This window comes from Nothoprocta perdicaria, unplaced genomic scaffold, assembly GCF_003342845.1.
Source record: "Nothoprocta perdicaria isolate Ctin4 unplaced genomic scaffold, notPer1 scaffold_146, whole genome shotgun sequence".
In the NCBI taxonomy this organism is placed as follows: Eukaryota; Metazoa; Chordata; class Aves; order Tinamiformes; family Tinamidae; genus Nothoprocta; species Nothoprocta perdicaria.
The window spans coordinates 1,779,016-1,851,104 of NW_020454605.1; the positions used below are offsets into that span (position 1 = coordinate 1,779,016).

General features: G+C 41.2%; 1 protein-coding gene across 1 annotated transcript; it reads left to right on the forward strand.

Moving 5' to 3' along the window:
• Positions 1-15,592: 15,592 nt before the first annotated feature.
• Positions 15,593-54,490, forward strand: GUCY2F (guanylate cyclase 2F, retinal). Its single transcript, XM_026034540.1, is given in 20 exon segments — positions 15,593-15,674; positions 16,353-16,858; positions 17,650-17,665; positions 19,390-19,691; positions 21,354-21,708; positions 23,509-23,593; positions 28,662-28,758; positions 29,523-29,654; positions 30,488-30,568; positions 31,938-32,114; positions 32,841-32,997; positions 34,381-34,530; positions 37,143-37,291; positions 38,848-39,011; positions 39,258-39,450; positions 39,596-39,770; positions 45,594-45,692; positions 47,356-47,450; positions 48,315-48,400; positions 54,406-54,490. Coding segments are annotated over 20 exon segments (3,186 nt in total).
• Positions 54,491-72,089: the final 17,599 nt, after the last annotated feature.

Here is a 72,089-nt window from a genome sequence, read left to right on the forward strand (position 1 = left end):
GACAGATCTTTCTGACTATCAGTATGTGCCTGTTATTTCTCATCATGTTAACACTGAAAAGTGTCTGGCACATTCTCTCTATACGCTCACTGCAGATACAATGGTAAGATCTCTCTCAGCTTTCTCTTCTCCAGGCTGAGCAGTCCTCTCTCAGCCTTTCCTCATATGAGTGATACTTCAGTTCCTTCATCRTGTGAGTAACCTTTTGCTGGATTTGCTCTAGTAGCTCCATGTCTCCACTATCTTGAGTAGGTGTGATCTGGTGTGAATCTTGCTACTCAGAATAGCTGCACTGGGCCTGACTTCTTTTTCCATGTGGCTGTGATTTTGGTACCACACCTGTCACAGGTACAGCACCTGAACCACAACAGCATCAGGGCTGATCTGCGTCATCGCTGAGCAGCAGTCACTGAGATGCAGTTTCCTTTTACCAAAGCCTAGAAGATGCTACAGCTCAGAARAGAGAAAAGCAACAGAATGCTCACCATTTGGCACCCAAAACATCATGCCACAGCATTATTTTAGGCAGGTTGAGGGTGATAAGTAGGAGTGAGTCACCAACACAGACTGCTGGAGTCAACTATTTAAGGCAGAGCAGACAACTATCTACGGCAACAGACCATTAAGGGAAGCAAGATATCAATGCCAGAATAACCTTCCAGCAGTGCTAGCGGCAGCACCAAAGAGGTGATATCTCAGTCTGATCTGCTTGGCTGCATTCATTGCAGTAGTATGAAAATCTGTGCCAAGCTTGTTGAACTCCAGACAACACAGTTGTGAAGACATTCAGTTTTTGCTATTACACATCCAGGCAGTCATCTACTTCAGGCTCTCTCTGCTCCAATCTTGCAGTATCACTAAGCTGAGTGAGCATAAACATGCATTTTTTTCTATGTTGTTAGAGTGAAAACTGAGATCTGGCTAGCTGTGAACTTTATCTTCCCTCATAGCTACACCTCAGCTCTGATTAGTCATTCTTTGACTTGGCGTCATGTGTTCATTTGCCCAGAACAATGTGTCTTATGCCCTGGAACAAGCCTTCCTTATGACGAGATGGATGCTGTGAATTGGAGACATTTGCTAGGTGGGGGTTTCAGCTCGGGGGCTGAGGGCCTGCAGAGTTCAAGCAACTGCGCACAACAGATGCTTTGACACAGTCCTGGATCCTGCGGCAAGAAGGAGAGGAAAAGAGTTAACTCACCACAAAACATAACCTCTTTTGTATTTCTTGCTGGGAGCTCCTTCAGCACAGATGTCCACTCTGGGGAATTGTTTGCTTTTCCTCTATTCATCTGTTTTTCTGCCAGACAGTGAAATAATAGGGTTTAGCATTCCCATTTTTGATTGGATGTTCATAACAAGCCAGTTCCAGCTAAACAAACTCTGGAGGCGGYGTGTGTATTTTACAAGACCTCAGAAATAAAGAATGCTAATAAAGACACAGAAAACCATTACAGGAGACCATGTCCTGTGGCCAGGGTGTGGTGCCTATGTCTCATGCTCTGTTCCTAGATGAACCCATGCCTGGAGCACTAGGGAATAAAATTTACGTAGAAACAGGAGACACAAATGTGTCTCCATTATCATTTCAACTTGACTTCATCCACCCATCTGCGATAATTCAATGGCTCCTGTTGCCATGGCAATGGAGGGCCTCACCATTTTCCATATATTTGTCTCCACAACATCCCTATGAGGTGGGGAAGTATTGTCTACACGTTGCAGCTGGGGAATTGAGGCTCGGTGGAATGCGTTTTAATCACCTTCTTTTAGTGCCTTTCTGGAGGGGTCACTTCAGCATTCTACTTCACAGAGTCAGGAGGGAGTCAGCCCACCATTAACCCACCCTGCCAAGTCCTGGTGTGTCCCTGTATAAGAGGACTATTGCAGATGTAGGGTGTTTTACATGCTAAAGCATGTGGTTTGAGCACTGTCTTGAGAAACAAGACTTGGTCAGTACTAGAAGGTGCTAGAARCTCTCTGGAGGACCAGGAAGTTCAATCTAGATTTCCTGGGTCCAAGACAACTCCTCTGACTCCTTCCCAGTCACCTGTATCCCTATGTACACTTGGACTTAGAGACACTATCTCAGGGACATTAACCTGGGCATTAATCGTTCTTTTGCACCCTACTGCTCACCCTCTGAGCCTTAATTCTACACTGAGCCTTGGAAGATGAAGATAATAATATGAGCGGGAAACAAGAATAATTCACTTGGGCTTGGTGTCCATCTTGGTGTAACCCAAAGCTCATCAATTCTCTTTTTTATTTGTTTTCCTGTAGTTGTTTGGGTAAAATCCAAAGATGATCCCTCTGAAACGTAACTGAGCTCCCTGGTGCAGGAATTTGYAGACAGAACCTCTCACTTATTCCCCTGAGCCTGAGAATTTAGTATTTGCCTTAGGATTTGAATGMCAGGGCTGGTCTCCCTGAGAACTCCTCTCTTCAGGGTTTGTCAGCACCTCCTCTTCCTTGTGGCTGGTGTCACTTCTGCACTTCTGCACTTCTGTGCTCCCTGACTCTCTTCTCCAGTGAGGGAAAGGGCTGCTCCCTTTGGAGCATTGAATTAATTTGGTGAAATCAGGTCCAATGTAATTTCATCACCTTTTTTTTTTCCACCTGTACACTCAGTGCTGCCAGCCAGAATTACACCAGAATTTGAGGTTTCTTTCCCTAAGGAATGAGCAGGTTCTCTGTGCCCTGCTCCTTTCCTCTGCATGAGGATGCCTTCTCAGACTCCCATCTCAGGAAGCTCCATGTCTGGAGATCCTTCTCCTGCCAGCACTGATGAGATAAACTGTTTCGGTGATGAGATATATTGCCTATTCTCACCCTCCTTCTCTCATTGGTGAAGATGAATAACTCAATAGCTCATCTCTCCTGGCTGCTTCCTCCCTTGGGAATACCATTAACAGCATTAACAATATGAACATCTGTCTGCTAGCAACTGGACTGAGATCACCAATTCGTTTCGCAGGAGTCCTCAGCTGCTGATACTGTTTCATTCCCRCTGGCTCCAGTTGTAGCTCAGCCATCAATTTCCAGGCAAACCAAATGTTTCAACGTTCCTGAGAGATTTGGGCCTTTCAGACATTCACTTGGATGCTCTTTGGCACTAAGGGTAAGAGCTTGAATGCGTGCAAACCAGAGGACCACTCTTTGACTTCATATAGATTTCTCCTACAAGTATCATGGGAAATTATGCACCCTGCGAACATGGACATACATCCTTGTGTCAGTGGGAGTGGGTTCAGACACACTCCAGTGTTCCCCAGCATGGCAGGGAGGAATTCCTTGCAGCTGATGTGTGGCACAGAAAGGAAAGAAGGTTTTGCAGCGTGTCAGGAAAGGAGAGACTGACTTCATGGCCAAGAAACATTTGGAGAAACCAGCTTCCCAAACCTTGCCCATTGATGTTCATTCAAAGAGGGCACTAGCTGTGACASCCATTGCTGGGGTGCCAGGCCCCTCAGCTCCCCCACATGAAAAGCGAAGGCATCACTTTGACATCACTTTGCCACCCTCATTGATATCCCACAGAGATAAAAGTTTGGGAGACACAGTGCAGCAGACAGCAGTGCTGAATCAGAGCAGCCTGTGGTGATCACACATCCTAAACACACGGAAAGAACACCACCYGGGGTCCAGGCATCACTTTAATCGCAGCCAAGGGCATTCCCACCCCCTGGAAGAACTAGCTGGGTGTTTTTAAGGCATCATGCTTCATTAAGAGCTTTTATAGCATCACTTTGCAGCTGCAGGGTGTGGTAAGCAGGAGGCTACAGCTTTGACTTGTTCATTATTTGGAGGACTCTTACGCAMATGGCTAGATGATATCCATCTATCTTCTGAGCAGGAAAAATTCTTAGAATGACATGAAATTGGGAGTGGTTATGRTAAGTCTGGTATTTGAGGTTCTCTGAACTCATACACTCAACACAAGGGGAACTTAATTAAAATGATGTGTTATGAGAGACTTGCCAGCATGCTCTCTCCTTTCCAGGGAAGCTTATTCCTTAATCAGAGAAATAAACTATCATAATGGTTAAATGGATCAACAGAGGGTCTTTTTGACAGCAGATAAGAATAAAAACTGAGGACAGTGAGATATGTTTTACCAGTACTAATTTCTGCTTGCTTTAAAGATCAAGATCATAATAATGACAGTTTAGTCCAGATGATAATCTGTCCGATTCTACATTGCCTTGGAAAAGATGTGAATGAGAGGATAGAAGTCCCTCTTTTGCAATGTCTTTCCATATTGCTTGCAAGTATATGTGTCCCACAGAAATACCTTTCTGGAAAGTAAAATATTGATGGAGCAGATACTCCACTTGTGCTTGATTGCCAAAGTTGACTTTGGGAGGGTCTAGGGGTATAAGAAAGGGATTAAAGGGCAGCCCCAGGGACCAAGCTACACCAGCTGAGTCTGCTTTCCAGCCTGGTCATCCAGAGAAGTGCACCGTGCAGTCTACCAGAGAGGGAGCGCTCTCTCGTGGGCTACACAGGACATGAGCAGAGCATGTGTCAGCTGCAACAGCTCAGAGGTGATTAATAAGGAAAATAAAGATTATGAATGAAAGGAATGACCTAAACAAGCACAGCAGTGAATGAAACTATATGTTAGGTTGCTCTGATCACAGAATYGCAGCATCACAGAATGGTTGAGGTTGGAAGGGACCTCCAGAGAGCATATAGTCCAACCCCCCTGCTCCAGCAGGGACACTCAGAGGATGGGGCACAGAGTGGCATCCAGACGAGTTTGGAAGAGCTCCAGAGAAGGAGACTCCATAACCTCCCTGGGCAGCCTGTTCCAGGGCTCTGTCACAGTCACAGCAAAGAAGTTCTTCCTCACAGGCAGATGGAACTGCCTGGGTTTCACTTATACGCATTGCCCCTTGTCCTGTCACTACCCACTGCCGAGAAGAGTTTGTCCCCATCCTCCCTATATTCTCCCCTCAGGTACTTGCACATATTGATTTGATCCCCTGTCAGCCTTCTCTTCTYCAGGGTAAACAGGCCCCGCTCGCTTAGTCTTTCCTCATATGAGAGATGTTCCATTCCCTTAATCGTCTTTGTCACTCTCCGTTGGACCCTCTCTAGAAGCTGCACATCCCTCTTGTACTGGGGAGCCCAGAATTGCACCCAATACTCCAGGTGMGGCCTCACCAGAGCTGAGTAGAGGAGSAGGATCTCCTCTCAACCTGCTGACTACATCCTCCTGATGTAGGTCAGGATCCCATTTGCCGTCTTGGCCAAAACTTCTTCTGAAATCATTCATGCCGAGACCATTCTGCATGATCTCCTGATTGAAAAATTAAAGAGAAAACAAAAACAAACAAAAACAAAACAAAACAAAAAAAAAGCCCTCCAATATCTGAGCTATTTTTTTCTGCTCATCATTCTGCCTGAGGCCAATGGTGGTGAAGAGAAGGTCCAGAGTGCCAGATGTCCTTGACTGGTGAAGTTGTCAACATTGAGAATAGCAGGAGGGCAAGTTGATTTTGGGTTKGTGTTATTAGATCTTGGTGGTGAGAAGGGGGAAAGATAAGGAAAGTGAGGAAGGAAGGATAGAGAATGAGAGGAAGAACCTGTAGAATGGTACTTGGAGGCCGGCCTGAGGCTGGCTGACACCTCTCAGCACGACAACATATAGCTTCTTGTCATTGCTGTATGGATGAAATGGTTTTGCCCTATGGTCTTACAGAAAAACTGTGACAAAGCAGGGAACCCTGAACCTAGAGGTAGTTTTCCCAGTTATAGGAGTACTGCCTGCTTCTTTGGACCTGTTTTGGCTTCCAGTAAAGAAGGTACAAGGTTTTTTCTGCTCCCTTTGCACTGACATGCTCATCTCTCATATATCTCATTGTTCAAAAGTTTTCAGAAATTGAAAGACTCACAACAAAAACTCAAGAAAGTAACTGGAGCCTTTTCYATCCCAGCTGTAACACAAGGATCTGGAGCTAATGTGGAAAATATAGAGTCCCACAGTTAATCTTTCTTTATTGGCTTCACTACAGAATCACAGAATGGTTATGATTGGAAGGGACCTCTAGAAATCATCTAGTCCAACCTCCCTGCTCCAGCAGGGACACCCAGAGCACGGGGCACATGGTGGCACCCAGGTGGGTTTGGAAGATCTCCAGAAAAGGAGACTCCASAACTTGTCTGGGCAGCCTGTTCCAGTTCTCTGTCACCTTCACTACATAAGGATTCTTCCTACCCCAGGGTGTACTCCACCTTGACCTTTATACCCGAAGGATCTTAATGTCCAAAGGTTGGACAGAATCTGAGGTTAATATTGCTGTAAATGTCATCATTTCTCCACCAGCTAGGCCTGGAGATACTCCTTGCCAGTCAGTCAGATGTGGAATTTTTTTGCATATTCCCATCTAAATAATCTAGGGTTGAGGAAGCGCAGCATAAATGGCTCGCTCCTGCGATTAAACATGGATTGCAGATATAATGGATCTATGATCTCAAGGAGAATATGTAAGTGACAGCTCTTAGCTGGACCTGATGAATTATCTATTTGGAATTTCAGTTATTCACAGCGATGTTGATCCAGATACAGGCCTTGAAGTGCTTTGTGTTCTTTCAAACACAGAGAAAGGTATCCCAAACCCCAATACTTTCTTGCATAAGATTCAACATGATCTGCTGCAGTGGCAGTTGCAAGAGGAAAAATGACAGTGAGAAAGAGGCATTTCTGTAYCTCTCTTTCACAGCATGAAGCAGGGAACACTGGTAGGAAAGGGAAAATAATACTACCCTCAGTAGTATTGCCCTTCCTAAATCCATCTGCAAAGCGGGTAGTAGGAGGGTGCACCCACACTGGCCAGGACTTATGATTGCTTTTATTTTCCTGGGAGAGGAAAATGATGCCCTCTTGTATGCTAAGGAGAAAGAGAACAGATGTACATAACACGTGGCTGTTGTTTCCACCAGATCTTCTCATACYGGACTGTATCTGTCATTTTGTGAAGACAGACTGTAGCTCCCAACTCCCAARAGCTGTGCCACATTCAGACCACCTTCTTGGGGCAGTTCCTGGATGATGACATAGGGAGAATATTATTTTAACTCTGATACTTTGACAGGTTTCTGTAGGATGCYTTTGAGAAACCCGGGGAAACAGTTTCTTGATAGATGCTCCCATTTTGTCCATCTCCGACTACTGCAAACCTCATAGAGATGTTTCAACAATTTGAAATTTGAAAGACCCATTTGAAAGACCAAGTCAGAAAGTCAGAAAGTCAGAACTGCTCTGGTCTAGGTAGTAATCTGGAGTCATATTTGGTATTCAACTACTTGATCTCTTGATGGGGAGCAAAGACTGGTGAAGCTGAAGCCGTGGGAAGTCAGGATCAGCCCATCAAAGCCAAGATCCCTGCAGACTTGCACGCTTTTCATACTTCCAAGTTACTAATATCTCATAATTTGAAAGACCTTTTTTGAGGGGGGAGGAGAGGGATGAAATGGATGAGTTTTGGCCTTGAGTGATAGAAATCAGCATTTTGACCCACTCCACATCAACACAGACTGGCAGATGAATGCAGTTCATATGTAAGGCAGGTAGTTCACAAAGTAACTGGTACTGTGGTGAGGTGTAACAAAACCTTCTGCCTAGAGAAAATAGCTCTCTCCAGTTCTGAGTACCATCATATACATGTCACCYTTGGACCTGAGGTCCTCTAGTGCAAAAATGTGATCCAGGCCCCACTGCCCTTGTCTCTGACCCTGCTATATACCTACATCTGCCCTGTCTCAGCATGGATCTGATCTGATGACCACTGTTCAGTGTCCTAACAGCTGCTATTTTGCTATTATTGCTGCCCTTCTCAAATTTTGTGTCCCACTAAGTGACACAGAGGGCCCTTGGCAAATCTAATTCCAGGAGAATGGCTGACACAATGAATGGCAGAGCTTCCTCCTGGGAGGACCTCAGGTTAGCTGAGATTTGGGCCAATAGAAACTTCAAAAAGGCAATAAATCAACACCAGGACCAGAATAAGCCTGTGCATCAATGCTGGCTTGGAATTGACTCMCTGAGTGGAAGTTCTGACATAAAAAAAAGCCTGAGACCATGGCGGAGACCAGTTTGAATATAAGCCAACCTAATGAGGCAAACAGCTACATTAGGAGGTGCATGCCTGGGAAAATGCAATATCATTCTTTTTGCATTGTAAAGGTTACTTCTKGAATATTGTAAAATAGTTGTTTTGAATCCCCTAGGCTAAAGAGGGATGCAAAAACCTGGGTGTAGTCTTGTGGAGGACTACCAAGAACATGTCCCATAAGGAGACACTGGGTGAGACGGGCTGATTTAGTCTGGTGAGGAGGTGACAACCATTCAGAAGCACCCCAAATTATCTGAGGGACAGCTGCAAAACTGACAGAGCGTAGTGCTTCTTGTGAGTGGCGCTTGATATAATAAGGACAATGACATAAACTGTGGTTAGGAGGTGCAGGTTGCACAATAGGAGAAAAATTTCTTCCCTGGGAAGGCAGTGCAGCTGTGGATGGGTCACTGGTGGGGAGCTGGAATCTCCACTGTTGAAAGATTTTAAGGCTCAAGTTAGTCAAAACCTCAACTGACCTGATCTAGTGCTGGCAGTAGCCCTGACTGGAATGAGAGCTGGAATTGGAAGACTTTCAGCTCCAATCACCTATCTTCATCCCTATCCAACATTTCTGTGATTCTATGAATCTCTGAAAAAAATTCTTCCAGCCCTAGGCAGATGGTTCTGGCTCCTCAGAAATTCACAGCTTTCCCAGACCTGACTGTTGTTCTTCCCTTTAGCTCCAATGGCTCCATGACATCCAAGATTTCCATTTTAGTTTGCAGAATTAATCTCCACAATAACTACCAGACTCTCCTGTCTGCTGCCCATCCACAACTACTGGAGACAACAAAGCAGCATGCAGTCAGTCTGAGAGGCTTATCATTATCAGCTTAGGAGATGTAGGTCTGCAGGGAATTTTAATCATTACTGAGACACTTTCACACCCAAAGAGACAAAGTTGTTGTCAATTCCCTTAGATGGTCACCAGAAGAGCTGAACACATTCTTTTTCTGCAAGGAACATGTTGTTGATTTCTCTTGCAGGTTTGAAATGAACTCTAGGTAAAGACCACCCCAAATGGTTGTACATGGTCACAGCTGGCTGCTGCTATATAAAGATGACTCATGGTCTCCTGGGTCAGCACTTAGCTGTGTGAGAAGTTTTGATCTCTTTTTCCTCCTTCTCTTTGAGGGCATGCTGCTCTTGGCCCACCCTAGCATCCCACACTGTGCAGCAGCAGGTAAGAGGGACTTAACAAGGTGTTAGCCTGGATGTGTGTGTTGCAGAAGAAGAGATTAATGTCTGGGGGCTTATCTTGGACTCCTTGAGATTCCCAGTTTGAAATGCAAGAGTATTTACTTTGTGTTTTATCCTTTGTTTTCCCTCTGTTGACATCTCTGTTAGATCTGATTCCTTAAGAGAATCACGTGGTTGATGTAAATCTAGCTAAGAGCTGTTGACTTTTATTTTTCTTTCAATAGCTAGATGAATTRTTGGTGTTGATGGTTACTCCATAGCTGTATGACAGGCAAGACTGATTGTGTCAATACTCACTAGGAAGGTAAGAAAAAGAGGCTTACTTTCTTATTTCTGAAGTTAAAGCATGTGATTAGCAGAGGAGCTACTCTAGTTGAGTTAACTGAGCAAAACAGCTGCTCCATGTGGTTTAAATGATCACTGGAAACAGTCAACTTGAGGATTATTGCTTTGAAAGATAATTAAAGGAGATTAACAAACTAGGCATGGACTGAATCTAGCTACGTTCCGCTTCAGTCTGCAGCAGTCTTGGAAAATGGAAGAACTGGAGGAAGAGATAACACAAGTACTATATGACCTGTGTTGTAGTTCAGCATCCAAGTTAATGCTTCACTAGCAAATGTTTGAAAGTTCAGCTGTTTAGATAAGGTTGTGAAACGTTTTTCAAGCTGCCAAACGTGTTGGCAGCTTGAAAAACACAAGAGATATGGGTCAGAAGCTCAAAGAGAACTATGGGTCAGAAGATGTTCTGGAACTATTTTCTTCAAGGATTTTATGAAGACTTGCTATAAAGAAAATGAAAACTTTATTTTATGCTCAAGCTTTGTTTTAGGGAGAAATGCCATTTTTCAGAACTGTCAGCAATAGAAAAAAAGCTCCACTGAGGTTGTTTAGTTGAGGGCAAGTCTGCAAGATACCACAGAGTAACTCATCAGGCAAAATAGCAGCCAACCATCACGAATCAATTAGTGCATTTGAAAGTCAAGTTACCATTGAAAGTCAAGTTACCATTTACTGTGAACACAGCTAGCTAAAACCCATCCTGCTTTTCTTTTTTTTTTTCCCAGAATACTCAGTGTTTTTCCCTTTCGGTTTTCAGACACACTGGGTTGATGAGTTTTTTTTTCCCTCTCTCTTTTTTTTTTTTTTCCCCTAAATATCCAAGGAACGGGAAGCTTCCTGAGCTCTACAAGTGCAGGGTGGATTTGCTGTTCTCCTCAGGTTAAGGACATCGATGAAATTTTCATTTTCATTGATCTTTTGTGGCTCGTATCCAAGCTCCTCTGTGAAGGCCAGAGTTACAGAGTACGAATCAAACACGCAGCTTTCAGCTGGAGCAGACCTGCCTGATATCTTTATTCCCAGATAAGACATCTGACAATTTCTAAGGCCTCCAGACATAAATTCAGACACAGATGAAATTTGTTGAACCTGAAATATTGCAAGAAAAACATTTTAGACTCAGTGTGCAAGTATTTATTTATTTTAGTTGAAGTTGCATGAGATATTATTCTGCCTCCTCTACAACCTAACTTTAACTTGTCTATTAAAATTTCAGTCTCACTAAGCCTTGTATAAAGAAAATCCTGAACTGGATTAGGTCAATTCATAGCAACATTCTAAAAAGATTGGAAATTTCCCCTGGAAGAGCAGCACTATATAATGACCTTCTGGACATGATGCTGTCAAATTAAACATGCAGTTTTAGACGCCTAAATAAATATTCAGTATTATGAGACTCTTCCCTGCCAGCTCAAATATTGACTACCCAAACTGCCTGCAATGTCATATATTCCACTGATGCCAGTGCATGAGACTTCAGGTCCTACAGGCTGCAAAATTAGCATCCAAGAATATCAAATAAATCAGGCCATTTTGGGAAAGAAGTAATTGTATTTGAATCTGTCTCTATGGCATTCTTCAGGACTGATAAAGAAGTGCTCTGATGCAAACTGGGTAAGATTTTTTTGAGAAAAAAAAGGGATTCTACATGGCACACTTCAACTTGAAAACRGGATAATATGACATAATAGGACACTTCCTTGCATTAAACCCAGCACAGTCAAAAACACAGAACATCAAACTCTTCCTATACTGTATGGCCAAGAAATTGACGTCAGATTGGGTTGGCATCAAGCTAACCCAAGGTGCTACATAGGAGAAAATGGAGAGGGAYTTGTAAAGATTAAAGGGTGAAGGTTAATTAATGCTATTCATTGAGGTCTGAGAGATAAATCTGTCATTCTGACTTTTGATAATTTTCTTTGATGGAGTCACAAGTTATTTGACAAGGAAGTCAAATATGATTAATAGATACTTTAAAATAAAGTAGTAGAGCAGGATGCCTCACTTCATAGGTGTCTTTTAGGGAAGTCTTTTGGGATCTTATTTGGTCCAGTGATGTTCAATAACTCTCTCAGATTATCTGAGAGAATCAGGAAAATCATTATTCATAAAACTTGCACATTGATCAAGATCTCTCATTAAGAGGACACTGTTGAAAGCATCTTTTAAACTACAGCCAAAGTGTTTGCATAAATTTGGAGGCAGGAAGTTTATGTCACACTTCCAAGGCAAGGGTTTGCACTAAGGAAAGCAGAGAGGGATTTGAAAAAGCAAAGAAAAAGCAACAACCAAAAAAAAAACTACAACAAAAAAAGCAAAGTTACAACTGTATAAGCTATATAATTGAAATGGAGAAATTAAAACAGGTGATAAAAGGTGATATCTCTTCATTCAGCGTTAGGGGATGAGATTCACTAACGTGTCTTTTATCAAACAAGTAAAACTGGAAATGGGTATCAAGGGACTTACAAGGGTGAAATACTGAAAGTATGCTTGATGGCAAGAGCCTCAAGGAGCTGTTTGTTTGCTTTTCCCAGAAGATGGCTAGGATGTGAGCTAATTATGGTGTGCAAATATCTCCAGGGTGGTGATATTTGTTTTGCTTCCTGGCTTTTTTGTTTCCCAGGCAAAGCTGGAACGTGAGCCTCTTGCAGGAAGCTGAAGCCAGACACACTACCCTRTATTAGTGGATATTTTTGATGTTGAGGGTAATTAATGGCTGGAATAATATACTTGGGGACTGATGGGTCCTCCAAGGCTTGGAACTTTTAATTAAGGTTCAGAGGATGCGAGCAAAGACTAAAGAAATGCTGCCGTGCTGTCTTCCCTGGATTATCTCTATAAGAGATAGCAAGACTTTTCTGGAGGAGCTAAGCTTCTCCCCASTCTCTGCTGGATATCGAGGGCTTCCAGAGAGATCAGCTTTATTCCTCTGTATCTGTGGGAATAATCCACTAAAAAATGCATTTTATTTCCAGTATGCATAAAGAGCGGGACCTGGGAGGTGCTGTGGTCAGGCTGATGCGGGAGGTTAGACAGAGAGATGAGAGCACCCCCTTCTGCTCTAAAAAATTAAAGCAAAGGGATCCAGCTGTGGTTTCAGCTTCCCATGGGCCAGGCTGGAGTGTTTTGAATCCCTGCATCTGCCCCTCATAAAGACAGGTGTAAAAAACTGATCTTGTAATGCAGTGTTGCAGAGCAGCTTCACTCCAGGGCATGGCTGTTGTAGCAGCAATGAGCTTAAGATTGGAGAAAAAAAAAACTGGATCAGTGGCATTTATTAACATTAAATTTTAATGTTAATTCCAGCCAGCTGGATTACTTTTTTTTTTTTTTTTTTTTTGGTCTCATCTCATATCTTGTTTTGCTCTTAGATAGACCAGGCAGTGCCAGGACTTTTCTGCAAAGATGTGAATATTATCCCTAGTCCTTCACAAAGAAAGTAGCATAAAGAAAGTAGCATAAGCATGGGAAGGATGTGGCAGAGCTACCTGGGATAATCGGCTTTTCAAAGCTGATAATAGGAAGGCAGATTTCTACCACTGCTATCTCTTCTATTATCTGAGGGTCCTTTCAATGGCAAACAAGAATTAGAATACAAAGGAAAGAAATGATGAAGATTTTAACCCACTTGGTTATGGAAAAAAAGTTTTAATTGTTAAAGCTCAGAAAAACTACATTAGTAAAAAGACTCCTTAGTTTTTAACCTTTCATTGTTGGGTGGCTGACTCATATTTTTTTTCAACACAGGAGATTTTAATGCTATGAATTTCTCCCAGAAATGAGTCACTGGTGTATTGCAGCTACCCTGGCAGACCTTGATTATATTGACAACCCTGAGTGAAACTGAGCCATGCAGTACCATTGAACTGAAAGAAAGGAGACGACACAGATTTAGATAGAGCTATATAGAAATATCTTTATACATATATGAATTAAACTTGCAAGTTCTATTTAAGAAAAAAAAGCAGTCTCTAAGCTTCAAAGACTTTATTTAATTTAATGCCTTTATCAAAATGCAGCGTCTACCTAAATGTTTGTATATAAGAAAAAAAAAATCCCCCAGTCCGTCATTGTAAATCAATGTAATTTATTTCCTCTAACATGCTAGTAGTATCCAAAGCAGTGTTTTGGATTTAAGCCTGAAGTTAATGCAGTCCTTAAGTGCCTTCTAAATGCTAAATAACTTGGCAATTTCTGATAACCTTTCTGAGCTGTATCAGTCTTCAAAGGACATATTGGGAACCTTCCTGAATTTGGGCCATGCAAAGAAATGAATGAACCTGCAGAGAGCTGCATCTGAAAGACTTTGTGGATTCCCATGATCATTAGTCATGAACAGAGAGCTGCTGCTGGAACCACCAAAGAGGCATGTACAATTTATACAGAGTTAATACATCTAAATGTTGAATTACACGTTTCCCTCTATTCCACAAATGCTGGTCATATGATACCAGCCAAATTATTTCAAGGAGCTTCTTAGATAGGACAGTCATGGCAAAATTCTAGGTCTTTCCAAAATGACAATTTTACTGCAAGGTCCACTGAAAAGGAGGTATCCAGGAAAGAGTTAGTGGAGARTCCAGTCATAGAGAGAGATTTGAATGACCCAAGAAAAAAAATAAAAGAGTGTTTAGACTCAAATGTATAAAGTTCTGTGTCTGTGGTAATGAGGACAAGAAAATACCACCTATTGTGGCTAAAAACCATCAGTAAGATGGTGCAGCCAGAACCAAAATATTCTGCTYATCCTAAACCTAAAGTGTCCTTTGGCTCTGCTGCTTACAAGGCAGAACAGGAGCTATCCCTGCTGTGGATGCACAGAGACATAAGGAGCTGTTCTGCAGGGGCAGGTCTCAGGAGCTAAATCCCACTAATCCAAAGGTGGAGCTTTAAGATGTCATCTCCATAATTACTAAGTTAGACGTGAATAATTCTCCGCATTGAGCGTTTGGAGGGAGGCAGCCKTGGAGCTCTGCAAAACCTTCATCAAAGGACATGGAGCTCAGGTAGAAGTAACTTTAGTAGCCATAGTGGTGATGGGTTTACAGTTGGACTTGATGATCTTAAAGGTTCTTTCCAACCRTAATGATTCTATGATTCTAACTCAGGCTTTGAAATCCTGGAGGAGAAGAATGGTGCTCACCAAAGGAGATATGACAAGATTCTGATGGGATGGAGGGTGTCAAAGCACTCACCTAGTTGGGACAGTCCATTAAAACCACAAGTTCAAGGAGAACCAGGCATTGCCTCTTCCTGGGACAAGAATCACATGCCAGAAGGACAACTGCCACCCAGGAGAAGCTGCTGGCTCCTTCTGGAGGACCCTCTCCAGAGGAGCTGTAGGTGCTTTGATAGCATGTGCTGCACTCCAGGGCTCTGCATTTTGGGTCTCAGTGGCTGGTGATGATGGATAAGAATACTTCTTCAGTAATGGACAGGTAAGATATAATGGACTCTGCTACTTTTAGAGTGCAAACCTGCTTGAATCAGCAAGTTTTATAAGACACAGGGTGACACTGAGCGGCAGAGACACTGTTGTGATCTTGTGTTTTCAGCTCCTGGCTGTGAAGGGTGAGGTTCTTTCCAACAAATTCACGGCCATTAGTCATTAACCAACAATGTCTTAAACCAAGAGTGAACCCCAAGCTTTTCCCACTAGATGAGAGTTAATATTCCTATATCTCTATTAGGATCAAAATCCTTATTTTCATTCATTTTGCAGTTAAATGTTTAACTACCTCTGTTCATTTTGCCAGGTATGAAAGACTCTGCTAGGCGAGATAAAATTGTCCTGAAAAAGCTTCTCAAAAGATTTCGGAATCATGTGTACACATATATGCATATATGCATGAATCTATATATGTATATATATGTGCATAAATATTTGTATATTTGCATATTTGGCTTCTGATTCATACTCGATGAGCATTTCAGTTAGCAAAAGTTGCCTTCTCAGTGTATTTCACCCTTTTGCCTTCATCTTTGTTGTTGTTCCATGTGGAGGTATGTGTGACTTGGGATTCATCTTTCTAAAGAACTAAAAATACCTTTTATCAATAGGTTGTGTTTGTGGCTGCAAACAAAGTGGAGTCGCTTTTCACTGTCCAACTTCAGAACATATTTAAGGGCACTTAAAAATGTTTATCTGTGTGTGAATTTCAGGAATAGTTTAAGATGAAATGAATAGTTATAACACTTGCCTATGTGGGGCAACAGTTGATATAGAGCCTATAGATGCATTTATGCAGGTTCTTAGCACCACGTACACTTACACTTTGGGAAGGCAATTGTTGTGTAATTCGGGCTCACTCTCCTGTGCCCACATGTACTGGACACATACGTGTGTTCAAATGTATGTGTATGATTACAGGATGGCAAATGTAATCTGCTTTTCTCCCAGCAACTGGTAGCTCACTGTTTGGCTTCCTGAAGAATTCAGCTTTGATCTACCTATCTGTAAAACAATGTCATTCCTCCTGCTGTGCCCTAAAACCTTGCTCTGCATGCTGTCAAGGCGCACTGAATTACATAAATGTAATACTGGAGATTCATTCAAGACTTTTCTTTGGGGTCTCTGGTGGCTGCTGTTGGGAATAATCATACTCTGCTCTCCAGCTCATTGCTCCGTTTTTCAAATTGGRCTTCTCGGACCCTGGAACTGTGACCCCTTCTTTTCCAAAGCCTTTCCCCATGAGGCTGCCAGGTTAGCAGTGGGACGGATAAGCAAAGATCCTTCACTAAATCTAGGCCAGAGGCTGGATTTTATAATCCTGCAAGAAGAATGTGAAACACCTAGAGCTCTGACTAGATTCTTGAAGCTTGGAAAGATTTCTTCAGCTTTCATAGGCCCTCTGAACCCTCGCTTCTGTGAGACGGCTACACTTTTAGGGGAAAACTGGAACAAACCCATCTTCTCATGGATGTGCATCAATTACAAGCTGGATTCTGCCATCCACCACCCTACATTTGCAAGGACCTTGACCTCTCCAACCCGAGTTTTGTTCACAATAATGAAATATTTTCACTGGGCCCATGTTGGCATTATTTCTTCCAATGAGGATATTTGGATAGACACAGCCAAAACGTTAGCRAGTGCGCTCAGGAACCAGGGGCTTCCTGTTGGTATTGTGACTTCCATGGGTAAAGGGGAAAAAGACATTGAAGACACTTGGCAAAAGATTGAAAAAGTTGGTGGCATCAAAGGTAAGTGCTTTGAATCTCATCCCCCTTATTTCACATAAGCAAATCCTGGGCATTTTATATGTGATAAAACTAGAATATAAAAGCATTCTGCAGTAATCAAAGATTAGATCCACATTGTTTGGAAAGATCGTTATTAGTAAATACAGGTTTTTGTGCAATTAGTAAATACAGTTTTTTGTGTATGAGTCTTTGAAGCTAAAGAAGGGACAGGTTTATAGGAAGACTTTGTATTACTGCACATTTTCATTATGGACTACCAGAAATCTCAGGATTTGGAAATACTGGCATGGAACCTTGGGTCCAATCAAGGTATCAGAAGGGAAATCCAGTGTTGTACACTGCACATTCAAGGTGTTGCACTCTGCACTTTCAAGGAGTGGAAGGGCCCGTGCTGCTGTACAGGATGGGCAGTAAGGAATAATCTCTGTGCTCATGAGGAAAGAGAGACAGAGATATGTTTTCCTAGCATAGATCACTGTCAGTAGGTCTATGATCCTGGATGTATCCTTTACACAACACTGTGCAGAGGAAGCATAGTGTGAATCTAGATGATGATGCRTTTTAGCTCAGAATTTGTCTGTCAGGCTAAATGAAAGCAAAGGTAGCAAGGGGCTTTCTAGCCTGGAAATTTATCTGTGACCAGACATATGCTTCAAATCCATCTTGGGTGGGTTCATCTCATCACTTTCACAGCTCTCCATGTGAGTTACAGATGCAAGGCTCCTTTCATAACCACTGAGGAGAATCATTCTTCAAGCACAACCTGCCTGGCCAGTGTTAACTCTCCCACCGTAGCATGAAACGAACATAAGTTCCTAACACATTGCCATATACTTTCTTTGCATATATATATATATTTAATTCAATTAAAGATGTCAGAAATAAGGCAAGGGCTGATATAGCCCATAAGAAGATTGCTTTACATCATGAAATTGAGGGACTCTCCATCTAGATGTCTCTGCCAGAGCAAGGGGGTTGGACTATATGATCTCYAGGGGTTTCTTCCAACCTCAACCATTCTGTGATTCTGTGGATGTGTTTGTATATCTGAGATGTCATGACAGTGATGGGTCTGAGGGTACCAAGTCTGCTGGGATAGTGCTAATGCAGGACAGACAGCACCAAATAGAAAGCAAAATCTCCAATATGGCTTACTGAGAATAGCCTTATCTCATGAAATATTGTTGGGTAGTGTCTTGGAAGTAGCTGGTACAAAGTCAAATCTCATGTACGAGGCCTTGGATGGCCATAGTATTACATACCAGAAAATCATGGAGGAATTGTGAGCAACCTGAGGTCACATTAAATTTGGATATGTGCCTACAAGCACCTGTTTATCCCAGACAGAAAAGCATCAAAAGAGCTTTTTCTTCTCTCTAGTCACCAAATGGATTCAGAGTCTGTAATTCTCCTGCAAATCTCCAAGGGTGAGAGGTCCCTTCATAGATAAAATGTGAATACATATTCACATAAATAGAGGYAAAAATTCCTCATCTACTGACCAGTGGCTAGCCACAAATAATCCATCCCTTTTCTTGAACACAAAACCAGGTCCTAACCCTTGCTCTGAACCCTTGCCTCCCTTCTGGAAGAAGAGAAAAGAAAGAGTCTGAGATAGCATTGTTATCTAGTATTGGTTGCTGGGACTTCTCTTAACTTCCAGAGGACTTATATGGAATCAAATGCCCCTCTAGACCCTAGTAAGGACTTGTTTCCTCTCCGCTGCTTTCCTGGTTTGAGGAAATTTCTTAAGTGAATGAGAAGCTATTAAGAAGACATTACCTATAGATTGTAATAAAGAAACATCGAGATGAAGACATTACCTATAGATTGTAACAAAGAAACATCGAGATAAATGAATGCATTTGGGGTGTGGGGAAGATCCCATCTAGAACTACAAGAATAGGCCAGGAGAGGAAAGAATGGAGCCGAAATAGGAAAATAATTCAGAAAGAAGTTGGTGATCCTGAAGCCAAATACAGGACCTGAAAATAGTATCATTTGGTTTATCCACTTCTGCTGAGGCACTTTCCTGTCTAAGAAGAGGTCACAACTACTCTATAGAATCTGCTCCCATCTAGTTTATTAGCAGGCAGGTCTGCCTTGCAGCTCTCGTTCATATCATTGCTCTGCTTTGCTGCACTCCATTGACTCTGTCTCCTGGGTGAGAGAACAATAGCGTTTCTATTAGTGTTTCTAGTGTTCCATTATACAGACACACCTGCATGTGTCCATGACGTGAGCATCATGGCATTTTTCAGGCAGAGACACATATTCTGAGAAGTACCACGAACCAGAACTAACCCAACGTGGTGCCCCAGCTAAAACTTCGATATGCAGAGATGGATCAGATAGGTGCACCTTGAGCACTGATAGTGACTGTGTGGAGACTGTTTGGGCATGGCATTACGCAGTAGGTCAGACAGATCTTTCACTGGGGTCTCTTTTTTTGTGTGTGTGTGTGTTGAAATCCCCAAATGCATTAGTGACATTATCTGTGGTCATTGTGTTTCAGTTGTACTCCTGTGCATGCATTCTGTGCTCATTGGAGGGGAAGAACAGGCTGCCTTACTCACAAAAGCTCAGGAAATGGGACTAACTGATGGAAGATACGTCCTCATTCCATATGACACTTTACTTTACAGTCTTACATACCAAAATAATTCATTCTACACTTTTGATAACAATACCAAGCTCCAAAAGGCATATGATGCTGTGCTCACTATCACACTGGAATCTGGAGAAAGGACCTTTTATGATGCCTTCAGGGAAGCTAAAGAAAGTGGTGAAATATATGGGGATTTGGAAGCCACTCAGGTAAACCCTCTTTCTCTCTGGCTTTTCTGGGAGGTGGTAGTTGGAGACATGGGTCATTGTTTTATAAATCTACAAGTAATAGTAATACAAGTATAGTTAATTACTAAATAGTAACAGAGAAAGCACAGGGGAGAAACAACTCAGACTGTGTTTTTACTTTTAAATAAATATGGTAAAGGTTGAATTTGGTCTGCATTCATCTGAAAATATCTTTTTCCTGAATATCTTATGTTCTAACTTAGATTCACTTATGCTGCAGAACCATTTTGGGGACTCAAGAGACGGAAATGGGACCTCTGGATTTTTCTTGCTAAGTGCTAACTGTGTTAGGACCGAGCTASAGAGGTCTGTTGTGCTGTGGATTAAATTAGGGTTTTTTTTAAAGCACCAGAATAAGAGATCCACATGCCTGAGAAACAGTGGGGAAGCTTCAGACAAACAAATACTGTATACTTCTAGATGGAGATGCCTAGGAGTGTTACCATCTCATTCTATAGTGAAAGCTATTATTTGAAATGTGCCATCACAATCATCTAAATGTCACCAGTACCCTATAAAAAGCACAGTCATTTTCTTCTTTGTCAACATTACAAGAACTGGAGAATCTGTCACACTCATGAGGGGTTGCAGGATTCAGCTGAGCTAAATCCATCTCACTATTATCACTGAAAAATATAAGTACTTTGAAGGTACAATTCATCAGATCTGCATTCAAAGTCTACTTTAGAAGAGGATGAATCATGCCTTAAAAACACCTTTTCTTTCCCCCTTTGCTATAAAGAGAGCTCATGTCAACTATGTTAAACATAGAATTCAACGTCTCAATCATCTGGTTGATGTATCCAACCATAAATTCAACAGAGCAGAAAGAGGCAAAGCAAGGAGAAAAAGCTCTGAGACCCAAAGGAAATTTCCTCTGTTTCCACTTCATGATTTTTATATTTTATGAATAAGCAATACCCTGAGAGAAAGGAAGTGTCATACCCACATGGGCAATGAAAATGTCATACCCACCCACATGGGCATGACATTTTTTCCTATCTGGCAAGTGAAGGAAAGTCTCTTGTTGTGATCTTCTCTTCATAGAAGATTATTTAGACTATGGTTTTGAGGCAGAGTGTGATAAAGAGCCAGCTCAACATCACACTCCAGTTTGGCTCTTGCTATAATAAAGTAAATTTATATCATTTTAAAAATATTTTGAGGATGCATTTTTGATAGCAACCATAGGAAAAGATGTTTATTCAAATTCACCCATATATTTAGGTCCATTCAGAGCGACCTTCAATATAAGATTCTCCAAACCCATTATTCGGTGAGCCTTAAAGCCGCTGTTCAGATACCTTCATCATGATACCTCCAATATTTAAGCTGATCAGCTTAAAGGTCCAACTCCTTGACTGAATGTATAAAGTGAGACCAAAATATCCAAGTGCTCCAGCAAAAGCTAGTACCAATGCATCAGCCTACAGGGTTACAGAGTACTGTAGTCTGTGACTTATAGCTTGGAGTACTGTAGTCTTGTTCTTGAAGCTTGGAGAACAAAACCAAAATTTCAGTTCTTGCGTTTACAGCCTAGCTAGTGGTAGAACCTTGGCCTCAGTTGACAAATTGGAAGTTGGCAGCAGTATCTTATGGCCTCAATTTCTCCTATATTTTCAGGTTTCTCCACTTTTTGGAACAATCTATGATGCCATTTACTTCATGGCAATGGCTATTGACAGTGCTCGAAGGAAAGGATCCTGGATGTCAGGAACTAACATAGCCATGCACACAAAAAACATCAGTTTCCCCGGATTTAGCCATTGGATAGAGACAGATGACTCAGGAAACCAGCTGAGCAACTATGTGATACTAGATTCAGAGGGCCAGGGGAATCAGATCTTCCCAACCCACTTGGTTGACATGTCCTCAGACTCTGTGAAGTCCCTAGGCCGGTCTATCCACTTTCCCAGAAGAGGCCCACCCAAGGCAGATTCCGACTGTTGGTTTAATCCAGATGTTCTCTGCACTGGAGGTAAGAAAGTCAAAAAAAAAAAAAAAAAGTTTAAATGAAGTACGACCCAGACCTACCATTTGTTTTATTTATTTTTTTCTATTGCAGACAATTGTCCCTTAAATTAGAGCTCCTGAAAGAGAAAAACCTAAATCCAAGAAATTAATATAAAGATGACCTATCCTCATGTTCTTCAGCATGGGAATCCTTTACAGTAATCCCGTTGTTGATCCACAAGATTGACATTATTTTTTACCTGATAACCTACTAAGACTGTTGATAGCATTATCAGAAAGAGCTTTTCCATATACCTGTATCCCTGTCTTTTTGAGAGAGAGGAGTAAAAAGAGGATTTATGTTGAGGACACCCTAAGAGATCTGCGCAACTACAGACATTCTCACCATCTGTGCTGCTTTGTGATGCAGTTAATTATGACCCTTTAAGGATCATCTGAAAAAAAAAAACAAAAATAATGGTTAATCAAAATAATTTCAGTTACAGAACTGCACACAAATCATAGAACTAGGAGGAAAGATAGCTGTACTCTTGGCTGAGTTTTTGAGACAAAGCACTGGTTTTACTGATGGCTTTTAGTCCAAGGAAATGAGGTGCGGTTTTAAAGACATCAGAGAGAACACTTAACCTCTGCTATTTACTTATAATATTACTCAATTACTCCTTCTGCTGTGGGATATTCCCAGAAGTTTCAAAAATTCTCACATTCACCTTAATATTCCCCCATGAACTTAAAACGATCCCCAAATCCCCCTCAATTATGCCATAAAACGTTGGGTATTTCCAATGATAATTTTCCCTTCTTGCTAGCTGTGAATTCTGGTTGAATTTCCCCAAGGCTTTGAATGGCTCCTGCAATGACCCGTCTATCAGTGACGAGTGCTCTGGTCTTAGTTATTGCCTTTATCTCCTGCTTCCTTACGTTCATGCATCTGAAAAGAATACAAATTTCTGAAAATTCCTACAACTTTCACTGAAAAATTCTAGGTCTTGTGCTTGTGCAGCAGTTTGTAATTTAGGAATAAGACTGACTGAGATTGATAAACCCTCTGTAATTCCAAATTTCCCCATACTTGTTTGTCTTTAAGGATCTCTGAAGACAAAAAGAATTAAATAAAATAAACAGAAGACAGAYGGGGCAGAGAAAGCAAACATTTCCCATCAGAACTGAGCCCATCCATCCCTGTCAGCTTCCCTTATCTCTCTAGCAAAGAAACTCATGAGCAAAGTGTCTGTTCCCAGCACCTTCTGCCAGTGAGTGCATGAGGAAGACATCAGCCTTCCCTTGCTACCCCTGGATCTGCTCTTTTCAGTATTAGAAAACTGTAACAGGGAATGAGAAATTCCAGATGGGCTGGGTGACTCACACTGGCAGGCAATAGGGTACTGCATCATTAAGCTTTTTCAGTGTTGCAGTTCMTTGAGAGAAGAGGGTCAAATGTTCAAAAGTTGTGAACTTTGCAGAAGCTGCGTCTGCAGCTTAATATTTCCTTGCAATCCAGTCCTTGTTTACTTGACAAAAAAACTATTTTTCCAGGGTCCAGGGTTCTGCTTCTGTTATATTAAAAAAGGGACATGTAAATAAATAATTAAAATATTTGCTTTCTCATGTAGATAAAGTCAGTAAGTAATGACTATACACAAATTAACATTACATAGGAAACAGCCTTCTACTGTCCTCATAGTTGCATATTTGATTTTGCAGTCCAGTGTTCTATTAAAGAGATTTTTCAATATTATTGCCTAAATCAAAGGGACCTTCTAGTTCACTGTCTGATTTTTTTTTTTTCTCCTTCTTTGCACAGGGATTGAACCTACAGTCATGATCCTGGGACTAATGCTGATCTTTGCTCTGGTGTTATGTGCTGTGGGCCTGGCTTACATTATCAGGTGAGAATTGCAGAATATAATTGAAATATTGCTATTTTTAGCTTCTGTAGGGGCCTTGCATTTTAACTGACACTTGGACCAGGTAACTTTAACGAGTTCAGTTGTGGGTTTTGCCTTTCAGCTACAGCTCTCTTCTCTTTATGGTGGCTTGAGTGCTCTGGACAGACCTAGGGCAATATCTCATTGAATCTAGCCATCTTTGGAGGAATTAATTTACCCGTAAACATGTTCAAGTTTGAAAGGACATTGCAGTTAACTACTGAAAGGATTAACTGGATGATGACTCTGAAGCATTAGGAAAGTCACTATCACTTTGGAAATGCTGAGTGTGCCAGGACAGAAGTCTGCTTTGAGAACACAGGGGTGGAGACTGAGTAGGCTGCCACATTATATGTCTATTTTGTTGCTCCAGATCTTTCTTTTCCTGGATTTCTGTCTCACCTGTTGATTAGTATGGTCGTGTTTCCTATAGAGCACCTACTTTGATGCTCTTTCATTTCCCCATGTATTGGAGAGAAGGAGGGAAAAAAAATCTCTGGAGAGGGTTCAGAGTGGTTAATTAGGATGCCTCATTATTATCAAGTTGATCCACTCTCTGTTTTGCACCAAAGTCCAGGTGCTGGTCATCCATGTTGCATATATAATGTTCTGGGCATGGGATCTGTTCTGGAGCAAAGGAAGCAGCCAAGCAGCCTCTTAGGGATGGGACAGTTTGCATATGTCACATGCATGTCCTAACTCTATACCCAGAGTAAACATGAGCCAGTATGCAAAGAGGTACGGTGTGCAATTTGGGAAGGATGGTATAGCTGTAGCCTAAATTAGGCTTCTGCTCTTAGTTGTCCCCAGAAGGTTCTGCAGAGGATTCTCTCACTTACTTTTGACCTCAGGAACATGAAAGGAGTCTTGATATTCCAGCCTCCCTAACAGGTACCTAAAACACATAACTACACATAGGGTGGTATGGTATCTGTCAAAGACAGAGCGGCTATGTGGACCATGCGCTTATCCAGAGAGGCAAATCCTCTTTCCCAACACCTAGGCACATAAGGCAGATTTTAGCAGTTGTAGTGTCAATATGTGAAGCTGGGCTCCATTCTGTGCCATTCAGAGTAAGCCTGATGAGAACAGTCATCGTCTACAGGTGATGCTTAGAGGATATCAGCAGACAAAGACTTCAGTATCCATTCATCTCTAGCCTAAACATCCAAAGCAGTGTACATGCCTTGCTTGGATTATACACTTAATTTTAAATGACCATAGTAAGGAGATATTAATCCTGTCTTAAATCAGATGAATGATGTTTCAGAAATGCCCACTTTTCTGTGCTCTCTGGAAAGGGGACCAAGGTGTCCACTTAGGCAAACTGGCCACTCACTTAGGCAAACTGGCCACTCAAAAATCTATGGGCCCAGATGGGATGCACCCGAGAGTGCTGAGGGAACTGGCCGAGGTTATTGCTCAGCCGCTCTCCATCATCTTTGAAAGGTCCTGGAGAGCAGGGGAGGTGCCCGAGGACTGGAAGAGAGCCAACGTCACTCCAGTCTTCAAAAARGGCAAGAGGGAGGAGCCGGGCAATTACAGGCCGGTCAGCCTCACCTCTGTCCCTGGAAAGGTGATGGAGCGGTTCATCCTAGAGAGAATCTCCGGGCATATGGAGGAGAAGAAGCTGCTGAGGAGCAGTCAGCATGGATTCACCAAGGGGAAGTCATGTCTGACGAACCTCATAGCCTTCTATGATGGGGTGACAGGCTGGCTGGACGAGGGGAGAGCCGTGGATGTTGTCTACCTTGACTTCAGCAAGGCTTTTGACACTGTCTCCCATAACATCCTCATACAGAAGCTCCAGGACAGTGGGCTAGATGAGTGCACGGTGCGGTGGATTGAGGGCTGGCTGGATGGCAGAGCTCAGAGGGTGGTGATAAATGGGGCCGAGTCCAGTTGGAGGCCTGTGGCCAGTGGTGTCCCCCAGGGGTCAGTGCTGGGCCCAGTGCTGTTCAACTTGTTTATCAATGACCTGGACGAGGGCACGGAATGCACCCTTAGCAAGTTTGCAGATGACACCAAGCTGGGTGGAGTGGCCGACACTCYGGAGGGCTGTGCTGCCATCCAGAGGGACCTGGACAGGCTGGAGAGYTGGGCAGAGAGGAACCTCATGAGGTTCAATAAGGACAAGTGCAGGGTCCTGCACCTGGGGAGGAATAACCCCAGGCATCAGTACAGATTAGGGGTCGACCTGCTGGAAARCACCTCCACGGAGAGGGACCTGGGAGTCCTGGTTGACACCAAGTTAACCATGAGTCAGCAGTGTGCCCTCGTGGCCAAGAAGGCCAATGGGATCCTGGCCTGCATCAGGAGGAGTGTTGCCAGCAGGTCAAGGGAGGTGATTCTGCCCCTCTACTCAGCTCTGGTGAGGCTGCACCTGGAGTACTGTGTKCAGTTCTGGGCACCCCAGTATAGGAGRGACGTGGAGCTTCTGGAGAGGGTCCAGAGAAGGGCAACCAGGATGATTAAGGGAATGGAACATCTCTCGTATGAAGAGAGGCTGAGTGAGCTGGGCCTGTTTTGTCTGGAGAAGAGACGGCTCAGAGGGGATATGATTAATATGTATAAGTTCAGGAAGGGAGAATGCAGGGAAGAAGGGGACAAGCTCTTTTCAGTGGTGGCCAGCGATAGGACGAGGGGTAATGGCCACAAGCTGAAGCATAAGAAGTTCCGTCTCCAGGTGAGGAGCAACTTCTTTACTGTTAGGGTGACAGAGCAGTGGAACAGGCTGTCCAGGGAGGTTGTGGAGTCTCCTACTCTGGAGGTCTTCAAAACCCACCTGGATGCCACCCTGTGCCACATGCTGTAGGTGTGCCTGCTTGAGCAGGAAGGTTGAACTAGATGATCTGTAGAGKTCCCTTCCAACCTTAAATATTCTGTGAATCTGTGTTTCCTAGTTTAGGAGATGTCTACACAGTGCACAACTGAAATTATAAGGCATATTGATCCAGCAGTAGTGTGTTCAATAGGGTGAAATTTAAATTCTCCAACTATCCTGGATTGTTCCATCCTATTCTGCCTGTGAAATCATCCCTAAATCTGTTTTCTCTCCAATCCTGAATCATCCTTCAAAACCCACATGATATAAGGCCACCCAGTGTGCAACACCCCAAGCATCTCCCCCGCTTATGACACACAGCTGCTTCTGATGCTTTAAAATTACATTCGTCTCCATCTACCAATACTTTATCCTTTGGAAAACAGCCTCTACAGKTGCATAAATTAAAGAAAAAAATACTCTATGTGTAGTCTGAACAAATCCCAGACTATGCTTGGGAAGGCCCAGTTGTAAATAAAAATATACAGCCATCTGCAGGAAAAAAAAAAAAGAAAAAAAAAAGTCTAGAGTGACTCAGACAATGATTTATCTTGGGGAGGGTCCTGTCTGGAACTAAATTTAAAATATAGTGTGGACTGAGTTCTGATGTCAGAGCTTTGGTCTTAGCTCTGCCAGGGATCTGCTGCATAACCATAAATGAGTCATTCCATTCCCTGTGATTCTCTTTTGGGAAGAGGAAGCTTTCCTCTGTGCCCAGAGGGGAAGATGGGATTGTCTGAGTAAGGTTTTTCAGGAAGACAGGCAAAAGTGGACAAAAAGGGACAAAAGTGATGAATTTTGGCACCGACCTGAGTTGGGTGGATTGGGACAAAGTAGTTAGGACAATGAAGGTGGCAAAGGGGCTAGAGCATAGATAGACCTTATGAAGAGAGAGCTGGTATTATTTAGCCTGGAGAAGAGGAGACTCAGGGGAGACCTTATTGTTCTCTATAACTACCTGAAAGGAGGTTGTAGTGAGCCAGGGGTCGATCTCTTCTCCAGAATAACTATAGATAGAACAAGAGGAAACGCACTCAAGTTGCTCCAGGGGAGGTTCAGGTTAGACATTAAGAAGAATTTCTACATGGAAAGAGTAGTCAAGCATTGGAACAGGCYGCCCAGGAAAATGGAGTGGTCACTATCCCTGGCAGTGTTCAAGAAATATGTAGATGAGGCACTTAGGGATATGGTTTAGCAGGCATAGTGTTGAAGGGCTTATGGTTGGACTTGATGCTTTTGAAGGTCTTTTCCAACCATAATGATTCTATGATTSTATGGTTAGAGAAAGATTGTAAAAAAAGTCATCAATGGTAATTCTTGTAGGTATGTGCTCAGAATTCCCTGTTTTCCAGAGCTGTCCATGCCCTTCTAAAATACTCAATGTACAGCAGTATCTGCAATATAAAAGCGAATCATTCTGATCTGTGGGCATTTTGCAAAATGAATTAATTCCACAATAGGGTTAGCAAAAGGAATCCAGATGCCGAGAGAATCAAATTTGTTTTTGGGGAGATTTTATTGGGAAAAGTCTTATCTGTCTGTTCAGACATTTTCTGGAGTGTAAACAGAGTTCACTGAACAAAGAAGTGACATCTGAATCTCTGGGTGTGTGGCGGAGAGATGATCCTTTTCCTCTTCTGTTTCTTCCTAATGAATATTTGATGTCCTGTGGGTAAGGTACACTTTGTGTTACAGCTTTACATCCATTGAAATAGTGGGTATGAAAGGACAATGTGTGACTTCTCTCTCTTCTCTGAGATATAAATGAGCCACTTAGTATACACTAGCTTAAAACGAGCCCCAAATGAAAAAAAGAAAAAAAAAAAATCAAAACAAAGGATTTAAACTCCAGGATTTTTCACAGTGATTTGAGCAAAGGGGTATAAGCCTGGCTGAAGTAACCCAATAGTATGTGGTGATTTGTGTCCTGGCGCATCCAGGACATGCTTGCAACCAGATTGACTCAGTAAGACTCCTTGAGATTAGGTTTTGTTGTCTGTGAATTGACCAGGATAACCCTTAGCTTGATACAGAAGATTTCAAACCAAGTAGGGCATCACGACTCTTCCACTGCTTTCACTCGTGTCCATCTCTATTGCCTCACCACATGTGACGCCTACTAATACTAAGCAGAAGATGTATATTGGATGTTCATATATTCTGTAAAAGATGAAAATGGTAACTCACACTCTATGAATCCTTCAGACATAGTATCCTGAACAGCCAGTTGTTCAAGGGGCCTAACAAGATATTACTGACCCTAGATGACCTCATCTTTATCAACCCAGAACTGAATAAAAAGGTAAGTCCTCCCACTCTTGCAATAATCTGGTGGAAGTAGGACATTCAAAAGTGGGGTTGCTGTACGATATTTTCATAAAATGAAGGTCATTCACTTCTCTGTGCCTCAGTTTCCCTCTCTATCAGATAGCTCCTCATATGATGGGTGGTTCTGGGTCTCTGGTCTTTCAGTGTCAGAGCTGTTATGCTGATGTAAATGCTRTTCCTGGTTGTGTTTATCCTAACAGCCATGGCCTTTCTTTGTTCCTGAGGTTGGATGGCATAACATACCTCGTGTCCACACGGACAAGTTATCTTATTCTGTAAAACAGGGTGTGAATCATTTACTGGGCATAGTTCCTGGCCTGTGCTAACTCCTACCAGAAGTGGAAATTGCTTGGGGAGCATTAACTGGCCCCAGGATCAGGCCCCAAATCATGCTAATGATTGGCCCTGCTGTGGAACAGTCCCAATGATCACTGATGAAGATACAGGTTTTCTCTCCATGCCAGAGGAGAGTCTTCCATGTGCCTTGCTCAGATCTGTATCTTCTGATGTCTCCCCTGAGCCACTGCATTTCTATCATATTAAATACGTCTGTAGTGTTTCAAGATGCTGCACAGGACCAGACTTAGGAGCATTGCAGAGTTTTGATGCATTGAGAGAGGTAAAATGGAGAAGCTGGGGAAGTGTGGGAAACCCTTCTAGAGCAAGTGAGAAGTACAACCTGGAACTGGTTTACACTGAGGTGCTGATTAAGTTCCATCTGTTTTCCTTGCCTTCCAGAGGCTGACTTTGGATAGCCTGACTGATGCAAACAGCGTAGTCGAGGGCAGAAGCCTGAAATCTGTAAACCACTCCTTTTCCTTGAAAAGTGCAGCCGCCACTCACGAAACCTCCAACGTGGCTTTGTATGAGGTAGGCAGGAACCCAGTACAGCCTCCCACTGTTCTGGTTGCTCAAACAGAAAATTCTTGGTCTGGAGCTCTGTAGGTTCCAGCACCTGAATGCTGTTGGTGGGTCCCGTGGGTGGAAGGAAGTAGGTTATTCCCAAGGATGGATTTATCAGTGTTTAAAGCGAGTCCTCATTATTTCAAGTTATATGAGGTGTTAGTATTCCAAGGTAGCATCTCCATGCACATGTGGTGTTCCCATGTCTGGACATTGCTAGAAATGCCATCACCTGAAGGAGCTGTGAAAAGCTCTTCTTACCAGACACAGCTTTTAGGTAATGACCTCTCTAAAGATGACCTTTCTTATAAGATGCGGTCAAAGTACTGCACAGGATTAGGGACATCAGGTTTGATGGCCTTGTGTGTCAAAAGAGTTTGTGGAGTTTAAGTAAAAGCAGTAGCTGAACCTCTTCCTTCTTCATCCCCTCTTTCCCACCCCATACACACCTTTTTTAACAAAAAGCATGGAGATTTTTCCAAAAAGTTACACATGAAATGAAATCATTAATGCCATAAAGAAATTTCAGAGACACAATCAATTTTACACTATTTATCAGTTATCAATAACCACCTTCCCATCATGTTGTTCTGATCCAGATTAGGGTCTTGCTTCACTCTATCATTGGTGGGTTTTCTGTTGATATTTTGATGCAATATGAAAAATATCTACTACTGTGAATATTGCAAATTTCCAACTGCTCTCAGAGTCAAGGATCTGGAACTCAAATCTAGGCTCATATGTTAGCTGTTCTTCTTCAAAGACTTGCTCTGTCATTGACCCACTTGTGTTGTGAACAGGGAGACTGGGTATGGCTGAAAAAATTTGAGACGGGAGCAATTCATACTCTGCGGCAAAGTTCCACCAGCATCTTGAGGAAGGTAGGAACAAAGGCTGACTGGGCACATGGGAGAAGATATATGGGGGCTTGTGCAATTATAGGGGATTTTTATTCTCCGTGTCTCCTGTTTGTACACTGAATCATTGCTATTAATAATTCATACCTGGTGAAATCTGTTGGAATGGACCATACACAGTTAAAAATAGCAGTCCTGCCAATGACCAATGTAAAACGTTCAGCAGCCTGCAAAATCCTGCTGTGGACCTGATACTTCAAAGCTWGTGCAACACCAAATGTGCAGTGAGCCCTCTAAGTGATTGTGCTCCAAATCACAGTGTCTTGGAGCAAATAATCCCTGGTTGTAGCAAAGAAGGATAATAGAGTAGTAACTATTTTTTATGATATTATCTGATCAACATGGATAAGTACCTCAGGGGAGAATGTAGGGAGAAAGGGGCAAAACTCTTCTCAGTGGTGGCCAGTGATAGGGCAAGGGGCAATGGGTACAAGTTGAAACCCAGGCAGTTCCATCTGCATATGAGGAAGAACYTCTTTGCTGTGAGGGTGACAGAGCCCTGGAACAGGCTGCCCAGGGAAGCTGTGGAGTYTCGTTCTGTGGAGATCTTCCAAATCTGCCTGGCTGCCGCCCTGTGCCCCATGCTCTGGGTGTCCCTGCTGGAGCAAGTGGGYTGGACTGATGGTCTCTAGAGGTCCCTTCCAACCTTGACTATTCTGTAATTCTGTGATTATTTGTTGATGGCTTTGCAGTGTGACAAAAACATGGCTGTGCCTTTCTCAGAATTTGCTTTGTTACCAGCTAAGATGCCTGTTGGAAGCTTATTATTATTACTAAATGACAAGTGAACACATTTATTTTCCAGATTCAAGACCATTAGTAATTGACAGCTATTGCTAACATTACAGTGGCATTTCTGTGCATATAAATACAAGAGTTTGCCAGGGCGTTTCTCCAAAGCCACCATTAAGAGATGGATCCAAACCAAGGTGGAATTACTTTGCTGACTGGACCTGTAACAAGACTCTCTAGGGGTCTTGGAGCAAGGCTTTACATGAGCTGAGTTTTCCCCAGCTAAGCCATTTTGCCCTAGTCAAGGATCCAATCCAACTTGTCTAAAAAAAGTGCAATTTTCTATTGAGCTTTCTTCTACTATCTTCGTTTCTTTGCCTTACCAGTTATACTAAGGAGAGCAAAGCTTAAAAAAAAAGCATCAAAAAAGCATTGGAGAGCTAAATAGAAATGTTAAAGAGATTGTTTATTTCCCCATCCTCATCTCAACATGAAAGACTGTTGAGGAATAGAGAAATTATAAGAACATCTGATGTATAAAGAAGCTGCCAAGCAGATGTCTGGCTGACTTGGTCTCCTATGATTCATTGTCTTGTTTCAGATGAAAGATCTGCGTCATGAAAACGTGAATCCATTCCTGGGCTTTTTCTCTGACTGTGGCCTCTTTGCCATAGTAACAGAGTACTGCTCCCGAGGAAGTCTGGAGGACTTACTGAGAAATGAAGATATGAAACTGGATTGGATGTTCAAGTCCTCTCTTCTGATGGATCTAATCAAAGTAAATCCATTGCTCACGATGAAGCCTGACCTGCATGTGATTTTTTGTATTAATACAGCTATTTCATCTAAGGTTGTGGAATTTTTATAGTTATGCTGGAAAAACCAATGTGAATGCAATTATACTGGTATACAGGGGTCTCTAAGGGAGATCTCCTATTCCTGCTCTGTTATGGTCTGAGAGAAGCTCTATTTAGATGGTAAGACTACATCCATYTGGCAGACTGAGAAGTGAAAATTATATATTGAGCTGGAAATGTCTGCCTGGAACAATTRAAGTGGTGAAAAAAGCCTATTTTCCAAAAACCCTTTCCTTTTATAAAATGAGAATTGCATTCATTACAATACCAAAYTGTAGTTAACCCCTGCCATGGGATGCCCACAAGTATGGTCACTTCACAAAAGTGTCCATACACTTTAATCATACCCAGTGTATTTTGATACCGTGATAGTGAACTACTAGTCTACCCCCTACCTACATGGGGGTAGGTGACTTGCAGAACGTCTTCCAGAACCATTCCTACAAGCCATGAGCCACCTTCTGCTCTTCCCTGAGTGAATGGGACCAGGACATCCAGCCATCAGTAGCTCCATGGCCTCCCTTTGCATTTGACATGGAGACAACACGATGTTTGCTGCCATTCAGGGGTGAAAATATGGTGTTTCTGAATAGTGCTGGTTAATGTACTTCCTAAAGAACAGCATCAATCTTTTCTATATTTAACAGGGGATTAGATATTTGCACCATCGAGATTTTGCCCATGGACGCCTCAAGTCTCGCAATTGTGTTGTGGATGGCCGGTTTGTGCTGAAGATCACTGATTATGGGTATAAYGAGCTCTTAGAAACACAGAAATGTCCATATGTTCAGCCACCCCCAGAAGGTAGGTCCCATAAGAAAAAAAATCTGTGGGAAGTAGTTTTTCATGGATTAAAGATGTTTGTCCTTATAYAATTGTGGGCCAGTGACCATACGAGGAACTATATGCTTACAGCATATATTTCCTCATATATATGTATTATAAGAAAGGATATGCAAAGTTTTTTTCAGACTTCCTACAAGTGAAGTCAACAGCAGAGTGTCACAATGATGTCACAATGATTGAAAGAGATTTTACTATAAGCGGAAACAGAGCTTAAGATTGTCAGAGTTGGGGAAGGATTTAATTGCACCTTAAATCAAAGCAAACCTGAATTTCTCTGATAAATGGAACTGCTTTCATATCCTTAGCTCCAACCCTATTTGTGAARGTTTAGGTTTATTTAAGGTTTAAGATTTATTTAAGATTTATTTAACTTAAGTTAAATACCAAGATTTGTGTTTTCTAAAACTAATTGGTCCAAAGCCTAAGAGATGCAAGTCTCTTCAAAAAACAGTCTCAACTTGCTGTTCTCTAAAAGCTGCCACATGACATTTTCACCATTTAGGGACAAGATGTCATAGGAAAACATTTGGAAACTGCTTAATTTCTTTCACCTGGTCATTGCCTTGGGGTTACTCTGGTGTCCCAGCTCATCCTTGAAACCTCATTTTTGATGTCAACAGGAGTTTGGCACTCTCCCATTTTTACCATGTCCCAACTACAGAATTCCTGGAAGGCCTGGCTTCTCCTTTGCAAAAGATATATTGTAGTAACCAGGAGGCTCTTTATTTCCGTTAGCCATAATGCACAGTTACCAGAGTAACAATATTGTGGTTCCAAGAAATTAATTTCTTGATGATTCAGGATATGATTTACAATTGTGTTTTTCATCACTCAAGCTACTAGTATTATGAAGAMTGATTATACTTCAGACTCCTACATATTGCCATTACGGAAACTGCTTTAATCTGAAAAGAACTAAATGAAAAATRTTTTGTTAATTATTGTTTTTTACAACAGCAACAACAATAAGAAAACCCTTTTAAGGTCAAAATYTTGTGTGACTGGTGTCCTCAAACAAATAGAAGTAAAAACTTTTGATYATGACGAGGTTTTATGTGAGCCCCAAAGTTCAGGGTTGGCATTACAATATACAAAGTTTTGGTTTAACATTTGATGTAACATTTAAAAAAGAAATTAGAGTGAAGTTTGGAAAACTCAAATTTCTTGTCATGGTAGAAGTTTAATATTTCTATTACAAGAAGCAAAAGACCTAATCTAGTAAACAGTGAAGCATGTTTTAGCATTTATTCAAATGTCTGAAATGAAGAACTAAGAGGATCTTTATAAGTAGCAGTAGTTTGAGCCCAAGTGGAAGTAGTGCTATGCTCGTAAATGTTTTAGAATTGCTCTGGACAGCTCCTGAGTTACTGAGGGATCCAGACATGCGCAGAAAAGGCACATTCAAAGGAGACATCTACAGCTTTGCAATTATCCTGCAAGAAGTGGTTATTCGAGGTCCACCATACTGCACGTCCGATCTCACAGCCGAAGGTAGGAAACTTTTAGCTCATTTGAAAAGCTTTACACATGATGTTCAAGTCAGGTCTACTCCTGGGGTGAAATAATAGTATGAAAGTGAGGTACCCAACACTTGACCTTTCTCTGTGAGAAAAAGCTGTTTTCATCAAAACTTCAGTAATGAACATACTGAACAGTAAAGTTCAGTTCTGATCTCAGTCTCTGTGATTCAATCATTGCTGTCAATGGGATTTCAATTCTGCATCCCTTATGCCTCATTAGGTGCTGTGAGTTCCAGCTCATTTGCATCTCTTCTGCTTCTTCAGAGCTTGCTGCAGTGCATGCAGACTTGCCCTGAAATTTTGACCATTTATCTCAGTGTGGGTTTTATCTCACTGATGGCAGAATTTCCCACAGCTTGGAAATTTATTTACTTCCTGTTCATCAACCCTTATTTGTATGATATGACATGGGTAAGTTTTGGGGCTAGATTCTGGACTGCTAGTAAAGTAAGATGGGTCTTTAGGGTACAAGCAAAGTGGTGTCTCTATTCATTATTTGCTAATTGTTATTTTTTCATTAATTACTTTGCCATTTACAGAAGTTAACCCTCCTCTGCACAGATCAAAGTGGTAAATCATAACTCTGGTGACTTATGCAGCAGGTGGCTTGTATCTGAAACAGCAAATAGATAAACTGCTCAGGAAAAGCTTGTGGTGCAACTCTTGTGAGGTCAAACCATACTGTGAATGAACAGGAAAACCACACACGCTGCAGTCAGGGCAAACACTTAATGAGTAAGGAGAGGGAGAGAAAAATAAAAGAGCCAGTTTCAACGAATTCTCATTCATGTTTCAAACTGGGCAGTTCCTGGCTGCTGTTGGCCATTCAATGTTTGCTGGTCCATCACCTGCAGCCATTGGACTCTGACCCTGCTGCTCTAACAACAGGATAACAATGATGATTATGATGTAGCCAGCTCTGTAATTTGGACCTGGACCAGCACGCATCCAGTGTTTTGGCAGATGTCCTCCCACCTGGTCCCTYCGGAGAACCTCCAGCAGATGTTAAGTGCAGTGTGCTCTGGTTTCCTGACCTGATTAAAGTGATGAAATTTCTACTCATTGCTTCCTAATCCTCAAAGTTTTCACTTGTGGTGTGAACTTTAAAACTSTCTAAGGAAGGCATTTGCCCTTGGCTGCTTTGGGAAATATTTGGTCCAAGTTCTTTGTGTAATCCATTTGGTGGAAACTGGTAGGATGGGCCAAGGAGAGCTTTAAAGTAAACTGTCTGCACTGAAAACCTTCGGGTACTCAGAATAACAGCTGTTATGCAGGCTTTGTGGTAGAAAATGGCCATAAAGTTACTACTCTGTACTGCACAGGAAAAAAAACTTTGAAAAGAGACAATTTTATATTTGAGCAAAAAGCTACCTTTTTACCTTTTTTTTTCCCTCAGTGGCAGATTTGGCTCCTCAACCTTCTCTGCTCTCTGAARGTAACTCTTCTCAGTCAAAACTGCAGTGATTCAGACTTAAAGGCACACCCCACTACTTCCTTGAAAACATMCCCAAAGTTTCATGCTCTAATATAAAACAAGCTCCTACAGAGAGTAACCTTAGCMTAGCTAAGGAAGTGGCAACCTGTAACTTGGGACATGAAATGAAGTGCCAGGGCAGGGAAGATGGAAATTGCATGAGGAGCTATGGCAAAAAAAGTCTCCTCCAGGATATATTTTACAAGAAATACTTAAACTAAAGTCAGTGTTCAAGTCAGAATACTGCATTTTCAGCAGAAGACACTTTGGTTGGTCAACAGCTCCAGGTAAGGAGAGAGAAGCTGCCATGGATTTGCAGGTGCTGGAAATTGGGCTGGTCCTCAAGTCTCTTTAGCCTTCTCCTCTGCTAGGCAGTCACTGTCCTGACCTTTTAGTATGGTAAATTTCAGCCTGTCATGGACTCATGTGTTGGGATCAGACCTCACAGTCCCCCATCCATGATTCAGCTGTTGATGAAACCCTCAGCTCTTTTGCCAGAGGTCTGTTTTCCCAAGAAACTGAAGATACAAGGGCTAACTTCTCAGTTCTCTGGGCCTGCCCAATTCTTTATTAGTTTGCCTTCACTCCCCGGGCAAAGAGTCACTTCCCAGACATTGTTTTGAATCTGTGTGTCCTCCCTCTTAAAATATTTTCCACTGTTTCCATTCCTGCAGCCTCCTACATAGCGGTTCCCATTTTACAAAGAAGGGTCAGTGGCCGATATCCTTCCTGTCTGGGCAAACCCTTAACCTTCTCCTCTCTTAGAGGACCACACATCCTCATACAGAGAAGCAGAGGCGATTTTATTAATCTGCAATCTCACATAWCCGTCTATCACACAAGTTTGCTCCAGCCTGCTCACAACTTTGCTTTCTAGGGAGAGGAAGGCAAATTGCTGTCTCTTTCTTAACTCTTTTGAGTCTCTTGGCAGACAAAACTGTTGCACTGGGGGAAAGGAGAACCTGTCCAAGTTCATCAGAGAGAGATGCAAAAAAGTAGTCCATAATGACCAAGGGCATGAGCAAGGAAGAGGTGAAAAAGTCCATGTCTTTTACCCTCAGTGAGGGCCCCATTTCTCAGTATGTTGTGCATTCTTCTTTTTGTCACAGAAATTATAAAGAAAGTGAAGAGGCCCCCTCCCCTGTGCCGGCCAAGCATAGCCCCTGAGACGGCCCCCATGGAGTGTATCCAAGTGATGAAGCAATGCTGGGGTGAAGCCCCTGAGCGACGGCCCAGYTTTGAGGAGATATTTCACAAGGTCAGTGAACAGATCAGCAGATGTGATGCTGTGTTCCCACCTGGCAGTCAAATGTTAAGGGTAGTCTTAATAAGTGGTTGGAGATGGAGTCTCAGAGTTCTAGTTTTCCCCCTGTTGTTGGCTCATTTTGCAGTCTATGATATCTAGATACCTGTCTTCTTTGGCCAGCTCTAGTCTGTCTTACGCTCTGTGCTGAATTTTTGGACTTTAGTGGCAATGTACCTGTCCCAAAGAGATCATGAAGATCAAAAAGCTGAAAACTATGATCGTGCCTCCCGGGCAAAATATTCTTTGATCTTTTAACATCTGTCAGAAAGACCTTCTTCTTAGTCACATTGTCAAAGAGATTTGCAAAATCCAAAACTGACAGCAAACTGAATGAGATTATTATTCCTTGATGCAAGGGAATGGCTGCTAGACTAGGACTCTTCAGCCTAGAAATGAGGTAGCTGAGGACAGATATGAAAAAACAATTTGAAGTCACAAGTGCTATAGAGAAGGTGATTAGGGAACAACAGTTTATCATTTCTCATAATAGAGGAACTAGGGACATCAAATTAAATGAGCAAAATGAGTCAGAAGAAACAGAGGGAGATATTTCCTCACATGGTGCATATGTAAATTGCAGAACTTGTTTGCCACAGGATGTTTCCAAGTGTTTAAAAGGCAATTAGACAAATTAATGAAAGGAAAATTCACCAAGGACTGTTAAACACAAGATGCAACATTTGGCTTAGGAAGCCTTTGAACTGCAAATTGTTGGAGACTGGGAGCATATCCAAGGGAAATATGACTGTACATGAGCTCCGTTTGAACATCTTCCCTAGACATCTGTTAATGGCCACTCTCATGGAGAGGAACTGGCAAAATAAACCCTCAGTCTGATCCAGGAATGCTGTTTCTATGTTCTTAAAATGTCAAACTAGAAAATCCAGTTCTGCCCTTCGATTCAATTCAACTATAATTAATTTTACATCCACTCAACTCCTTTGTTGAGTCTAAGGCCGCATCTGAAGCCACAGTTTGTCTAAATGGCCCAGATTCAGCTAAAGAAGAGAGATCATAAGACAACAGGGATTCTGGGATGAGGTAGGTAGCAGTACAAATATATGCCTGCACACCAACGTGGCTTTAAGACCAGTAAGACAAAAGCAGGTTGCAAGTATTGTCTATGCCCTGCCCTGGTGTTTACTGATCTAAATGCAAATGGCCTCTGGTCATAAATAATGAAGTTATCATGAGTTAAAAGAGGGTGCAAACTAGCAGCATGCTAACACTTCCTAACAGCGCACACAGGTGATGTCATCCTATGGGAGATGAGGAGGTGATATTTAGCTTAACATTCAATGTAGGTCATAGTGGACTTCCACAACCAATGATGCAAATTCACACTCTAGGATGCCTGTTTATCTATTGTTTGAAGTTTTACCCTTGACAAAGGAAATTTTTAGTAGTCTCCCTTTAAAATTAGTCTTTGTTTTTTGTTCCTTTCCAAATCCATAGTACTGCAATTGTTTAATGATTTGAGGAAATAACCCTCCATTTTGGTTTTCCAGTTCAAAACCATTAACAAAGGCAAAAAGACCAATATCATTGACTCAATGCTCAGAATGCTTGAGCAATACTCAAGCAACCTGGAAGATTTAATCAGAGAGCGGACTGAAGAGCTAGAGATTGAAAAACAGAAGACAGAAAAACTCCTGTCCCAAATGCTTCCCCCGTAAGTACTGGTACTTTAGATGGTAAAAAACCTTGTGTCACTATATAGCCAGATTGGAGACCAGATCTCCAGTTTTTAGCAAGTACTTTCCAATCAAAGCAAGGAACTTACTTTCTTTAACAATTCTTTGAGTCCTGTAAACCCTTCTCTTCACTGGAAGATCTTTTGGGCATAGTTAGAGGATAGTGTTTGAGACCCAAGAACCCTTGTCATGTTGTCCTCACATTCCTCACTTTGCCGTTTCAGATCTGTGGCTGAAGCCCTCAAGACTGGTGGCACTGTGGAGCCAGAGTATTTTGATCAGGTCACCATCTACTTCAGTGACATTGTTGGCTTCACAACCATCTCCGCCCTCAGTGAACCCATTGAAGTGGTTGATCTCCTGAATGACCTTTACACTCTATTTGATGCTGTTCTTGGCAACCACGATGTTTACAAGGTGAGAAGCACCTAGGCATGGGGATCGAATCATCTCTGAGTCAAACACACATGGAGTTCTATTTTGCTGCTCTTTCCAGTATTTTTCTTTTTTTTCTTTTTCTTTTTTAAYGCTTTTTTTGTAATAATGTCGTGGTGTTTGCCAGGTGGAAACAATTGGTGATGCCTACATGGTTGCCTCTGGGCTCCCAAAACGAAATGGAAACAAACATGCTGCTGAAATAGCTAACATGTCTCTGGACATTCTCAGCTCAGTAGGAAGCTTCAAGATGAGGCACATGCCTGACATTCCCATCAGGATACGGATAGGGCTGCACACAGGTAAGCAGCACCACTCATCCATGCTTGAACATCAACAAACTTCTTCACAAATGTATTTCCAGCTTCAAAGGCTTTCTCCCCACTAAACCCAAAACAAGCACCCTTCAGTGATGTTTAAAATCCTCTATAGAAACAAGGGTACTAGAATGGAAGCATAAACTCCAAACACAAAAATAGCTTCATATCATTAGCAGGGGGAAAGCGCCTATTCTGTCACAGTCAGAAGCTACATCAGAAGCACTAGTCCTAAGGGTTAAGTTGAAAGGATAATTCTTTGATTTGTCATAACAGGTTCATGAAGGTGATATGGAGACAGTGATGTAAATATATTTTGAAATAGAAAATCATAGAAAAATATTCACACAAAGTGAGACAATGAAGAGGTTTTTTACAGATAGGACATAACTGGAAGAATACATGCTACAACTGTAAAAACAACAACAACAAAAATAACCTTATGTATGTTATAAAGCAAGTAAACTTTTCCTAAACCAGAAATCAGAAGTCATTCAATGAACAACAGAGTGGCAGGTGTAAAAGGAAGAGGAAATTCTTTTTTATGCAAAGTATAATTAAACTCCAAAGCAGGGAACAAAACAGTAAGCAGTCAGAAGTCATCATATAACTGAGTGTGTGACTGGGAATTTATGTGGAGGAAGAGACATCTGCTGTTATCATAGAGTCAATATTTTTGAGAGAAATACAAACTTTCATAATTTTAGATCACAGTCACACACTAAGTTCATGAAGGGAGAATGCAGGGAAGAAGGGGCCATGCTCTCCTCATTGGTGGCCAGTGACAGGACAAGGGGTAATGGGCGTAAGTTGAAACACAGGAAGTTCCATCTCCAGGTGAGGAAGAACTTCTTTGCTGTGAGGGTGACAGAGCAGTGGAACAGGCTGCCTGGGAGGTTGTGGAGTCTCCTTCTCTGGAGGTCTTCGAAACCCACCTGGATGCCACTCTCTGCCACATGCTCTAGGTGTGCCTGCTGGAGCAGGAAAGTTGGACTAGATGATCTCTAGAGGTCCCTTCCAACCTCAGACATTCTGTAATATGTTTTTCCCAGCCATTCATTACCAGACTTCTTGCATCTTCCTCTAAAGGGGCCATTGCTGGCCAATAATTAATCAAGAAGAACAATTAAGAATATCCATAAGTCTGATACACTGTTACAGCTTTTATTTTATTTGTTTATTTTTTCTTCCATGGACTTACCACATATGGTCAGATTTATCACTTCAGATACGCTAGAGGCAAAGTCAGTCTCCTAACCAGTGTTAGCTACAGGGAAAGAAAAGTAGAGAAAAGCTAGTGTCTCAGCCAGAAAGACCCAAGAATAGAGCTGTGACTTCAGCAGGGCTAAAATCAATACTCTTATCTCCTAGATCATATGATTTCTTAGTTAGGAATTTTGAAAAGTAACATTCCTACTGTTTTCTTTGCAATTTGGAGGTCTCAACTGATGCTTGACAGAAGTGTGAAGCTTAAAGGAGTGATTGTAGGAGCACTGTGAGTTTCATGCACTGGTAGCAATCAGACCAGGATAAGGCTGCCATTCATCTTACCCAGAGCAGGAGTCTCCAGAGCACCAGGCATACATTTTCAACATACAAAGAGAAGGATTTGGTGTGCAACATCTACTGCTGCAGTTTTGGGCTCTACAATATAAGAGGAATGTAGAAGTTCTAGAGAGGGTCTGGCATAGAGCAACAAAAACAACTAAGGAACGGGAGCGTCTATCTTATGAGGAAAGACTAAGCAAGCTGGGCCTGTTTAACCTGGAGAAGAGAAGACTGAGAGAGGATCTTATTGATATGTACAAATACCTGATGGGAGAATGTAAAGAGGATAAAGAGGATGGGGCCAGACTCTTCTCATTGGTGGCCAGTGACAGGACAAGGGGTAATGGGTACAAATTGAAATGCAGGAAGTTCCATCTTCATATGAAGAAGAACTTCTTTATCTTGACAGTGACAGAACCCTGGAACAGGCTGCCCAGAGAAGTTGTGGAGATCTTCCAAACCTGCCTGAGTGCGACCCTGTGCCCCCTGCTCTAGGTGTCCCCACTTGAGCAGGAGGGTTGGACTAAATGATCTCTAGAGGTCCCTTCCAACGTCAACCATTCTGTGATTCTGCTTGCTGATAGCGATTTTGCAACACCTTCCACGCATCCAGCCAGAAATTTGTTCCTATGTGATTTGCAGGGGATTAGTTATGTTTTTTCTTTTTATGAACTCTGGGTGTCTGGAAAGCACTTTTGCTGTTGGGCAGGGAGTGCAAGAAAGAGGGGAAGCTGTTGGTGGTTTCTTTTTAAAGATCCAGAAGACATATCTTGTTTTGCACTGGTCTGGCAACACTTCTTCTGTCATGGGAGCAGGAAGAAATACATGTTTTAAGGCAAACCTGCTTTCTAAACAAGTGCACCAAAAACAGAGTTTGATTAATCCTGAACCCCAGTGCTCCTGGGAAAAGAAACCTGGAGAGGGAATCACCAGCATCATGGAGAAACACATGGTGAGAGGAGGTCTTGGCTAACATTTTCATCAGCTTGGAAAGACATAGAATGGCTGTGAACCATCATTTTTTGTGGTTCCACTGCCTTCTGGGAGCCAGTGCTGAAGAAAATCTTGTGATCATCTTCCTGAACTCTCAGGAAATGCCCCTGTGATGTGGAATGTTCAATCTTCATCTCTCCTGGGCTGTGCCATTTACTTCCACCCCAACACAGAGCTGAGACCTTCTGCTGGCCAGAGCTTATGGCCCACTTGTGCGAATGCATGGGTAAGACCAGGGTAACGAGCAGGTCAGTTGTCTGTTTCCCCGTTTTTTTTTTTTTGTTTGTTTTAAATGGATTCTTGGCTCTCATTTCTTGGCTTGACTATTGGCCCGGAGAAGCTCAGCTGACTCAGCTCCTTCCATGCCGGGCTGGAGCAGGACAGGGAGAGGACAAGATTTTCTGCGGAGGCTTAGTTGGCCCGACTTATCAGTCAGGACCTCTGGCAGGATGCCTCATGCTTCGGTCGCGCTTATTAACCTTCTTGGCATCACCAATAACTCTTGCAGAGGTTTCTCCATCATGGCTCGTTGACTGACCCCTTCAACTTCTGGCCAGAAGATCTTTGAAAATAAACTGGAGAACTCGTGCAATTAAACAATGAGGCCAAACATTCTCATTGCAGAGTCTCTGGTTTCCTCTGAAAAAAAAATGGTACTGTGGGAGATTCATCACTGGAGTTTTTTTGTTAGTTCTTGTAAAGGCTGTCTAGACAAGGGGGAACACACACAGACAACACGGGCAAGTGACTTAGCTCTCTGGCACATCCAATGAAGAGCAATCCTTTGGTTGTCCTTAGGCTTTTATAGGCTGCTTTTGACCTGAAGAGTAGCTTTCTGCAACTGAAAGACAAGTTAGGAAGCGATGCTCTAGGAAAATGTAAGGATGCTTTTCTGAGGATGGGAGCTTCAGGGAAATTATTTTGTGATGGACTTGACTGATGAGAAAACTCAGATTTAGGTTTCCATGTGGAGGTGTTTGTAGTAGTGTTAGGGACATGTGATCCCTATGCAGTCAGTAGAGACCTGGCAGACGGAGTAAGCAGACCCTGGAGAGCCATTTCAGTTGCAAGGACCTTCTTTAAGTCGAGCTGAATAACTCTTATGACTCAATTTGCACTGACCTGGTCTCTACTGGCTACAGTGGGAGCTCAGCTACCTGAATTTATGCTTCCTAAAATAGACTAAATTCCCTGTGTGGTGATGGATAATTTCTTTTAACAAGAACTATTTATTTATGTCTTTACGGCATACAGCCCAGAAGGAGCTGTGATTCTTACTGAAGTTATTGAGTGCTTGAGTCATGTTATTATAACAGAATAAAACAACCTTTCCTATATGAATCAATACCCTTGCAGAGAAAGCTCTTGCTGAACTATGCATTAAAAGACCTCCAATTAGATCTTTTGTTTATGCATATGTCACACATTAATGATCAGTTAGGTAAGCCTTAGGTCCTTGACCTAAGAGTATCAACAATGCCTTTAGGGTTGTGCTATAAAGGTGCCTCTGGACTGCGAAAATTAGACATTGTAAAAACTTCCTTTAATGGTTATTTCCTCTTYTGAAGAACTTGAACGAAAAGAGTGTATTAAGAAGGTGAGAATGAAGTTAAAAGGCACTTGGCCTTGCAGTGATTTAATCGAAATTGTACACTGTGTTAGTAGCAGTGTTCCCCACATGCTATGTTCAGATCACATAAACTGTTTAAGTCCTTACAATGCTTCAGGTATTAGCATGGTAGTTTTTTCCCTAAGCTTTAAGCAAGTGATGGCTCAACAGACAAGAGTTAAAACTGCTTTTAACTATAGTTTCCATCCTCTATAAATTGGGTTGAACTAGTGCTACTTTGGCTTTCCAGAAATAGCTTTTCAAGCATTACAGAAAAAGGAGCTCTTTCAAAGTTCTTCATGTTTTTCAGCTTTGCAAGAATSGTGCATTTCCAAGTGATTTTTATTCAAATGAATAAAGGGGTTAGATTTAGAACTTAAATTCATGTGTTTATGTATGAGCCTTAATAGAGCTTCATTAACTTTAAGATACATCTGAAAATTCTGTGAAGATTCAATTCTGTGAGCAAGGTTAGAAATCATAGTAAAATTATTGCTTGGTTACATTGTCATCAATACCCAGTGGCAAATGCGTAACTCATCACTTCTAAATTAGGKTATAATTATTAAAAAACAATAATATACACCATCTTGTATATTCAAATATCTCTTCTTATCTACTTTCAAATACTCTTGAAGATTTACTACATTCACATCTCCTATAATCATTCATGGGAAAAGATTTCCTTGAGATCAGTTTCATGATTCTCTGGGAAAATATTTAGTAAAACTGAAGAGCTGCTACAGAGCCCCAAAAGATCTAGGACATAAAGCATTCAGTGGAAAACACAAAGAGGTCTGTCTTTTCTCTTCAGGAAGCCCCACCTCTCCTTACATTTCTGAAAACAATCTATTTTATCTTTTTTTTTTCTTTTTGCCTTATTTTGCAAGATGGAGTTTTTAATATGTACACGATGAAATTTAGCATCTCATCCTTCAGAACACAGTCCAAACATTYATTGATCCAAATGCCCTAGATGACAGCTGTTTGTGCTGTTTGGCTGTCACACGTTAAATTTGAGCCGTGTGTGTACGTGTTCRTTGAATCCTGAATGCATACCTCTCCCCAAGAACTTGGCACAAGTTCTTCAGGAGCTACTTTGGGAGGGAGTGGATCTTGATTAAAGAATGAGAGGAATGAGAAATTAACAGTATTTGGCCAGAAAGGTAAGATTGTGAAGCCTTCCTTTCCAAGGAGGGGATACAGGGTGGTACAGAGTGCTCAGCATCTTTTGACATCCAGTGTTGACCCTAAACCCATGTTCACTGGGACATGAGGCATGTCACAGGATATGAAATTCAGTATTCTAGGTGCAAAAGGAGGTCAGAGGCGGCTGATTAAGATGATATTTCAAAAGTGCTTGAGCTTCTGATGACTGTGAATGAATTTCTCCCAGATGAGAAAGTCTCTGGTACATAAGCTACCACAATCTCTCCTTGTCTGTTAGGCATAACAAACAACTCTCTGCACTCTAGAGCAAGGTTAGTCTTTACGGTGACTGCAACAAGCACAAAAGTAAGGAATTTTTTAAAGATCCTTCTTTTGCATTCCAAAGTAGTTTTTGAATATCAGAGGAGAGGATGAGATTTGCCTATCAGTSAACTCTTCGATTTGCACAGTGCTGTTGTTTGGGTTATACAGATGGTGTCTCCTTCCAGGGCCTTGTGTGGCAGGTGTGGTAGGCCTCACCATGCCACGATACTGCCTCTTCGGAGACACGGTGAACACGGCATCTCGGATGGAGTCCACAGGCCTGCGTAAGTATCTGTGACAGCACGWGGGAGAAGGTTATCAACAAACCTCTCCAGAAAGGTGAAGAGCTTTGTCTTTAGTTACAGTCATTGCAATGGAAAGAGCAGCAGTGAAAGGGTTTTTCKCCCAAGCCCAGTCTTTGAGACAAGGAGATCATTCCATTTTACTTCTCTTTTTCATGCAGTATCTCAAACAAATATTTGGCCTGATCCTAAGATGCAAATGGACTGACTCAATGTGATTCACACTGTGCATGCCAACCACAACCTCCTGATTTGGATCCYGTTAATCACAATTAAATCTTGAATATGTCTTTGATGTTCAAGGCTYCAGTACCAGGAGATTTCTAAAGGCATTATGCCTCATATTTTAACACTTGCTCATTTCCAGCCTTCTGCTTGACATTTTTAACAACTCTAAGAAATGGGCCAATATGTCTAGTTCACAAGTCACATGAAATCTGCACTATTTAAAGTTCAAATCTTGACAACTTGTCAGGCCAGAAATATGTTGTAGTGTAGACCACACTGATATTTTTATCAATCTGTCATATAACTCTCACATTTTTAGTTCCAGTGACTTCAGTTAGATACATTAGATTAACAATTAGGCTAATCATTAATCAAAAAATATTGTCTTTCTTGTAATTATAGCTGATATTTTAGAAGGCATWTATTGAGTTTAGAAAACTATAGAAAGGAGTAAATGCTTTGATGGTGGCTTCCTAATGGCAGGGCAAATGCTTAAAGATTCTTAAGATTTAGATCTCTGGAAATTTGAAGTCCCACTGAAACTGGAAATATCAGGAGTATTGCAGATACAAAACCATCCTTTCATGTTAATAGAAACATAAATGTATACGGATATATAGATGTATATAGGTGTAACATATAGATAAATGTTAATAGATATATAAAATATTAATAGATATATATAAAAATATTAATAGATATATAAATGAATCCAACAATAGAAAGATTGTAGGTTATTGTCTCAGGAAATGTATCTCAAAACTGCATGGTCTTCCTCTGCACATTTGAACTACTTTCCTCTTTCTCATAATTTTTAAAACATATTTGGTTCATCACAGAACCTACAAGAGGAAAGAAAACCAAAGTGTGATAAATCTCTAAGATCTATATACACAAGCACATTCTCATTATATCCSTATGCAATTTCTCCCTCTTTCCTGTTTGTCTCAACACCTGCTTTTCATATGGCTCTTCATGGGAAGCCAGTCTGGATCATGATATTTGGAAGCCTGAAGCAGGACTTTCACTAGATGCTTCTCTTTTCTTCCTCACAGCTTTGTTAAGCTGTGGCAATAGATATTAAAAATGACATCCTTGATTTCAGCCAGCAATGTTGYTCAAACTTCACTGTCTTTCTTAAGACTGGACTTCCCATGCTCAGAACATTATTTGCCATCCTGCATAAAGTCCCCAGTGCAACTTCTTTCTTCTCTTATGCTTTTTACAGCTTTTTAAAGATTTATRTGGGAGTATCCAATCAAACAGAGCCATACTCTTCATAGAGGAGCACCACATAGCTACAGAGCTACACTCCTGCATGCCTGTGGGCAGTTATCTCCTTACCAGTATGAGGCAGTGGGGAATTTGCTGYATGTGTACAGTATAATAACCCATCTGTTTTGCTTTCCACTCTCAGCTTACAGAATTCATGTCAGCCAAAATACGGTGGATACACTTCGGGCTCTAAACGAAGGCTATGAAATCATACCTAGGGGAAAAACAGAACTGAAGGTAAGAGGGTCAGGGCTGTGGGAAGTGTTTCATAGGGAGCTTTCATGCTTCAGGAATTTTAATATTAAGCTCTTGTTTGGCCTTTGTCCACCACTTTTTCATCTAGTCCTTCCCAAATTGTCCCAATTATTATCTGAATATATGAAGTAATTCTTGAAGCATCATGGAAAAAAAACATAGGATCAAACAGCCAGTTGCAGGTGCTGGCTCTAACAATTTATTCCCAGGATAGGAATAGAAAAAAAAAGTTTTGAAAAGTTTCATAAAGAAAAAAGGTCTTTAACAAGCCACCTTTATCTGAAACTCACTGTTGTGAGAAGCTCCTAAGGGAATGGGTAAATGAAAAGAAAAAAATATGTCTTTTCCTGGGTGATTTTTTCTTTCCTGGTCATTGTTTCTGAAGTGTTTTCTAGAAGACTTTTTTGAATCTTGGATCACAGATATAAGCACATCTTGGAGCTCTGTCAAGGAAGTTTTCAYTGAAGTCCTGCTTCTCATGAAAAGTTGTTACTGCTTTGACATTTAACTGTGATGACTAGTGGGAAATCCCACCAGGAGGAAGTCCCTTGGGAAGGACTCTCAGCTAGGTTAAATTAACAGCATCTACTGATGCATTAAGTCATCCCAGCTGAAATTCATAGTTCTGACCATTACTGCCCTGCAGACAGAGCTCTGCATGAGATTGATTTAGGACAATGAAACTTAAATCATCCCTGAAACATTCTAAAGAAGATGCCAAAATTTTCAGCCTTACTCTTTCTTGGGATGTATAAGAAATCCCCAGAAATCCAATGATGAAGTTACAAGATCTAGCAGAGAGTGGTCAACAAAGTGCTTTTATCTGAACTTTTTCTTTCATTTTAGGGTAAAGGAGTAGAAGATACATACTGGCTAGTTGGGAAAAAAGGTTTTCTGAAGCCCTTACCTAAACCTCCTGAGATAAAGCCAGGGTAAGTGTGTCTTCATTCTTGGTTCAAAATATTCATTAAAACCTCACTGTTGTATTTCACAGGTTGAATTGCTATCTTTCTATGCTATTTATGTGAAAATCCACATATTTCACAAATTTTTCTAAGATGACTTATGTTTCTTCAGACATAGTACTGGAATTTGGAAGTGGTACAGTTGTGTCATCTTCTGTCTCTAAATACAGTTCCCAAGAAGTATTATAGAAACTGCTTCCACCCCATAGTTCCTTGGAGATGGAAGTTCTCTCCTGAATCCCCTTCCTACTCTGTGTGAATGTGGGAGGCACTTTTTTATTATCATCTGGATGATACTCAGATTTTTCTCTCCTTTCATTGAGCTCCTCCAGGGAGCACCAACTTCATTCACTGTACAAACCTGCATTTTCTCTGTAGTGTTGTTATCTGAACAGAAGGAGAAAGAGATTCTGTGTTTTACCTGTAGCATAGCTATATAAGTCAAGATTAATAATATTGCATGCATGTGAGCAAGGTTTGCACACAGACACAAATCCATTAAGTCATTTTGTAGCTTTGCAATGTCTGGCTTTGCAAATTGAATATCCCTTGATGTATCCCTTCAGCTGTCATATGCTGTATGCCAACAAAGGAGAGGCTGAAGCCAGGACATAAAACACAAGAGTGGGATTTGTTTTGTGAGTAAGGTGTATATATAAACCCTTATTAAAGCTAGTGAAACTTGATTCCCTGTATAATTAGCAAACAAATACCTTCTTGTACGGTGTGATTAGACTGGCCAACTTAGACCTCTACATAAGAGATGAATCACTCTTAAGATCTGTTTCATCGATTGTAAATAGAACCTACAGTGACCATCTATGAGATAAATGTCTGACAGCAAAGAGGGTCTGTTTTATTACCTTTCCTTTGCCTTTCTGAGTAATCTAACTTTTGCCTTGTTTCCTCTCATTAAAAAATGAAGGAATTTACCACCATTTGCAGATAATAGTTTACTATAGAAGACAGTTGAATATGTTCAGGAGCCCCCATAGATTTGGTGGAGTTACCTGAATATAACAGTATTTGGGGCAGCAATTTTCAAGGTATTGAAGTGTCAATCAGAGTGGAAGACAGAAGGCGTCTGGAAGATAATTATGAAAGACACGTTGCATCTTTTAGGCTTGGAGGCATTTATGTTTGATGGAAAAGAGCTATTATTGAGTAATGTGTGTTGATGTCAGTGATGTATTTGTCAAGGGAGAAAAAGGAACTTTGAAGAGCTTTGCCAGAGTAACACGGTGAATTGTGTAAACTCAAAAAAACACCCACACTGCTACCTTGAAAGTAGGCCCATTTCACTTGGGTTTAACCCTTAACAGTTGCATTTTGGGTCGTTTTGACTGTTGATGTTTCTTCTACAGTCATATAAAAGCTGAGGTCCCTGGTAATATCTTCTTCACATTAATTATATTTACACAGGACAGAGTTGTTCTTCGCTTTGGATTGTAGTGAGAGAAAATGCTTGTGCTGGATTCCTATACACCCTAACCAAGAACAGGGGTTGCTGAGTGTCATTGTGTAGCTCCAGAAGAGTCCATAAGTAATATTGCAGAGATGGATGTGACCTTCTATCCTCGTCCTAGGGCCTTGTTTGTTTTTTTGCAGTATTTCTGTCCCCACAGATCCTCACACATTGGTTGAATGAATGAATGAAGTAGTGACTCAAAAAAATCAAACACCTTTATGAGATCAAATCTGTCCCAGTGAAAGACTCAAAATGAAAATGAGACTTTGTGGAAGTTAAATGGGGAAAAAATAAGTAATTGCACTTTCCAGCAAAACAAATATTTGGAGAATCATTTGTGCACTGATCTACAATATTATTGGGCTGGTATGAGATAGGCATCCTGTTTTTTCAGACTTTTCTTGCTGGTTCAATTTTATGCCAGCTCATGAGAGTCTGAAAATTGTTCCTCTATTATGACCATATTTTTGGCAAATATAGTAGTCTCAATCCTTTGCCTGATAGTCCGTGAGAATTTCCTCATCTACAGACTTTTGAGGTGGGGAAGGCGATTCTGGAGGAATTTCTATTCATTTCTTTCATTTTGTTCTGAAGCAATTCATCTCATGTTTTACTTAGCTCTTTATAGGATTTAGTGTGGGATCTGTGTGAGACCTCATATGTAGATTTCACTACCTCATTCTTCTTGACTCACTGAAGCTATTAGTCCTCCTCTGAGAGGTCTTCTGGAGATTTTCAGCCCATAGTTTGACTTCATATCCAAACTCTTGACTTAGACTATGACAGGGAATTACTCTCATTAAGTATTACGCAGCAAAGAAAAGGAATTTGATTTAATGAAGGAAGTTTTAACTCCTGTGATAGGACRTCCCCCTTACCTAAATGAGACCACTTAAGGACTGTTTTTAACATAATTTTTCTCAACCCCTCTGCGAGGCATTTTGCTTGAACATTTTCTCGTTTGCTCTGAGGAGTTGTGAGGACTTATTGCTCACAAAAGTCTGGATGCCCACACAGCTGGATGATGACATTTCCTATGCTYTGAAGGGCTTCTTTCACTTGCCTCCGTGAGATTTCCTTCCATGACAGTCTAAGTACCACATAAGAGAAAGTAACTAAGCTACCTGGCTTCCCAGTTTCCCATCTGTCGGACAGATTGCCAGAACAGATAAAATGGCATTTGTTTCAGCATCAGTGGCAGAGTCTGTGTCTTCCYTCACAAGTTGGGCAGCCTGACATCAACAGATGAGCAACCATAGTGGTTCTGCTGCGAGATGGTACTTGGTACTCATGTTTTAGATGGGAGGTTCAGGTCACCTCTACATCATATAAAATAGAGAAGGGTGTTCARTGGGCTCCATAGTCCTTTCCTTGCTTCAAGACAAGATACTACACCTTCCCTGACAGATATCTCTTTCATAATGCAAATTAATTATCCCCCTTGCCTGTAGCTTGTTAGTATTTGTAATGCTGCATCTCAGGATCCTGTGGATTGTGGCTCCATCTACACCCATAGAAAACAAAGAAAAAGACTCTTCCCCAATARTCTCTTTTTGCTGTACCACAAAAAACAGTGGTAAATTAGCCTGCGTGTAGAGAAGATGTGGATGTAAGGAAAGAACCTAAGGAAGAACATTTTTAGTGTGAGGGTGATGGAGCACTTGCACAGAGCAGTTGGGCAGTCTCCATCTTTGTTGATATTTAAAAAACAGACAGATAGGATCTTGGGCAACCTGTTCCATGTGTCCCTTGTTAAGCAGGGGATTGTTGGACCAGATGATCTGAAAATGCCCCTTCCAACCTAAGCTGTTCTGTGAAAATAAGGAAGGATGATGAGATTAAGGAGAAGGGCCTGCTGGTCAGCTGAGTAACAGCCTACCTGCAGTCTAGATTGTTGTCGCAATAGTCTGATAGCTTTGAAGGAAGACTGAAATTTCTGTAAAGATATAGCAGGAGACTAAATTTAGGGTTGGAGAACAGCCATAGTATAGCCAATGGAATAAAAAATAATAATAATAAAAAAAAATTATAAAAGAGCCTAGGTCATGTTCATTTCATGTTTTAGATATACGACTGACCTAGCTTTCTGAAATCTGTGATCCAGGTTCTGAAAAAAATAGCTTTAACACTACTTAACACAGTGCTTTCCAGCAGCAGGAACCTATCTCTATCCCTATCTAACTATCTCTGTCCCTAGAGATAGTTAGTTATATTTACTATCTTTACCTTTCTAACACTATTTTAAATAAACTACGTAAAGTCACCTGGAAGAAAAAAAAAAAACATTAAACAAAGAAAAATATGGACCAAAAGTCTGCTCAAAGGACTTCTAACCATGAGCTCATTGGTCAGGAAAGAACATATGAAAGTTTTGGACGGTTATCATCAAGTCCYGATCATTGCTCTTGTAGAAACCGTGTAGTAATTTTTTAGTCCAGAAAACCCCCAATCTACCACCACCAGAAATGGTTAAGCACAGAATAAAGTGAGAAATCACTGAAAATGGGGATTCAGCCAAGGATAGAAACGTGTTTTTCTGGCCACCGCTTCCTCCTGTACTTGAGTTTCAATCTTGGAGAAAGCACCAAGATTCTTGTTTTGATATGAAATAGGCAAAAAACAGTGAAGGATACTTAAAGAAGTCATCTCCCAGCAGCAGAGGAGAAACATCCTGTTGCAAGCCTGGAGAAAGACATGTAGTAAGACAACATGTTTTCTTATTCTGCCCACCACAAAMCAGGATGATTACTGTTTCTGTGTGGAGGCACCAGGCAGGATGAGAGAAAATCAATGAAGAATCTCTACTGTTGCTGCTTGTGTACCTTTCTGGAGCATATTTGAAAGGATTTCTACTCATTCCCCCTTTTAAWGTTTCTCAGTTGATACATTTTTTGAATAAGAAATAAAGAGTTTGTAGAGCAAGCAACACTGGAAAACTTTTGCTGTCCTTGTTTGACTGAAATTCTACAATATCATCATAACATTTCACAAATAAACTTTATATAACAAGCGAGAAGAGTTATTTGGAGAAATCAAAGCATATTCTGCCTCACAGTCTTGATCACTCAGTGTCGACAGATGTTTTTTTGTTTCGCAATCAATGCTTTCTTTTCAAATGATATCTGAAGCCCTAACATAACAGTGCAAAGAAGAAATAAATGTTTTCTGGTCAGGGCTACAGCACAGTGAGAAAGAGAAAGARGAATATTATCTGAAATCTGGTAATTCTGAGGAAAAGAAGGATAAAGAAGCTAATGATTCATCTCCTTTTGAACAGGGCGCTCTGTCTTGGAATGTGATAGCTACAGTTGATATATTTAAACATGATCTTTCTGAGGAAGCTGAGGCTTTGAGAAGACTGACTAGAATATTAGATTAGAAAAATATTGCCTATACTAAGAAATCTTAAATGCAGTGTTCAAAAGGAAACCTAGTCAGCCAGTGACAGTTTAGAAGACATGTAAATAGCCTTTTTCTCTGTGGATATTTCTGTAGCGATAGGCAAGGGTGGTTCTGAAATAATATTTTGCATCTTTATGTGTTTGTGGATCATATTCTTTCAGGTATGGCCTCAGGCATTGTTAAAAAGTGCCCAGATATGCCCAGTAGTTTCTCCAAGATCACCCAAGCAAGTTGGAAGGTGAAGTGAGGTGAAAGTCACTTTAAGGAAGTAAAATATGAGACACAATAAAATAAAAATAAATATAAAATAGAAGATGCACGGAGCCAGAGGTGCTGTCTTAACTATGTTGAAGAGAAAGCTTTGGGTTGAGCAGGCAATGGAGGGACTTCTGGCCAGGATGGAGCAAACTGTGGAGCTGAGATATCATGGGCTGCCCAGGAAGCCTGTGCTTCAGAATAGAGCACACATTGCACCAGCATTAGGCTTAGGTGAGGGAGAAAAGAGGTACAGAGGAGGACAGAGAGGAAAAAAAAAAAAAAAAAGTCTGTGCTATTATCATAATACACCTTCACATCATGTTCAGGAAAAGAAAGATGAATTCCTTGAACTCCAATGGGTCGCTCCTGTAGGATAGGCAACGAGATAGGGACTGAACTAACTAAAAGCTAGAGCTTTACAGCACTTTGGCTCTGCTATTTGTTTTGATGAATTATGGGAAGAATCAGAAGATCAGGCCATCTAACACCTATCTAGTTTTAGTTTCTCAGGGAAGAAAATCTCATCCTGGGATAAGTAACTAAGATGTTTTAAGAGCCCACTGGATGTGTCTGGCTTTGTAAATTACAAAAAGTATCTATCTCAGAGCAGGCACCTCATTTTAAGACAATTAAAATTAAAAAAGATAACCTCATCCTTTTGCAATAAGTGGAGGTGAAGTGGTATAAGGTGGGAGTAAATAAAATCTGAGCCAGGCCCAGAGTTTTTTTCCCTTTTTAGCACCAGAGATCATTTACATGTCGCTTGGTCTCCATGACTGTCTGTTCTTTACTGTAGATGACACTGAACTGGTTCTTTTTCTAATGGCCTACGTGTTCACTACAGGTGTAGAGCTCATGGGTTACCCGCAGAAGAAATTGCAGAGTTCAAAAGGAGGAAAGCTGAAAAACTCCTTCAAAAAAAGGCCTAGATCTGAGGTAGTAGCTGTAGGACAGTCCCATTGTAGCTCTGCTGTTTAGTGTCTGCTTATGTGTGTTATTTGTCTGCACTTTGCTGGTTTTAGTGCCACATGTCTCTTTCTTATGCTCTTTTTAATATATATATATATATATATATCTTTTAAGTTCCTCATAGTAGTAACCTTGCTGGGAGATTTCCCTGCAGATAAATTTATGACCTATAGCCATGCTCACCTCTGGTATTACTGTGTTTACCTTCAATGGCAATGTATACTGTGCCGGAAGGAGTCCAATCTATGGTAAACACAGAGATATATCTGAAATTTGAGCCTGGAAAAATCCAAGTTGCCTGTTGTTGTTATCTTTTAATGCCTATTTCCTGCCTTACATAATTTCATATCTCATGGCATGCAACAGGATGCAGCTCTGTTATTCAGATATAATCTGAATATTCAGATTCTGTATATTCAGAATCTGTAATTCAGATATATATCTACTGATATAAGAAATATACGTGGGTTTAGGATGGTCTAGCTGGAAGTCAAAATGTGACACATAATAATATGAACTGGACAGAGAAAGTGGAGGTTGYTGGCCCATTTTGATGGCTCAGCAGTAGGTGAAGCTCTGTGTTTTTGGAGCTTCCCTTCAGACACTTTTGTGTCTGAAGCAGCACTGGACAACTGAATTGCTCCTCCAGCTTCAGTCCCCAGAGATGCCTGATAAATTATCAACGTAAGTCTTGCATTTCCACACATACATATCCATATATGCACATGGAGGACATAATGCATCATGAGAATGCTCTATGGTTGCTTATCACAGAAATCACAGAATGGTTAAGGTTGGAAGGGACCTCTCGAGATTATGTCCCTGCTCCAGCAGGGACACCTAGAGCATGGGGCACAGGGTGACATCCAGGCTTTTCTTTCCAATACCTCCAAAGGCAGCTGTAATGTTTTTACTCAGTGCCTATAGTTAAATTTTCATTTAATAAAAAGGGGAAGACCTGGGAAAAAAAAGCTCTAAGTGTCCGATTACAGGCTTGTTATGATCGTCTATGAAATGGTCTATCAAGGTGATAGATTTCATTAAAGCCTGAGGCTCTGTCCGTTTTTCTCACACAGATAAAACCTTGTGGAACACTTTGAGCCGTGTTACTCTTTCCTAGCCATGACTTTTAAAGATGCAGGAAGTGTTATTAGGCCATTTTCCCTACCATACGAGATTTGAAAAGTTTTGTCAGAGGCCTTCCCTGCTCTAAGAACTGGACAAAAGTTTCATATGAAGCGATTAAAATATGGAGTATATTGTGGAGAGCCCTGTGCAAGCACTACCATATGTTAAATAGTAGCTTCAAGTCACAGAAAGACCACTGTGCTGATCTTCATCTTACGAGCACAAGCTTCCAAGGCCAGAGGCAAAGAGGAGTTCTCACTGGGATTAGCTCTGGTTGATGGAAACTGCAAATCTACTAATAAAAAAGCATTTACAATATGTATCACCTGCAGACATGAACTTTGCACTGGAGCAAAGCTGTTTAGCAATTCACTATAGAGAAATCTAGCTATAGAGATTAGCTTACTTGGCTCAAATCATGGGAAACAGAAAAATCAACGCAGCATTTACACCTAGAGCTTTTCAGCTAGTCCTGAGTCAATCCTTCCTGTAAGCACAAGGCTTTCAATCTRGAAAACTGCTTTTAATAGCCTCTTATTCCCATATGCCTACTTCATGTTTAGTGGTGTGAAATGAGTCACATTCCTAAGCAGGACATCCTAAGTGATGGAGTCCTGTCCCCCTGTTACTATATATTATGATCCCTTTCAGTAGGTGATAACATGATATCTCAAAACAACAAAGATTTCTYGTTGGTGCGGGAGAGAAGATGGAGGAGGTTCTGATCAACATGATCCCCCAAGAAATACTGCACAAGCTGGACATCATAACCCACTGAACCTTCTGCAGCTGGGTTGAAACTCAGTCCTCAAAGGTGAAAGMAAGCAAGCCAAAATCATTACAATTTACTCTTTCTCATTCAAAACCACTGCAGTAGAATACTCAGGGATAATCTAAGATGATTTTGCCTGCATGAGCTCTCCAGAGAATAAAACCAGAATTGCAGAACCCAATCATTCACTTCTATTGTTTTTTTTTTTTTTTTCCATCACACTCTTCCCCCTTTCTTCTACTCCACATTACCTCTGCATCACCTATCTCTTTTATCTCCGTAAGCAGGAACATGTCCCAGCTTCACACTGGGAGGCATATCTTCTTTGTCTAACAGAAAGWCCCCCCAAAAAATCAAAATAAACATGTTTCTTTTGATTCCTTGGTGGTTTGGGGAAGGTTGTGGTGATGTTTGACAAATGGATTTGGTGGTTTGTTCAGTGAATGGTCAGGGTATCCTACACTGAATCCTAAATCTTGCTTTTTAGGGTAGATACATTTGTAATTTCTCAAGCTTCAGAGATCTGCCTTTAGATCACTTTTAGGCCTCTTTTACTGGATCTTGGTCTTCTACTGAGAGTRGAAGTAAAGGGAAGATGATGTTTGCTGAGTTTGAAGGTCCTGGCTCTTCTCTCCTGTATTGTCTCCAGATTTAATACTGGAGACAGTACAGACTGGCTAGTCCTCAAGGGTAGGTTAGGTAGACAAGCACTCTCTGCAAAACCTCAAATCAAATAAAACAACAATTTTAACAAATAAAATCCAATTCCCTTKAGTGATAATGTAGCAATACATAATGCTACAGTGAAGGATATCAGAGTAATCAACCCTACATATCTGGTTCTGGTTGCAGCGTTATTAGTTGCTTTATGGTTTTACCTATACTTTAAAGGCAGCTATGCTTGTGTTGTCATTAAGGCAGCTTCATCAAGTTCCTGCAGACTTTTCTATTAGTAATTTGTTATTTGTGAGAATAAATTGCCTTTATCACCCTGCTCCTCTCCTTTGAAGGCTTGCCTCCTGTTTTATGCTTGTAGGAGTCCTGCCACTGCCTTCTAATGACTATTCACTTCTATATGTATTATTTTAAAGTCATTGCTTGTTCATTGTACACAGCAGTTTTGCATTGATTTAAAATCATATGATATGTGTAGGGTTATGTGTAACCTATAAAACCTGTATACAACAGTTTCTCAACTGCTTATTAATATCTATTTAATCACAAAAAAATGTTATAGGTATAGGTTAGGATTTGTCCTCTTTATTTCTAGGTTACAACAGCCAGAATGTCCTTTTTTCTCTTGTACAGAGTAAATTTGCTTTAGTAATGCTTTATATAGGACAGGACAGATAGAACGTTGCCAACTGCTTCAAGTCCTTCCACTCAYTCAGCTCGGAGTAGCTGGACTTTCAGATATTCTTATAGTAGCTGTGAAAGGCCTCAAAATTAGAGAATTAGCTGATTAAGAGGGAAGCAGCTGGAGGCTTTATCAGACTAGTGACGTGCACTCAGGGAAGTTCTTCATGAACAGCTGAAACACTTTTTTTTCTGGTGAATGTAATTTGTATTTGTAAATATCTTTGAATAAAAGGGTCTATATATATGCCACTGGCACATGCAAAATCTTCAGTAGTTGTAGGGCCTATTGGGATCATCTTGTCGCTGCAGCTCTGTATGAACATCAGTCCTTGTTTGATGCTTCTTAATGGTTTTGAGAACCTCTACTGTTTCTTCTGTTTTCTGATTTAAAATGAAAGGCTGTTTCTTAGTGAGCAGGGGCTACTAACACCTTCTGTCTTCTCTCTTTTACAGACAAAACTGGCAAGACATGCTGACCAGGAAATTCAAATCTGTCCTGAGGGACACAAAGAGGACACTGAAAAAAGCAACCTTCAAAGAGATGGGGAGCACAAAGGACATTGACATGGGTATTGCAGAGGATGCGACCTAACAGGGCCACAGCAAAGAGCTATTAATTCAGCCCAAAAGAGGAGGCAACTCCCCAYCATTACTCTTACAATTCCTCCACCAACTCTTACAGTCTAAAGCAATATAATGGTTATAGACTCTTAGCTCTTGTAGGTGACAAAACTGAGTAGGCAGATGAATCCTAATAGTCATTTCTTGCTGAAAATCAGGCACCAGCTCAGAGCTGTGATCATCATGGCTTTGTCCATCCATTTTTGGCAGAGATCTGTTAGTGAGGAGATGATGGTGAGGGCAGTGAAATGTCTTCCTCAACATCTCAGTCATGAGAATGAGGGAAATATATTCTAGGTAGATGTATACGGCATCTTAAACACATTTGGTTGCATTTGGGATTAGATTCCAACCACAATGCCAAGTGCTAAAACAGGCTAATCATTTTCCAATAGTTTTGTTGTTGAGGAAACTCTACTTTCATAAAAATCAGTGAAGTCTATGATCTGTCAATCTGTTGACAAAGCAGATTTTTTTTCACTCCTTACAAGGGGAGATTTTGATTCAAAATATTTGGTTCCTGTATGTCAATTCAAATTGAAAGATTTTCTTTCATATTGACATTTCATGTGCAAATGCCATTTTAATGCAATGCTATTTTCAAACTAAAATGACGATTTTGAAATTAAACACTTTGGTTGGAATCAATATTTGCTTCCAAATGTCAAAATGTGATTCTGATCAAAATGTCAAAATATGTCATCATTGCAATTCTAGATCTAAACTGGAAGAACATTTTGTTTTGCTTTATAGACATATATATATTTAAAACAGTTTGTGATTTTCATCCCAAAGCAAGATGAGAACAGAAAGCCAAGATATTGGAAAACTGAGATCCACAGAAGGATAATCTGCTGTTTCCTTTAACTGAACACTACTAATACTAATAACATAAGAATTTTTTTCCTGCAGAAGTGGGGCTCAGGGARTAAAAAACACGCCAGTAATAAAACAGTGCAAATCCGAAAGTATGCCACTTTTTCATTCCCAATCTCTTAGTAGTCCCAAAGACACTTGTCTTTAAACAAATCTCCCAGTGTACAAAAATCCCTTTCTGCAAAAGGCCAGCATTCAGCCTTTAGGCAGTTCTTCCCACAGAGCCTACTTCATCACTGTCAAATAAATATTTTTTTGGACTTGGCCACTTCTTACTCCAGGCTTTTTTCTTTTCAGCATCTGGCTTCTAACAAACCCCTGGGAATTATTGTTCTTTCTCCTGTAAGTCTGAAGAAAATTGCAGACATGGTAGTTTAATTAATATTACCACCAAAAGGTGCTCRCTGAAAACACCAAGACCTTTCTCAAACCTTGTTTAAACTCTTCTCAGTAGAGCACCCAGGCCAGGTTTTTCAGGCAAGTAAGTACAGCCAACAACTGCTTGCTGAACCTCTTCTGGTTATGGGAGATATCTTTATAAAATGAGACAAGTTAGACTCTATAAAAGTTAAGGAAGGTATTATATGAAGAGCTARGATACCATATCAAGTATAAGGCATGTACTGTAAAAGCTGCTTGGAGAATAAAGATGTGAAGAGTGAAAATAGAAGGAAAACTCATTCATAGTCTTTGATCCTGAGATTCTACTGTATGGCACCTCTGTTGGTGACAGGAGTTTTTGGCTGCAATATGATGAAAGTTGGTGTTTGAGGTGGGAGAAGTTCATTTTGAAAGACATCTGCCAAAAAGCTTATATAACACTTCAGTTGTCCCAACGGGGCTTAGGTGAGCACCTTACATACTACATTCATTCTCCATTCACAAATTCATGCAAAGAAGTGAAATGCTGTGGGAGACAAATTTGAGTCAGGCAATTTTGTCTTAATATGCATTTTTTTGGAATAATTCCAGAGAGGAATATAATCTAGATTAGTCTCTGCAGATGTGAGTTTAAAGTCAAACAACTTCTGCATAACCTTTATCTTTTTCATTACTTTCTCATGTTTTCCCCCTAGAAAAAAAAAGGGAAAAAAAAGAAAAAAAAAGTAGTCTCAGCACAGCGTGTAAATCAGAGATTTTCCATAATGTAAAGGATTGTGTCATTTTATTTCTTGTTCCTGTAGTCCTCAAAGCAAGCATTACATGCCAGGCTTCATAAAGAGGATACATGGAGACCGGGAATGTGTCAGGGAGCTGCCTCTGCTCTTGGTGTGGTGCTTCCTCCTAGCAGAGAATTTCATGAATGGTTTTTACTTTGGAAAGGCCAATGTGCTGTCAAGACTGACCTCCAAACTGGGAGGAACTCCCATAAAGGCATACGAGGGGAGAGTTATCAGAAAAAAAATATATAGGTATTTGTGGAGCAGTTTGAGGTGATACCCAAATGGAGACATCTGCCTCACAATGCAGCTGCCTAAACACAGCGGCTGAGTGCCATATGTGTCCTAACGTCCCACATGTCCTAACATATCTACAGCATCCAAATGGAGCTGAAAAATATGATTAAGGACTTACAGGAGGCCAAAACCTTTTGCATTGACAGCTGGAGTCCAGGCAGCAGACTTTAGGACCTAATATAATACTAGATGTGTTTAATGAGATGCTCCTCCAAAGCTGGATGTCTTTAAAGTTAGGGTGTTAAATCCCATCCCAGACAGGTGCATTCAGATGAGATGAATCATGCTCCAAAAGTGTCTGTCAWCAACTGATCAGCTCAAGTGGAGAGATCTAGTCAATCTGTGTGAACCTCACTACCATTTGGGCACCATTACTGGTTCAGTAATCCCCTTTGAAATGCATGTACTTTCCAGTACATGGGCAAAAATGATGTAAAGATGATGCTTATGAGCAGAAAACATACAAAAATGGTGAAGTGTTGTGTCCCAGTCACACAAGAAATCTGTGGCAGCTGCAAGAAATTCTTCTATCATCTTTTCTGGTCCCACTGACCCATTTAACTGGTAGTGTGACCATGAACAGGCTGGAGAGTAAAGTTCTGTTTCTATTCAATACCAACATAAACATTTTTTAAGGGCACGARAGAGGAAAAAAATAAAACCCCATCAATCACTATGTATAGTTTCTTTCTTTCAACATCTACATACATATTTCAATTAAGGGGTCTCCAGCTTTGGATTTGCTCTTTCCTCACTAAAAAAATAAACCTCTGAAAGTGTGTTTATGTTTATGCAAAAAAATACAATTATGAGGGAAAAAAAGCTAATTGTTAACCAATTTTTCCAGCTGAAAATTATTTAAACAAAAAGATTTTAGCCAGCCCTACTGCATACAGTTTTGGGATTCTTTCTTCAGCCTGCTGTCTTCAAAAATAAACAACATTCTTTGAATTTATTAATAAGAAAAATAGTAAATCTGTGGGAAAGGGGAGCAGAAAAGCAAAGTTCTGATTACTGACGACTTCAGTAATCCCAGGATAATTCTTAATCTCTTTGAAGCCAGTGGTATTTTTCTGTCTTAATTTCAACAGGAAGAGGCCAAGGACTCATCTCTAAGAGTGATAACCTCTGCTGTTATAAAGCTATAAAATATATTTATATTTTCCTGGCATTGTTCTGTTTAGACAGGTTTAGCTTTTCTCTTGGGACATTTTTCCTATTAAATGTGCTTATTTCATCAGGCTCTTTTTTTTTTTTTTTGTTCTAAAACTATTGTGTAGTGGTTCCGATGAGGAAGATGGGGCCTAGAACCAGCAAATTTTCTAGCTCTGCAGAAGAATTCTGAGGTGATTTTGGACAAATTGCTTGGGTGATTTATGGATAGTGAAGTACACACTAGAAAACTGTGTCAACAAAAGAAATATAGTGTAGTTGCTGCTAATAGTGCATGTAATTATGAAGACCTGCTGAGAGCTATAAATRCATTTATGCACAATATATACTGCCAGAATGTAGTTTATGTTTCTTACTGGGTCTACAGTATCTTTAACAATGAATTACAAACAAGCACCAATAAAGATTCCATGTCTCCTACCGGAAAGTTGTGTTATTAACCTCAGACTTCACCTTTATCTCAAGTTGCTTTTCAGCTCTCTGTGCAGATGAGATGCCTACGGAGAGSCCTGTTCACACGTTCTGCAGTAATTTGCCCTCTTCACACATTCCGCAATKATTTTCCCGGTTCACACATTCTGCAGTAATTTAGGGCAGACCTCAAACCAGGGCTCACAATACGCAAACCAACAGCTGGAGAACCAGGCAGTGGAGATAGGAGAAGATGCAGAAGGGCCTAAGGAAGATGTGGATGGCCACAGCATTTATGGGGTGTCAAAACAGCTGCAGAGATATATGTTTGGGGAAGCTTCTCAAGCTAGGGGACCTTAAGGTGGGGAGGGAAAAATATCACTCCATAGAATCCATTTCTCATTAGAAGATATCAAGGTGTTTGGGACTGCAGCTTCATGAGGGCAAGAGTCAGGTCAAGGATAAGTCTTCTGCAGCATTATTCCTCCTTGAACTCATGGAGCAATGCTGTCTTGGTCCCGACACTCTCGTGTAGGGATATCAGAACTCCCCTTTTGCCAATGCTCTGGTTATTTACCTTGTAATTAGAGACATGTCCTTCAGGGAGAAACCTGGGACAGCTCCAGGTCACTACAGTAGGAGCCCTCCCTTCCTTTCCACACAGCCTTTTTTCCTTGCACCAGCAATTGGTTTCTCCCTTTGTCAAAGGCATGGGAGACCTCAGAGCAGCTCTTCTATCTGTGCAATTGAAGATATGCTTCTGCAAGGTCCTACACATGGGCAGATCCTTGTTCCTTTCTCATTCCTACTCCAAAAGCTGTGGACATCAGCTCGGTGCAAGTCCATGGGCATCACTGGCAGATTTTATTCACCATCCCTACCTTGTTCACTTATATTCYTCACAGTCCTTCTCAAGGTTGACTTGGTGTCTACAAACCCTCAGTCCATCGTTGTTCTTTCTTTGCTGACTAGCATTTATGAGTGACTAAATAAATTATATTTACCACCACAAGGCCCACTAGGGAACTGCAAGGACCATGCGGATAATTTTTTGCATGATGAACTCTGGTCATTTAACCCCCCTTTTTGCTTTCTACCTGCACATCATCTTGATCCATTTCATTTGCCCTTTATTCTATGATTTCTTCACCCAGTAGCCTCCTTTCCTGCACAGAACCTGCACAGAAATCTCCTGGAATTTAATAAAAATCATATCAGCTGGCTCTCCTTTACTGACTACTTTCACTGATACATGAAAAGAATTTGATTCAAAGGAGTTAAATCCGCTTTTTACCATTCTGCCTCCTCTACTCGGGGTAAACATTGGCCAAAGTACGTAATACAGACTTCAGGCACAATGAAAAAGCCTGTGCAATAGATTTCAAAAATAACTACCCTCACTCGAGGTGAGCAGACATAGAGCCAAGGGCCAGTACTGAAGTATGYTATATTCATGTAGGCCTGATGTCCAAATAAAAAGCACATTATGATGCATGAAATTCCAGTTGGGCTTGGACAGAAGACATTTATTAGCACTGAAATTTTTGTTGCCATTGTTAGAATTTGCCAAGCTGCAAATGACATGCAGTTTTCAAGTAGAACTGGATCTAACATTTTGTCTGCCAGACACCTCAGCTGCCCATCTGTTGGACTAYCTCAGTTACTGATCCCTGTATCTCCATGGAAGCAGATGTCTTGGATCCAGCCTCCATTTCCAATTTCCTTTATTTATTTATTTAGTTGTGTTCAGAAATCTGGAACTGACATAGCATTTCAAAATATTGAAATCCTTCAGGAAACCAACTGACCTTTCTCCACATTAGTCTGAAAAATGTGGGGAGAAAGAGGAGACAGCAAGCAGAATGCACAGCTCAAGGTCCAGCTTTCAGGGCTTTGCTCACCACGAACAGTCTGTCCATGTAGCTGCATTCCAGTTTACATGGCTTATTGAATATTTGTTGTATTGCAGTACCAGGGAGCTCTGACCAAGGCTTTAGAGTCCTTTGTTCCTGGTGCTGTGCAAGTGAGAAACAAACAGCTTATGCTCCTCTGCAGCAAGCTCTTAATGTCTCAAGACATTATTTTCTTTAAGGTGCAAATMTGAAAATGGTTAATCTGAGCACTTACGAGTTTAAACGAAGTTCAGGTTTGGCTCTCAATGTGCATATTGTGACTCAGGGCTGTTCGTAATGAAAAAAGCATCACAGGAGCAAAGTGCTCCTTGCCAATCCTTGTTTGGATCCGTCTGCGAAATCTTGGCATGGTGTCCCAGGAATACTGTGTGGAAATAAAGCTTTTGTTTAACCTACATGTGTGGGCTCCCTGCAGAGGTGATTATCTGCCTGGCCAAATCTGCAGCTCTAGTTCCCCAAACACCGTCACCACAAAGAAAGCMCTGGAGGGAATAATCATAGGTTGTTATCCAAATAAAGTGCCAAAGCTTATTCACTAAGAAGACATGTCCTCAGGTTTGCTTTGGTTGACTGCACGTGTCAAGACAGCAATGTGGCTAGGGCTACAGGGAGGTAAGAAAGACCCGATACTTGTGGTGGGTCCAGATCTCAGGCTACAGGCGAACCCAGCAAACACCTCCACTCTGGCTACAGAAACTAGGGATCACCCTGAAGATCACCCTGAAGATCACCCTGAGAAACCTTCTCTTCCCCTACTGCTATTGCTTTGCCTGGTGGTCTGGTGTTGGGAATGGTGCAAACAAACCATCCACCACTGGTCTATGTAAAGAGTTGTATTTAACTGACAAAAATGACTTTATTTATGTGGGTTGAATCAGCCAACAGTTGTTGCTATGTGACCAGCCAATAGAAAAGGGGCAGATGGAAACATACTGAGCGAAGAAATTCCTCAGCTGGTGAATATTCTGGCTCAGTAAGTTTCAGTAAGTTTCATGTCCCGGGAGGTCTCTAGCAAATTGTTCTCCCTACCCATGCAAGGAAGGAATTTCAAGGGTCCCTACGTGATAAGAGCAAATCACCTGCAGGGTGTTTCTGTGACCTTATAAAAGGCTTTACTGTCAAAGCACAAATGGATGTTTCTCAGAAAGCAACAGATGCATCTGTATGATTAAGTGACATGATTTTGGCATGGAAGATGGAATCTCTTCTTCTCCCAAACACCCAGACTGCATAGAGGGAATTTCCCTGCCTCCAAACATGGCACAGAGATTGCTTGGGATGGTGCCATTGACCTAGGAACCACCAGTGATCAGCAGTGATACCTGAGTCCATCACCCTGAAATGATTCTTATTTATTTTATTTATAGAAGACCAGAGAGCTGTGCAGGTTTTTTAAGGCTTAYGCTCATGAGTTTGTATGTAGGTGTTGGACACTTTTCTTCCAAGACCGATTTCTTTCTCCTTTCCTAGAGGAGGATGAAATGCCTTGTGTCTTATGCTATCAGCATGCAGCAGAGCAGAGGAATCGCTCCAGAACTTGGTGTCCTGAAGTATCTCATCTCATCTCCTCCTTCCTATTCATGATGGGCCAGAAGAAATACAGCCCACAGAAGAAAATTAAATTAGTGAGAGGCTACAGGAGGAGAAACAGATCCTGCAGCTGCCTCAATAGGGGAGGAAGAGTCTGCTACTATTGAAGCCCTTCTTTTYTTTCTGAAAAGACACCACTATTTTTATGAACCCTTTCACTTTTTCTCATCCTTTGCCAGTGACAGATTGCCTTTCCCTAGTACACAAGCAKGGAAGCTGAGAGGCATGGAGGGCTGCAAGGCAAATCCCTGCATTTTTTGCAGCTCCAAGGAAAAGGGGTTGTAACATGCTGCTGATCCCACTCTGGATTGAAAATAAACCCTGCAGAGGCTCTGAAGGAATACATCTCCAAGCAATCACATAAACTCCACTTTCAACCCAGAATCCAAATTTCTTTTTGCCTGGTAACCCAGACTAGCACTGTGTAGGGTAAAAGCATATTCATGCTGCTGCATTTATTTTTATGTGCTCCTATATTTACCATAAGAGCTGGCCCTGGAAAAATATTTTGCTCTTGATTTTGTACAGCTTGCCCAGTATCAACAGGGTTTATTTATAGAGAGAAAAGAACACTTGAACATCTCACAGCTCTCCCCAAGCTGGAGTGAATATTTAAGTAAACTTCTGTTATTCTCACACTGAATTATTTTAACTGAACTAAATATAAACACAGTCACAGTGAGATAGAATACTTTCAGGATGAAAAACAGAAGTTACAGTMAATGATGATAATAAACTGCTACTCATATCTGCAGATTTCAGGTGCAGTTTAGATGACAGAATTTTTGTGTCAATGCTGATGCGTATACGCATATATATGTATAAAACTGATCAGCAGTCGTTCACCACTAGAGGGCAGGCAGAGTATATGTAAATAATTGTCCTATGTGTCGCCTGTATGCATCAACCAGTAAGTTTTCAGTGTCTAGAAATGTGTGTCCAACTTTTTYTTTGAGCTTTTCCAATGACTTTTGTATCCCGAAGCTTGAGCCAYGTGGCAAATTCCCATGTTACACAATGCACTGGGCATTTTATTTAGAAATTCTCAGAATTTTTCAGGGATGAAAGGCGCTGAGCTGGAAGCAGTACATCACAGAGTGACCAGAGGAGTATCACATGTGAATTGTGAGAACCTGCTTCAGTGCTATGGCTGAAATAGTAATAATGGCATGCACATGTCAGGAGAAAGTGATAGTTGATGGGAGCTTTACTTCTATTTCATCTATTAAGAAGTTTCATCAAGCAAGTTGTCTTCCTAGAACATGGACCTTCTAGACACATGAAACTAGTAAAAAGAATACTTTCCTTCTCTTTTGGTTTATCTGAAGAGGATAGAAATACAAGTGTCTTATCACTGGAAAGTATAGCCTAAGAAACACGCTCCTCCAACCAYGGATTCCTTATGATACAGCACAGACAGTTTATGAAGAATGACCATCTGGGTATGACAGTCAATGAGGCCTGTAAGACTTGGTGTCTAGAACCTAGTGCTTTTGATTTGAAGAGGAAGAAAGGACATAGGATCAAATCTCAGAAGCTGGATCCCAATTTGCTAGCAAATATCTTTGCATTCATGCATAGGGAATGTTTTGCAGGGATAAAGATGTTTGTCAGGGCAGGAATCCTGCACAGGACTTAGTCCAGTGGGATGATGGATGTCCTAGACTCAAAAGCAACAACTGAGTAGCAGCATCACTTGTAATGTTTGCAGCATCTGTAGAAAAGCCTCTCCCCATCCCTCTCTCCCTCCATCCAAAAAAAAAAGTGTTGCTTCTGCCATGGAAATCTGAAAGAAAATGACTGTGATATATCCAACTTATACACTAAATCAGCAATAAGTCCARGCTATCTTCTGCTCTTCTGGCCGTGAGAAGGATTAATTCTTAATCTGTGTCTGGTTTAGTCACTCTCYACTCCCTTCATGTTCACAGGAGAAAGTAGAAGCTCATTGCAGTTGACTCCTCTATGATTCTATGATTCTATGACTCATCTGTCTCATTCCTGATGTCTGCTGGAGAATGAAATGAATCATGACCAAAGACTTACATTTCTCTCCATGAGCTGTGAAAGAATTTTGTATTGATTATCTCTCTGATAGACATCTACTTTGTCTATCTAGACTTTGTAGATGTCCATATTTGATCAACGAGATCTTATCTTTTATATCTATGGCATCATTCTGCAGTTGCAGATTTGCATATGGAGAAGGAGATCAAGAGGTCACATACCAGATTACCTAGATCTTCAGTGCTACTACTATTGGTCCTTCTATCCGCATGTGACTGGGGACAGGAAATGAAGAAATGAAGTCTGTGCAGTGGCTTCAAAGCTTTTCCTAAGTGCAAATTTTCTTCTCCAAGGATATGACCTTGACCTACTGTGCCTGGGGACTCCCATTATGTCCTGTGACAACATGGCAAGAAGCACAATAAAAAGATTTTCAACAAATAGAGTTTTCCGTCGTGCAATATGTATGTATATATGTGTGTATGTATATATATACACACACAAATATATGTACATATATATATATGTAATTTGGAGGGTGCTAGACAATTAAAGAAAAGCCAACATCTTTCAGAGGAAGTAGATATTTTGGAAATTATCCAGAATCCAGCTGTTTGTTGGGAAGAAAAAGAAAGCATTCAATAAGTGATGACGTAAGGATGGATCAAGGGTCTATGGGAAGGATCAGAGAGTTTAAATRACAAAAATAGAGCATTTTTTAGTCACTTTTTCTCTCCTAGGATTATGGTGGCCAATTTCTGCCTTTCAGTGGTTGTCTGAATAWCCAGTGTAACTGGAGGAAAGAAGAAGGCAATTCACATTTTTGACTAGTGGTGATGAAATCCTTTCCACAAGAACTGAATATTACCTGTTTCATGGTCARCTTTAAGGCCTTGTAGATAGAATACTACCTTTGCTACAATAAGGCACTACCTGCCCAAAGCAATATGGTTGCTGGTGGAAAGAGAAGGGACACCAAAAAAGTTACTTATCTCCATGTTGGCTAATCAAGTAATGAGATCTCAGTCAAAATCAAGGACTAAATATGGGAAAGACCAACCTTCCAGTTCACTCAGTTCAAAGAGAAATGAAATGAAGGAAGAAGACAGAATGATATTTCACATATTGAATTGACTAGGAGATCTGAAGAGCAAAATATGATATTTTAAGCCATTAACACAGCTGACAGAGAAAACTGTTCTGCAGCTTGTTTGGTATCACTTGATTCACAGAGCTTCTTGTTATTTCAGTGGCAGGCAGAGAATATTTGCAGGCAAGCAAATATCTGAAAGAGAAACCACATCAGTCTTGTCTGGTTTGCCATGTCAAGATAAACCAGATTTGTCATATGGTTCACAGTTTCCTGAAGTTTTTGATAAAGCTTGTGATATTTCACATGCAAGCTAGAAGATACCCCTGGAGATGATAGCACACAAATCTCAGAGATGCTTCAAAAAGCGTGTGTTGAATGATTATAGATGCAGGTAGTCTTCAACGCTCAGAGCTGTTTTACAAGAGCAAGCGCAAAACAGAAGGTCTCTGCCCAACTTTTTGCCTTCTCAAGAAACCTCACAGTTTTTCCTGCGTTCAAGCCACATAAAAATCTCTGTCTGGTGGGAGTGTCCAGGCCACAACTATCAGAAAGTAAAACCAGAAGACCATGAAGAAACTTTTGGCACTTCAAAATATAAACAGAAATGACATGTTGTCCCACTCATCCTCCAATAATTATTGGACTCTCTGCAACTCTAAGGTAATAATTTTTATTTTCTGGGTGTTTTGCCCACATTATTTTCCTATTCTTTTTCTCTTACTGATATTGCCACATATCCCGGCAACTTCCACATGTGGCTATTCCCTTCACAACTGTATTTGGATATCCTTCCATGTTTGGGTATCCTTCCCTGTTCTCTCACTCTGCAGAAGTGAGTCGTTTGCCAAAGCCACTTCATCTAAATCCTGAAATGGCATTGGGAGCTTCAACAACATCTGCCACTCCATGTGGTGTACAATGTTCTCCCAACACTCCACAAATGTGTCAACCGCTGTTATGTGTGGATTGCTTTCTTTTGGAAGCAATACTTGTCTCAGCATCAAGCAGAGAAAAAAGCTGCCAGTAAAGGGACAAAATGAGTCAGGAACATCCAACAAATCATTGCATAGTAGTGTGGGCCCAGCCAACCTCCCCTAGCCACGTTGGGATGGGTGAGTAAGGAGTGCCACTAACACACTCATAATGCTTCATAATGCTTTTCAGGTGGATTTRACAACTGCTCTGGTTACCAGGTTGTGGAGAGCTCATTTAGAGACAGCTCAGGTACGTGCTCTGCAGATGTTGGGTTGAGATGTTGATTGTGGAGACCTACATTTGGGTTCAAAGGAGGGTTTGAGGTAACAGTGTCTGATCATCCCTATGGGCGAATCCAGAGGTGGAGGGACCTCTGTGCAGGAACCCTACCCAAAGATAAGCCTGGCATCAAAGAGACTTTGATCTTAAAAAAAAGTGATTATGAGTGTATTTGGGGAACCCGTGAGAGAAGAGTAGGASAGACTACAGAGAAGAGGCTCACCCATCACCTATATAGAAAGGGCAAGATAGAGACTAATGCTTTCTTGAGACTAGAGAAAACAGTTTGAGGGKAGGGGCAAACACTTCCCAACATGCAGACCTTGAAAGGGCCATATTCAAGGCTTTAAGCACAGAGTGTTGCTGGATGCTGCTCAAAAATACATTGTTTGGAGTCACTGGCTCTGCCTCACTGTACACTGGTGATGTCTACAGCTCACAATAGGAACTTCTTCATGGTCCAAAGCTATGTGGACCTGAGGGAGATTGCACTTAGTAACCCAGGGAACTAAGCCAGGCCTAGACCAGGGTGAAGACAAGAGGAACATGTGCTTCCAGGACAGCTAAAAACCCAGTGCCTGAGACCTGCAGGCATTGTAAGATGAGGTTGAGATGGTACAGGAAACACAGCTAACTTGGTGGCCAGGACAACACCCTCGTCCTGCTGTTCATAAATGTCAGCATCAAGGGATGCCAGGATCCTGTCACGTAAAGCATCTTCAGAGGCCCAACAGCAAGCTTCACTGAAAAGCAACTGGAACAGAAAGGAGGTAGTGGTCAGAGCAGAGCTGTTGGCTTTCTGGTACTTCGTGGATTTTTTTGAAAAAAGAACATGCTATAATGGGACCTGGAGGAAACAGAGCAGAAATATAAAAGTTCAAACTTTGTTTAGTCTGGGGAAATATCATTTATAATTAGAGATGGGCATCCTGTTGACATGATACAACCTATTTTAAGCGTGAGGTGAACACGTGGTCAGCTGCTAATCTTTCGCAAGAGATTAAAAACTGACAGTTCATCTGTGCCTTGCTGATTTCTCTCTCCTCTTTTTTTTCCTTCAGCATAATTTCTGAAAAGCAGCTGAACTAACGTCATCTCAAGATAATGATGCTTATACTGGCAGTGATGTCTTAGAGTATCTAAGTAGCTGAAAGTTTTGGTTTCTGTTTATACTCTTGCTCGTTTCCATGCCAGCCCCACGAGCCAAGCCTGATCACCTCTCCCATGAAAGASTGGGAAGCCCATGACAGTTGGCAAGATTGAGCCTCTGGAAGGACATGGGCCAAGCTTCATTTTGTGACTTTTTTTGTATTTGGATTAACCAGTTGCCTCATCCCATTGTCCTAGTGTGGGACATGCACATATGTGTATGGTGGATTTAGCAGACTGATTGCAGTGCTGATGCCTGCAAACAGCTTGATGGGCATGATTCACCCACTCTTCAGAGTGTGATGTTCCTCCTAGTGTCGTTAGGCTCATTCCTAACCTGGCAGCTCTATTTTCTCCCTTGATCCCTCGTGACCCACATTGCTCATTTACTCTCCTCTGGGCTCTCTTCCTCATTAAACCAGTTCATTCCCTCCAAGCCTGGTTGGTTCTGGGAGTGGTTTGCTGCAGGGACTGCATCATTTTATTGTCCCACTTTATTAAAGATATTTTGAATTAAGCTTAAGAGTAAAATAATAATCTTAGGATTGTGAGGACACCATCCAGGGACAGATCTGAATGCTATGTAGCTGGACATGGACAACTTGCTCTAGAGTGGGGCTAGGTCTGTGTGGTTAGTGCCAATGATCACCCTCTCGGACAGACATTTCTAATGGGAGAGTTGTAATCCTGGAAGCATCAGCCTTCAGGCATTGAAGAGAATCAATCATAGGTTGGCCTATGTCCTCTGAAGCTGAC